General features: G+C 35.1%; 1 long non-coding RNA gene across 1 annotated transcript; it reads right to left on the reverse strand.

The window, feature by feature from the left end:
* Positions 1-25234: 25234 nt before the first annotated feature.
* On the reverse strand, positions 25235-59787 carry LOC132425491 (uncharacterized). Its single transcript, XR_009519447.1, has 4 exons — positions 59715-59787; positions 40908-41116; positions 26751-26814; positions 25235-25569 (listed from the first exon to the last, which is right to left on the reverse strand). It is a non-coding gene; the product is annotated as an uncharacterized lncRNA (long non-coding RNA).
* Between the last annotated feature and the right edge of the window lie 12302 nt (positions 59788-72089).

A 72089-nucleotide genomic window follows, 5' to 3' on the forward strand; every position in this document is an offset into this window, starting at 1 on the left:
CTTTGTAAGAGATGACCTTTCCACAGTTCTATTTCTGGTCTCTTCAGGCTGTGATCTCTAATGTGCTAATACTGACCTACATCCATTAACTCTCAAGTTTTTGAACTTATATAAAAGATCTAACATCATCCAGGTAAATGTTTAAAGGAATCAAGAGAAATTCACTTATAGTATTTGGTAGGTAATAAAGTAATGGGATAGACCTCATTTTGTTCAAGAGTGGGTTATTGAGGGGACAAAAATGAAAAAAATCAATATTAAAAAAAAGCTGAGGTAACATAATGGGAAGAAAAGGACATAGTTACGTGGGAAAGTAAAATTTTCTGTAGTATCTCCTTAGAAATTCCCATGAAGTTAAACAAAACATACACTTTATGAAGCTATAGATAAACGGTTGGCTGACGATATACAGACTGAAATGGAACATTAGCCATCAGATTTAGGGAAGAAAGCTAAGGAAACAAATGATGCTTTAGCAAAAATATAAATGATACAAGAAGTAGGATTTGGAGGAAAATACCCAAATGTAGATATGAATTCCTCTGTCTCTAGCCATGTGATGATTTTTCCCATTTATGGGATAGAGAAAAACAATATAAATATTTTTTTCTGTAGCAAGCTGGGTTTAAAGTTTCTACAGCATATCTCATGAGACAGGAGTTTTCAAACTGTGATAACTACTATCTAGAATGAAGACATCATTTTACATCATGACCTTATGCACATAAAGACACAAACACACAATGACAGTCTTCTGAAGACTATGTGTAATGTTGTCTGGAACTTTCCCTTCTCTTCTCTTTTCTTCTAATTCATTTAAAATAATGCTGATTAAGACGCATCAATCTGATTTCCTGAGAACCTAATGAACCCTGACAACTGCTAAAGGTGTCTGTGAATTCGCACTGAGAAAGAAAGAATACTGATTCCATGCTTGAAGTTTCTTTTTGTTTGTTTCCTGGTGATCCTTCTGTGTGTACCTAATCTACTTAGGAGCAGGTCCATCCCTTTCTTTAAGCTCTAAGAGGATTCCCCTGAGCAATGCTTAATGGGAATTTACTTAGAAAATGTTGTGAGGAGAGGGGGAGGATGTGAATAGATTCTTCATCAGCTCAATCTGTATGCTTCTCAAATCCCAGAGAACTCAATAAAGGGAGAAGACTAATTAAAGTGGGAGACCAAAATCTCCTCTTGAGACTAAGCTGAAGGCTAGAGGCATCCCCTCTCCATTTGTCCCTAACGAGAGTGAGCAATGCCAGCTCAGGTCTCCAGACATTTTAACAATATCGCTTTCTTAGTCAGAGTGCTAAAAACAGTGTACTCTAATCTCACTCAGTACATTTTAAACTGCAGGAAATCTCTAAATACTAAATCTTGAAATAAATGTATTGTGTTATGACAGCATTTTAAAATAAGAAGATTAAAGAGAATGGAACAAAAATATCTGATGGCTTTGCAGATTTTATATATGTTATTTCACATTTTTTAAATTTACTTAGATATACGTCTGTCTAAACATGTATGTAAGTGTGTACTAGTTTATGATATAAACTATTTTGCTTATAGTAAAAAGCATTGTAAACTGCTATAAGTTATTTTGTCACTGCATTTAAGTGGAAGTAAAAAAAATGTGAAAACTGACTGGTTTCTTTGTGTTGGGGTCATAGAATTTTTATTTTATTACTATCAAGATTAAAAAAGAAAAAGAAAATAAGTCGGTCTAACCATTCTGAATCATCTCTTCAAAAAAATGGGCAACAAAACAAGACTATAATCATAACTACACTGTAAAAAAATTGAGATTTATTATAAAAATACAGTGTAACAGTTCTATAATACATAACAACACTACTATGAATTTTAAAATCAGAGAATTAAAAATACAGAAAACTAAAAATAGACATATAACATAAAATACAGTGGTAATTATTATCATTATGTGAACAAGAAGTAGAATAGAAATATATATTTTTTTAATCTCAAGAGGAGGAAGACTAGTATTTAGCTGTTTTGAAGGAGTTTATTACAAGCCAAAAGAAATTTATACTGACCACCAACTACACAGATTCTGGTGATTTAAATCCTTCAAGTATTTTTTTAAAAATATTGTTTAGATGGGAAGAAAAATTAGGTCAAATGATAGCTAAATGGAGTTTTAACTATATTTCTACTAAAAACACAATCTAAAATGTAAAGTATGCTTTACAAATAATTAAGACAAAAAGAAACTCATTGAAAGAAAAATAATGGCCCTATATAATAAATGGGAAACAATGGAAAAACTGAAGAGTCATAAATGTGAAATGCTGACAGAAATGAAGCAAATTATTTATTACACTATATATAAATGAGTTAGCATTTCCTATTGAAAACTCTAAATGCTGCTCATTAGAGAAACTTAAAGCAAATGAATAAAACAAGTCAAAGTGAAGTCATAGGAGGGAAAAATCAGATGGTTACAAATATAAACAGAAAGCAGGACAAACAATAATTATATCAGGTGAAAAATCATGAAGTTGAGTAGGAAACATATCTTTACATGATGAGGGGGCAATTTCCAATTCAGAGTCCTGGGAAGTGGAAGACATGACAGTGTCATACTTTACCTGAAAGCTGTGCTCCTGGAAAACAGCAGTGATTATCACTAATTATTAGAGAAATGCAAATCAAAACTACAGTGAGGCTTTTGTTCTACAGGGCACCTGGGTGTTCAGAGCCTGAGGTCGACATTGCCAGGACTGCAGTGGGAGAGGGGCTCTGCTCTCGTCTTTCAATCAAACTGTTGTTCTAATTCAAAACAAAACAAAACAAAACTGCAATGAAGTTTCACCCCATTCTGGTCAGAATAGCCGTCATCAAAAAGTCTACTCTACAAATAATAAATGCTGGAGATGGTATGGAGAAAAATGAACCCTCCTACACTCAGTGGGAATGTAAATTGGTACAACCACTATGCAGAACAGTATGGAGGCTCCTTAAAAAAACAAAAATTGAGCTACCATATGATCCAGCAATCTCACTCCTGGACATATATCTGGAGAAAACTCTAATTTGAAAATATACATGCACCCCAATATTCATTGCAGCACTATTTACAATAGCTAATATTTTTTTCTAAGACATGGAAGCAACTAAAATATCCATCGACAGATGAATGTATAAAGATGTGGTATATATACACAATGGAATATTACTCAGCCACAAAAAGAATGAAATATTGCCATTTGTAGCAACATGGATGGACCCAGAAATTATCATACTAAATGAAGTAAATCAGACAAAGACAAATGTCACATGATATCACTTATATGTGGAATCTAAAAAAAAAAAATGATACAAAGAAACTTATTTACAAAACAGAAACAGACTCGCAGACATAGAAAACAAACTTATGGTTACCAAAGGGGAAATGGTGGGGATAAATTAGAAGTTTGAGATTAACATATATACACTATCATATAATAAATACATAACCAACAAGGACCTACAGTATAGCAGTAGGGAACTATACTCAATATTTTGTAGTAACCTATAAGGAAAAATAAACTGAAAAAGAATAGATATGTATATATATATATATATGTGTGTGTGTGTGTTACTGAATCACTTTGCTGTATACCTGAAACTAACACAACATTGTAAATAACGATATTTCAATTAACAAACAAGAAAGAAATCCTTCAAATATTTGTATTTCAGGAGACCACTTAATGAATAGAAATATCCTTTTCCATGTGACTTAGGAACTAATAGATAATCCAACTGTTTGCCTATAATAGGGTCAGAGACAGACCTAAATTCCCATTGTTTGACTCATAAATGATTAGCTGAATTGTCTGTCCCTATTGGGACAAACCCAGTCTGGACAAAATACCCACTAACTTGACGTAACCTAACTAGTCTCATTTCTACCCTCATCACAGGCCCTGGGAACTGGAGATGCCTTTGAGCGCTGGAAAATAGAATATTCCCTATTTAACAATCCCTCCAGAAATCAGCTGATGTTAGAAAACACATTCCCCAATCAACTGTCTGATGAACCCCACCTGACTTTCTCATTCCTCTTCATCCCATTCTTTCTAGCCTTATTTACTCCTCGTTGTAAAATAAGAGCCCTTTCTTTATGTTTCTATGAGTTCAACTTTTTTTTATAGATTCCAAATATAAATGATACCACACCATGCAGTATTCATATTTCTCTATCTGGTTTATTTCACTTAATATTAAAACCCTCTAGTTCCATCCATGTTGTTGAAGACAACAGGATTTTCTTTTTTCTCATGGCTGAATAACATTCCACTATATATATATATATATATATATATACCACATTTTCTTTATCCATCCGTTCCATCAATAGACACTTAGGTTGTTTCCATATCTTGGCTATTGTGAATAATGCCACAATGAACACAGGAGTACAAATATCTAATATCCTGTTTTCATTTTCTTTGGATATATACCCAGGAGTGGAATTGCTGGATTATATGGTAGTTTTATTTTTAATTTTTTGAGAAACCTCCATACTGTTTTCCATAGTAGCTGTACCTATTTATACTGCTAGCAAAAGTGTATAAGGGTTCCCTTTTTTCCACATCCTCAACAACACTTGTTATGTCTTGTCTTTTTTTGATATTAACAATTCTAAAAAATGTGAGGTGATATCTGATTGTGTTTTGATTTGTAATTTCCTGATAATGTGTGATGTTGAGCAACTTTTAATGTATCTGTTGGCCATTTGTATGTCTTCTCAGGAAAAATGTATATTCAGTTTCTCTTCCCAGTTTCAGTCAAATTGTTTATTTGCCATTGAGTAGTCTGAGTTTTTACATATTCAGCTTTAAGATGATTAAGGCCTGAAGATCAGATGAATAACATGGTGACTATAACTGATAATAAGGTATTTATTATACAATTAAAATTTGCTGAGAGCAGACCTTCAAGATGGCAGAGGAGTAAGACATGGAGACCACCTTCCTCTCCACAAATACATCAAAAATATATCTGCATGTGGAACAACTCCTACAGAACACCGACTGAATGCTGGCAGAAGAACTCAGACTTCCCAAAAGGCAAGAAACTCCCCACATACCTGGGTAGGGCAAAAGATAAAAGAAAAAACAGAGACAAAAGAATAGGGATGCGACCTGTACCTCTGAGAGGGAGCTGTGAAGGAGGAAAGGTTTCCACACAATGGAAGCCCCTTCACTGGCAGAGATGGGGGAGGGCAAGGGGGAAGCTTCGGAGCCATGGAGGAGAGCACAGCCACAGGGGTGCAGAGGGCAAAGCAGAGAGATTCCTGCACAGAGGATTGGTGCTGACCAGCACTCACCAGCCTGAGAGGCTTGTATGCTCACCCATTGTGGCGGGTGGGGGCTGGGAGCTGAGGCTCTGGCTTCAGAGGTCAGATCCCAGAGAGGACTGGGGTTGGCTTCATGAACACAGCCTGAAGGGGGCTAGTGTGCCACAGCTAGCTGGGAGGGAGTCCAGGTAAAAGTCTGGAACTGACTGAGAGGCAAGAGACCATTATTTCAGAGTGCATGAGGAGAGGGGATTCAGAGCACAGCCTAAACGAGCTCCAGAGACAGGTGAGAGCGCAGCAATCAGCGCAACACCAGAGACAGGCATGAAATGCTAAGGCGGCTGCTGCAGCCACCAAAAGCCTGGGTACAAGCATAGGTCACTATCCACATCTCCCCTCCTGGGAGCCTGTGCAGCCTGCTACTGGCAGGGTCCCGTGATGCAGGGACAACTTCCCTGGGAGAACACACTGCATGCCTCAGCTGTTGCAACGTCATACCGGCCTCTGTCACTGTAAGTTCACCCCACATTCAGTACCCCTCCCTCCCCCTGGTATGAGTGAGCCATAGCCCCCTAATCAGCTGCTATTTTAATGCCATCCTGTCTGAGTGAAGAACAAACTCTCTCAGGAGAAATACAAGCAGAGGCAGAGCTAAATCCAAAGCTGAACTGCAGGAGCTGTGTGAACACAGAAGAGAAAGGGAAATTTCTCCCAGCAGCCTCAAGAGCAGTGGATTAAATCTCCACAATCAATTTGATGTACCCTGCATCTGTGGAATACCTGAATAGACAGTGAACATCCCAAAATTGAGGTGGTGGACTTTGGGAACAACTGCAGAATTGTGGTTGGCAGTATGTGACTGACTAGTTTCTGATTTATACGTTTATCTTAGTTTAGTATTTAGAGCTTATTATCAGTGGTAAATTTCTTTATTGATTTTGTTGCTCTATTCCTACCACAGAGCAGAAAAATGAAAAAAAGAATAAAAAGTATTGAGGAAAGTCTCACAGACCTCTGGGACCACATTAAACACACCAACATTTGAATTATAGGGGACCCAGAAGAAGAGAAAAAGAAAGGGTCTGAGAAAATATTTGAAGAAATTATAGTTGAAATCTTCCCTAATATGGGAAAGGAAATAGTCAGTAAAGTCCAGGAAACACAGAGAATCCCATGCAGGACAAATCCAAGGAGAAACACGCCAAGACACATATTAATCAAACTATCAAAAATTAAATACAAAGAAAAAATACTAGAAGCAGCAAGGGAAAAACAACAAATAACATACAAGGGAATCCCCATAAGGTTAACAGCTGATCTTTCAGCAGAAATTCTGCAAGGCAGAAGGAAGTGGCAGGACATATTTAAAGTGATGAAGGAGAAAAACCTACAGCTAAGATAACTCTGCCCAGGAAGGATCTAACTCAGATTTGACAGAGAAATTAAAACCTTTACAGACAAGCAAAAACTAAGAGAATTCAGTACCACCAAACCAGATCTACAACAAATGCTCAAGGAACTTCTCAAGGCAGGAAACACAAGAGAAGGAAAAGACCTACAATAACAAACCAAAACAATTAAGAAAATGGTAATAGGTACATATATATCGATAACTACCTTAAATGTAAATGGATTAAATGCTCCAACCAAAAAACAGAGACTAGCTGAATGGATAATAAACAAGATTATAGGGCTTCCCTGGTGGTACAGTGGTTGGGAGTCTGCTTGCCGATGTGGGGGACACGGGTTTATGCCCCAGTCCAGGAGGATCCCACATGCTGCAGAGTGGCTGGGCCCATAAACCATGGCCGCTGAGCCTGCACGTCTGGAGCCTGTGCTCCGCAGCGGGAGAGGCCACGGCAGTGAGAGGCCTGCGTAATGCAAAAAACAAACAAACAAAAAAACCAGGACCATATATAGGCTGTCTACAAAAGACCCACTTCAGACCTAGGGACACAGACAGACTGAAAGTGAGGGGATGGAGAAAGATATTCCATGTAAGTGGAAATCAAAAGAAAGCTGGAGTAGCAATTCTCATATCAGGCAAAATAGACTTTAAAATAAAGACTATTACAAAGACAAAGAAGGGCACTACATAATGATCAAGGGATCAATCCAAGAGGAAGATATAACAATTGTAAATATCTATGCACCCAACATAGGAGCACTTCAATACATAAGACAAAAGCTAACAGCCATAAAAGGGGAAATTGACAGTAACACAATCATTGTAGGGGACTTTAACACCCCACATTCACCAATGGACAGATCATCCAAAATGAAAATAAATAAGGAAACAAAAGGTTTAAATGATACATTAAACAAGATGTACTTAATTGATATTTATAGGACATTCTATCCAGAAACAACAGAATACACTTTCTTCTCAAGTGTTCATGGAACATTCTCCATGATAGATCATATCTTGGGTCACAAATCAAGACTTGGTAAATTTAAGAAAATTGAAATCACATCAAGTATCTTTTCCAACCACAGCACTATGAGACTAGATACCACTTACAGGAAAAAAACCTGTAAAAAATACACATGGAGGCTAAACAATACATTACTAAATAACCAGGAGATCACTGAAGAAATCAATGAGGAAATAATAAAACCTAGAAAAAAATGGCAGTGAAAACCTGATGACCCAAAACCTACGGGATACAGCAAAAGAAGTCCTAAGAGGAAAGTTTATAGCAATAAAATCCTACCTTAGGAAATAAGACACATCTCAAATAAACAGCCTAACCTTATACCTGAAGCAATTAGAGAAAGAAGAACAAACAAAACCCAAAGTTAGCAGAAGGAAAGAAATCATAAAGATCATATCAGAAACAAATGAAAAAGAAATGAAGGAAATGATAGCAAAGATCAAAGAAACTAAAAGCTGGTTCTTTGAGAAGATAAACAAAATTGATAAACTTTTAGCCAGTCTCATCAAGAAAAAAAGAGGGAAGACTCAATTCAATAGAATTAGAAATGAAAAAGGAGAAGTTACAATTGACACTGCAGAAATACGAAGGATTATGAGAGATTGCTAAAAGCAACTATATGCCAATAAAATGGACAACCTGGAAAAAATGGACAAATTCTTAGAAAAGCACAACCTTCCAAGACTGAATCAGGAAGAAATAGAAAATATAAACAAACCAATCACAAACACTGAAATTGAAACTGTGATTAAAAATCTTCTAACAGGACCAGATGACCACACAGGCGAATTGTATCAAACATTTAGAGAAGAGCTACCACCCATCATTCTCAAACTCTTCCAAAATATAGCAGAAGGAGGAACACTACCAAAGTCATTCTATGAGGCCACCATCACCCTGATAACAAAACCAGAGAAAGATGTCAAAAAAAAGAAAATTACTGGCCAATATCACTGATGAACATAGATGCAAAAATCCTCAACAAAACACTAACAAACAGTATCCAACAGAACATTAAAATGATCATACACCATGATCAAGTGGGGTTTATCCCAGGAATGCAAGGATTCTTCAATATATGCAAATCAATCAGTGTGGTACACCATATTAACAAATTGAAGTTTAAAAAATCATATGATCATCTCAATAGATGCAGAAAAAGCTTTCGTCAAAATTCAACACCCATTTATGATAAAAACCCTTCAGAAAGTATTCATAGAGGGACCTTACCTCAACATAATAAAAGCCATATGTGACATACCTACAGCCAACATCGTTCTCAATGGTGAAAAACTGAAACCATTTTCACTAAGATCAGGAACAAGACACAGTTGCCCAATCTCGTCACCATTATTCAACATAGTTTTGGCAGTTTTAGCCACAGCAATCAGAGAAGAAAAAGAAATAGAAGGAATCCAGATCAGAAAAGAAGAAGTAAAACTGTCACTGTTTGCAGGTGACATGATACTATACACAGAGAATCCTAAAGATGCTCCAGAAAACTACAAGAGCTAATCAATGAATTTGGTATAGTAGCAGGATACTAAATTAATGCACAGAAATCTCTTGCATTCCTATACACTAATGATGAAAAATCTGAAGGAGAAATTAAGGAAACATTCCCATTTACCAATGCAACAAAAAGAATAAAACACCTAGGAATAAATCTACCTAAGGAGACAAAAGACCTGTATGCAGAAAACTGTAAGACACTGATGAAAGAAATTAAATATGATACAAACAGATGGAGAGTTATACCATGTTCTTGAATTGGAAGAATGAACATTGTGAAAAAGACTATACTACACAAAGCAATCTACAGATTCAATGCAATCCCTATCAAACTACCAATGGCATTTTTCACAGGACTAGAACAAAAAATTGTACAATTTGTATGGAAACACAAAAGACCCTGAATAGCCAAAGCAACCCTGAGAAAGAAAACAGAGCTGGAAGAATCAGGCTCCCTGACTTCAGACTATACTACAAAGCTACAGTCACCATGACAGTATGCTACTGGTGCAAAAACAGAAATATAGATCAATGGAACAGGATAGAAAGCCCAGAGATTAACCCATACACATATGGTCACCTTATCTTTGATAAAGGAGGCAAGAACATACAATGGAGAAAAGACAGCCTCTTCAATAAGTGGTGCTGGGAAAACTGGACAGCTACATGTAAAAGAATGAAATTAAAACACTCCCTAACACCATATAAAAATAAACTCAAAATGAGTTAAAGACCAAAATGTAAGGCCAGGCACTATAAAACTCTTAGAGGAAAACACAGGCAGAACACTCTATGACATAAATCACAGCAAGATCCTTTTTGACCCACCTCCTAGAGAAATGGAAATAAAAATAAAAATAAACAAATGGGACTTAATGAAACTTACAAACTTTTGCATAGCAAAGGAAACCATAAACAAGATGAAAAGACAACCCTCAGAATGGGAGAAAATATTAGCAAAAGAAGCAACTGACAAAAGATTAATCTCCAAAACAAGCAGCTCATGTGGCTCAATATCAAAAAATCAAACAACCCAATCCAAAAATCGGCAGAAGACCTAAATAGACATTTCTCCAAAGAAGATATGAAGATTGCCAACAGACACATGAAAGGATGCTCAACATCACTAATCATCAGACAAATGCAAATCAAATCTACAATGAGGTATCACCTCACACGGTCAGAATGGCTATCATCAAAAAATCTACAAACAATAAATGCTGGAGAGGGTGTGGAGAAAAGGGAACCCTCTTGTGCTGTTGGTGGGAATGTAAATTGATACAGCCACAATGGAGAGCAGTATGGAGGTGCCTTAAAAAACTAAAAATAGAACTACCATATGACCCACTACTGGGCATAAACCCTGAGAAAACCATAACTCAACAAGAGTCATGTACCACAATGTTCATTGCAGCTCTTTTTACAATAGCTAGGACATGAAAACAACCTAAATGTCCATCAACAGATGAATGGATAAAGAAGATGTGGCACATATATACAATGGAATATTACTCAGCCATAAAAAGAAACGAAATTGGGTTATTTGTAGTGAGGTGGATGGATCTAGAGACTGTCATACAGAGTGAAGTAAGTCAGAAAGAGGAAAACAAATACTGTATGCTAATACATATATATGGAATGTAAAAAAAAAAAAGTTATTACTAACCTATGTGCAGGACAGGAATTACGATGCAGACAGGCATAGAGAATGGGCTTGAAGACACAGGGAGGGGGAAGGGTAAGCTGGGACAAAGTGAGAGTGTGTCATGGTCATATATATGCTCCCAAATGTAAAATACCTAGTGAGAAGCAGCTGAATAGCACAGGGAGATCAGCTCGGTGCTTTGTGTCCAACTAGAGGGGTGGGATAAGGAGGGTGGGAGGGAGATGCAAGAGAGAGGAGATATGGGGATATATGTATACATTTAGCTGATTCACTTTGTTATACAGCAACCACTAACACAACATTGTAAAGCAATTATACTCCAATAAAGATGTTAAAAAAAAATTTGCTGAGAGTACAACTTAAATATTTATATTTATATACACACACATATATATACACACAGAGAGAGACAGAGACAGAGTCAGGGAGTCAAAAAGAGAGAAAGAGATATAAATAAATATATTTATAAAGATACACAGAGACGAGAACTTTCATGTTCTAGTGAAAGGATAAATTTTTCTATAATTCTTTTTAAAACTGTATCTGAAAATAAGGGATCAAACATATTTTTAAACTTTATTTTCTTTTAAAATAAATTCAATTTTCACTAAGAAATCATAAAGGACCTAGAAAAATATTGCATACATTTATTCATGGGTTAAGGAAAGCTTTCCTTTGTAGTACACAAAGATAGGAAACTCCAAGAACTGATTAATAAATCTGGTACATGAAAAAATATGTACGTGTATATGCATGTATATATATATATATATATATATATATATATATATATATATATATATATATATATATATATATATATATATATGTCAATTTGGGCTGCTTTAACAAATTACCATTGACTGGGTGGCTTAAACAACAAGTTGTGGAGGCTGGAAATCCATGATCATGGTGTCAGCATGGTTGTGTTCTGGTGAGAGCCCTCTTCAGGTTTGCAGAAAGTTGACTTCTCACTGTATCTTCACATGGGAAAAAGTGAGCTAGCTCTCTGGCCCCTTCTGATAAGGGTATCAACATCATTCATGAGGGATCCACCCTCATACCTAATTGCCTCTCAAAGACCCCACCTCCAAATACCATTACATTGGGGATTAGATTTCAACATAGGTATTTGGCAAGGAGGGGACTCAAACATTCAGTCCATAACTATATATAAAATGTAAGTACACACACATATTTATATATGTGCATGTATATAAATATGTGATGTGTATATATATACAAACACATAATATATATTATATATATTTTATATATTATATATATATATATATATACATACAAGTAAAAACAGATTAAAAGAACAAAGTCTCTGAAAATACTTTGAAACCTATGTTTTGACCAAGTGCTAAAGCCTTAATTGGTCCTTATATGTGTAAATTATGTATGACACCACTCCAAGGGACAAAATTTGCATTCGTAGTGCTTGTAGATTTGTTGATGTGAATACTGTAGATTTGTAAACTTGACAGTTTGCTGGCAGATTGCAGGCAGTGAAGTGTCCTGAAGAGGAGCTGTTTCTAATTTCTGGAATGTGCTATTTGGGGGAATGATTGTTGATCCTCTCAGAGGAGAGAACACACTCCAATTTTTACTATGTACCACACTTTTATATTCAGGTTTACATCATTTGCCAGTTGAAATTATGAAAACAATATAATATGTTTCTGTTCAAGTGAATATTCACAAACATCAGGCTCTGCTGTTTCCTGAGTCAACTTCCCCAGCAACAGCAAGGCCACAGCCCAGCCTTTCAGCATCTCAGAAAGTTTCCTGCCATTTAGCATCCTAAAGTAAAGGAAAATAATTATAAAAGTTGAAATAAAAATAAAGCCCCATCTGATGAAATTGAATTGAATTCAGTGCCACTGTTACTAAAGTAATGAAATCAAAAATATGAGATGCTATTTTAGTGCTACCAAAATAAAAAGTTAAAAATAATAAAAATCCTACTTTCATAAGGGTAGGCAATTGTTAATCTTTAACATCATTAATGCTTATATAAATTGACTATTTTTCCTGAAACAAATTTTATAATATTTCAAACTTTTAAAAAATATTATCATTTAATTCTAGGAACTCACCATAAAGAAATAATATTCAGAGATACAAATGAAGAGGTATATATAACAATACTATTATTTTTAATAGCAAAAACCCCATAAATCTCTTGATTAAAAATGAAAATATTTATTAAATTGGAAGTTTAAAACACATTTCCATGTTCAATAAGGAGGTAAAAATTTGTAAATATGATCATTATTACATTTTAATAATATATAATATATTTAAATTATCTAATAGATTACATAATCTATAGCTATACTATATAATATCTTATCTGTTAGACCTAAAATGTTGTATATTATGTTATGATATATACTATATCATGTATAATATATTATCATGTAAGATATATTGTATATTATCTTAACATATTATATAATAAAATATATGGTATATAATATATTATATACCATATATATAATTTACTGTATTTGATTACATTATAAATTTACTAAGTATAGTATAATTAAATGTGATACACTTTATATAATATATATATTTGTATATTTAGCTTCTGCTATCGATTGAAGATTTGTGTCCTCCTCAAATTCATATGTTGACACCCTAACCCCCAATGTGACTATATTTAGTCCCCTATCTCGGGCCTTTAAGGAGATAATTAAGGTTAAGTGAGGTCATAAGAGTAGGGTCCTCATCCGATAGGTTTAGTGTCTTTAAAAGAAGCAATACCAGAGAGCTTACTCTTGCCCCAGGTGCCTGCACACAGAGGTAAGGCCATGTCAGTGCACAGCAAGAAGGCTGCCATCTGCAAACCAGGAAGTAAGCTCTCACCAGGAACCAAATCTGTCAGCACTTTGATCTTGAATTTCCCAGGCTCCAGAAACTGTGAGAAACAAATTTCTGTTGTTTAAGTCACCCAGTCTGTAATATTTTGTCATGGCAGTGTGAGCTAAAATAGCTTCTTCCAGATTTTCAAATTTTCTACATTTTAAATTTTTATAATGATTTTGGTTGTTTTACGTAGAGCTTCCCAGATTTATTATGCTTTAGCAGCAGTCTCAGAATACCAAATAAAGGTAGGCTGAACAATAAAGGCATTTAGCCTCTCAGTCAATCAGGAGTAAATTTAGTGGAAAGCAGTTCCAGTCTTGGTCCAGTGGCTCAGTGATATCATGAAAGACCTTGTCTCTTCTCATCTTTCTCCCTGCGATCCTCAGAAGATCATTCAACCTCAGAATTGAAAGACAGTTTCTATGATCAGGTCCTTATTAGATATCACTCAAGATAGGAAGAAGGGAGATAGATGGAATAATTGGGTTTTTGTGGCCACAACCTGAGTCTTATCCCCACCTACAATAAGACAATTATTGGCAATGGATTATAAATATTTATACCTTGGGTCTTGGTCCACTTCTAAAAATTATATTTTATGGCTAAAGAACAAATTTGCGTTTAGGGGACATCATTATTTGAAGTGTAGTTCAATATCATATCACATTATCAACTCTAGCTCACTGTCAGGATGGCTGCCAACAAAATAACATCAGCACCTCACAACCATGACTTAGATTTAGATGAGCGTGAAAGCAAAGAGAAGGTTTGGTTTTTTGTTTTTTTTGTATTGTTGCAAAATCAAAGTTCTGCGAGAATGTTCCAAACAGGGCTAGTTTCTGTTCACACCCATGTGTCCAGGGACCTGCCAACCTGTTGTGGATGCTGTGGTCTCCATCCACCCTTCAGGATAGAGCCACACATTCCCCAGCTGCCAGCAGTGTTTGTTCAAAATGATAAACATATGAGACTATATTTTTTCTCATGGTTTCTCTGCAAGTTTCCATTTCCAAATTATTAAATAAGAATATCCTTTTGCTCCCATACGAGTATAAAAAAATGAATATATCTCAGTTGGCATGAGGTTACTTTTCTAAGGTAAAAAACATTTAATGTATTATATAGTTTGGTTTTATTAGTGTAAACTGTCACCTCAAACATTCATAACAGTCTTTAATACCTATAAATGCTTTGTGGAAATCAGGGAGTGAGGTCCAGATAAGGTAAAATCTAGCATAAGAAAAAGAAAACAGCCATGGAAGATGTGACGGGTAAAATAATAGTCCTTCAAAGATGTCCATATCCTAATCCCTGGAACCTCCCATGGCAAAAAGAAATTAAGGTAGCAGATGAAATAAAGGTTGCTAAATCAGCTGACCTTAAAATAGGGAGAATATCTTGATTATCTGTACAGGCCCAAAGTAATCACAATGGTCTTTTAAAATAGAAGAGCTTGGCCAAAGAGGTCATCAGAGTGATGCAGTGTGAAGGTCTCAACCCACTCTTAGAGGGTTGATAGAGGAAGGATGCCAGGACACAAGGAACATGGCAGGCCTCTGGAAACTGGAAAGTGCAAGAGATCTCTCCCCTAGAGCCTCAAGAAAGGAATGCAGCCCTGCTGACACGTTGATTTTAGCCCTGTGACACTTCTGACCTCTAAAACGTTGAGATAATAAATTTACTTTGTCTGAAGTCACTATGTTTGCGACAATTTGGCATAAGAGCAATAGGAAACTAACACAGAAGGCTGGATGCGATTGGGTTAGGGATTGAACCCACGGGAATGTAAGGGCACAAAAATGCACAGAAATTTGGGGTAGGGGGAGCATGGGGATTGCCCAGAGAATAGAAGTGGGAGAATTGAGCCAACTTCATATATGCCTCAAAAGGTAAGTTAACCTTACCTTAACACTAACTCAAGATTTAGCTGTAAAAGAAGGCCCTGCTTCTGTTTCTATTATGACTGTTGCTATTGTTACCACTGGTGCACTGCCTGACTTTGGACATTTATATTTTCATTTTACCCAGTTCTGGGTTTGGATTCATGATCCTATGTTCACCCTACCCTCTAAAATCAATCTCAAGGCTATAATTTCTCTTTGGCCATGTTTTCCACAAAGACCACAGCCCAGCTCATCTTCTAAAGCTGCACTTCTCAAACTGAAGTATGCTAAAAACGGAGATATCCAGAGACTAGCCTGGGGTAAAGCAAGGGCATATAATCTCCAAAAATAATCTTCAGGAAATATCAGCACTTTTAAAAACATCTTTATTGAGGTATAATTGCTTTACAGTGTTGTGTTAGTTGCTGCTGTATAATAAAGTGAATCAGCTATATGTATACATATATCCCCATATCCCCTCCCTCTTTTGTCTCCCTCCCACCTTCCCTATCCCACCCCTTTAGGTGGTCACAAAGCACCAAGAGAGCTGATCTCCCTGTGCTATGCGGCTGCTTCCCACTAGCTATCTATTTTACCTTGGTAGTGTATATATGTCAGTGCCACTCTCTTACCCTTCCCCCTCCCCATGTCCTCAGATCCATTCTCTATGTCTTCATTTTTATTCCTGTTCTGGCCCTAGGTTCTTCAGAACCATTTTTTTTTTTTTTTTTTTTTTTAGATTCCATATATATGTGTTGGCATACAGTATTTGTTTTTCTCTTTCTGACTTACTTCACTCTGTATGATAGACTCTAGGTCCATCCACCTCACTGCAATAACTCAATTAGTTTTACTGTATGACCTTAAAGAATTTGTTTTTTGACATTAAAACTGGGCAAGCAGGCCTTCCCTGGTGGCGCAGTAGTTAAGAATCACCTGCAATTCAGGGGACATGGGTTTGAGCCCTGGTCCTGGAAGATCTCACATGCCGCGGAGCAACAAAGCCCATGTGCCACAACTACTGAGCCTGCGCTCTAGAGCTCACAAGCCACAACTATGGAAGCCCATGTGCCTAGAGCCCACGCTTCACTACAAGAAAAGCCAACAAAATGAGAAGCTCACGCACCGCAACGAAGCGTAACCCCTGCTGGCCACAACTAGAGAAAGCACGCACCCAGCAAGGAAGACCCAACGCAGCCAAAATTAAATAAATAAATTAAAAAAAAAAAAACAACTGGGCAAGCAAAACTACAGACCTAGCTTTCTGGTTTAGCCAATCTAATACTTTTTTTCTTCTTTCATGAATATACAATATTTATATGCAATCAGGCATTGGAATATTGGCTAAATTGCTCTCATGTGGCATCAGTGACATTAATATTGTAGCCTAGAGATAGATGCCACTTGAGCCCATGTTTATTCTGCCATAAATTAACAGTCAAGGCTCATCAGAAGACCAGTCCAGATTTACAGGGTGGTGTAGTGGGTTGAATGACTGCCTCCCCAAAGATATGTCTATGTCCTAGTAACCGGACTCTGTGAATGTAACATTATTTGGAAAAAGGGTCTTTGCAGATGTAATTAAATTAAAGGATCTTGTGATGAGACCATCCTGGATATCCCCAGGCAAACCCTGAAACCAATGATAAGGGTCCTTATAAAGGACCAAATAGGAGAAGGTACAGACAGAGAAGAGGAGAGTCCATGTGAAGATGGAGGCAAAGCTTGGAGTGAAGCAGCCACAAAGGAATGCTGATAGCCACCGGAAGATGGAAGACACAAGGAAAGATTCTTCTCTAGAGTCTTCAGAAGGACTATGACCCTACTGACACCTTAATTTCAGAGTCTGGCAGTCAGAACCATAAGATAATAAATCTTGGTTGTTTTAAGTCTCCAAATTTATGGTAATTTGTTACCGTGGCCACAGGATATAGCCTGCACTTCCTGATGGGAGGTATAAGAAACAAAGTCTCTTTGCAAAGGGGTAGGCATGGGAATGGGTGAAACTATTGCAGACATATTTGAAAACAATCTATCACATGTAGGAAATCAATGCTCTTGCAGCAACATTTGAAACTCATTTTCATTAAAAATGAAAAGTTGAATGAAACTAAGAATTTTATTCAATTAAAATGAGGGATGCCTTGCTTAGAAAAAATACATTTAAAAGTGCAAGTCAACATGCAAATTTTTAAAGGCTCAAATTTTCTTATTTATCAGATTCATTATCTTCTAGGAAGAGCTTATGTAAGAGGAGAATATTTGGTTAATTTTTTAAAATTTTTATAGATGAATTAGTTTTGCATTAAAAAGCAGCATAACTGAAAAAGATGACTTTACTTTGAAAAGCTAATGATGCATTTAAATGGTACACTTGAGCTATAGATTGATGGTTTCTTAACTCATAGTAGCTATTACATTTATATTTTGCTTATATTTATAATAATAGTCTCTACAGAACAATTAATTTACAAATTGCTCTATGGAAAAAGAGATGTAGAAGATATTTTAATAAGTTATGTGAATTTCTTTAGCAAGAAAAACTGACCATTAAAAAAATAATAATAAATGCTGGAACCATGCCCAGATGGAGCTAAATCTATGGGGAGCCAAAGAATGTGAGTGGCATCTCTAAATAAAATTTTTGTAAACCCAGATTATTACCTGCATTAATCACCAATGATGTCTCAAATGTATTGTCCCTTAATTATCACAAGGTAGTCAATATAATGATAAAATTGGAAGTTTTGTGCAAAGAAAACCCAGTGGTTTTAACACTCGTGTTTGAAACAAATGTATAATAAATTAGAAAGAATATTTGCAAAGGCACCTTGCTACACCTGTCAGCACATAGAAGGTGTTGACAGTTTTTGAACCTAGGGTTTAATTCTTGTTGCTGATTTTGCTTCTTCCTTATGAAGGAGAAAAATATAAGAAGACACAAAGGACTTTAAGGTTTAATTAATGAAATGAATTCAGTCTTCTCCTTAATAAGTAACATCCCACCAAGTTGGGTATCTGTGGACATGTTTCCAAGGTTTAATAATCCTAAAGAGCAACTTCAAGACAAAAACTATAAATTTGTTTATAGTTTAAAGCAAAACTGAAAAAACAATAAGTCAACAAAACTACAAAAACAATAAAGTGTGGGAACCGAATGAGGAGAAATTATTATCGGGATTGTAGTCTGATTGGAACTCAATTTATTTATATGCAGTTTAAATTATATCTTCAATGGGAAGGTAAAGAACAACATTGCCAATTATTTTTCTTCACTAAAAAAACAGTTTGGTGATTATTGACCTGAAGCACTAGGAAAGATTGACCAGTGGATCAAAAACTTGTTCAGTTCACCACAGAGCCAAAAACTTCAGTTTTCCTCCCCACTCTCCCACCACCCCTCAAAATAAAATTTCCACTAATGTCTTATTTATTGGTTTCTTAGGTAACATAACTTAGTTATTACCTGATCATAGTGATTGAAAAAAATAACTTATTACTTACAGTTATGTATTAATGTAAGGCTAAGTTATCAAAATACTATGAAAATATAGCAATGAAAAAACTTGCTAGAATGATGTCACCTATTATAATCTCAGCCCATTTCTTTTAGTTGATACATTCAGTGTCAGAGCTGCTCCTCCTTTTACTGTTAAATAGGAAATTCATTCATATGATGTTTGTTGATAACTTAAAATATTGTATATTAAAACAAATATCATAGGTTTTTCATGAATAACTTCAAACAGAACCATCCAGCTTGCAATATTCATACATGTTATGCTTCTAGATTCCCAGTGCTTGAGTTCACTTACCCCTCAGCTATTAGGTTTGAGAAGTTTGAGGCACACTGTTCTAATACATGTTTGTTGCTATATTTTGTTTTTGTCAAACTGTTTTGGGGGCACTTTTCTGACCTCATCTATTTTATAGACAGTTAACAATCTACTCTGAAGTTCTTTGGGATGTTGTATTTATATCAGCCCCACGCACTTGGGGGGAGAAAAGAGTATCATTAATGGACATGATGTCGGTAAGAGCTGCATTATTTCTGAAAATCTCTCTAACTTCTTTGCTTTAAATGTTCATCTTGACAACTTACTCATGTACTTACTCAGTGCAGCCACTATATATATTTGCAGTGAAGTTAAAAACTCCCTATCTGGGAGTACCAAAGGCTTTATATATGTATACATGAAAAATATCTCATCCACTTATTTCTTCATCCATACACACACACACGCTTACCTTTGGATAACATTTGCAGATCAACATTAATTTACAGTTAAAGCTGATGTTGTTATGGGAAGTTCACTGATGACACTATGAAATCCAATCTTTCTCCAGATTTCATGTGAGAACTTCTATTACTAGAAGACCTTTTTACCTTCTTTAAAACTCCTTGAATTTGAGGCTTAACTTTTATCAGTTAATATAGTGACCTTTCTAAGATTTCATTGACTCCCAGAAGGATACTGTCATATTTTTTACACAGTTCATATCTTTACCTAGATTATAAGTATATTTAGTGTCTTTATATGTCCAAAGTATATTTAGTGTCTTTATATGTTCAAAAGACTCATGTTAAAATAAACACTAACTTAGTCCTTCATGTACTAAATTCTAAAGTCCTTCGTGTATTAAATTCCCTATATGTAGATTGGAAGGATTTTATTTGCTGCATTTTGATACATAAAGCAACAGTATTCACCATATATCAGTTTAGTCTTTGGCATTTTCCATTTAGTATTTCTAGAAATGCTGTAATTTTATAATATAAAAAGGCAAGACTCAAGTGGAAATGTCAAAACTATTTTTATTGAAGAGATGATCAATTCCTGGTGGCATTGTTACAAACTGCCAAAAGGTTTGTTTTTTAATTCAACATATAATAGGTTCAACATATAATAGGTGACTTTCCAAATAATACATTACCCTGAAGAATAACACCTAATCACAGATATGCCAATCCCAGCAGCTGTCTTCTAAAAGTATACTAAAAAGAACAGAGAAATTGTTATTTATAGTCAAATTTCAATTTTTTAGAATTGTTATCGTGTCGACATATTACTTCTATGGTTTGCTTCACATTCTTCTAGATAAACTATTTCTAGTCTTTTCAAGTTCTGTACTCTTTTGAAGAAACTGAAAGTAAACAATATAAAATTCAAGTCATCTAACGTGGTTTTGGCATATCCATACATGCTTATCTGTGGTGAACATGGCATTTAAGGTAAGTGGATAAAATAAACTTGGTTACTTGTTTATTATTGTTTTCCATAGTTTCTGTACTGGCTTACAAATAATTAGGATTTATCTGTTTTTAGATAACTGACATTATACAATGAAGGATCCCTTGATTCTTATCCATGTAAGTTCCATATTAATGGTATATTTTTTTCATATTTTGACATTGGACAAGCACAAATGCAACTCCTTGCAAGAGACATTGTTACAATTTTGTAAAAATAAATCATGTTAGTAAAATTGAAAGGAATTTTGGCACTTTGACATGATGTATTCATTGTGTGAGCTTTCAGTATTTCCTTGATAAATGTAAAGGCTTATTAAGTGAGCTGCTGTAGGATAAAAGAGCCACAAAGTTTGTTTCATTTATACTTTTAAATTCAAATCTCCCTCAGACAATTTGTGTTTGCTCAGTCGTTTAATAACATTTATTGTGTTCCTACCACAGGCCAAGCTCTCTTTGAGGGACTAGGGATCCACAGTAAACCAAACCAAAATCACTATTCTAATGGATTTTACACTTATGTGTGTTGGGGAAGGGAGTATTAAATAGAAAAATTAGATATGTGAATAACTTGATAATGCTTCAGTTGTTGATATAAAAAAAGGCATGGTAAGGGAGATAGTGGTACCTGGGTGAGTATTGCTAATTGATAGGAGATGTAAGGAAAGGGAGGCCTCTCTGATAAGTAGAGATTTCAAGTAAGCAAATGAGCCCTGAAGAAAATCCTGTCAAAAAGCATACCAGGCACAGCTGGTACAGTAATGCAAGGGAAAGAAATAGAACCTGTTTACCATTGTCAAGGAATAGTAAGAGGACAGTGTGCCTAGGGTGCTTTACATTTTTATCACCAATGTTAGGATTTAACAATAATCTTTTCACTTACGAACATTTTAAAAATTACCAAGCATTTGCATATAGTATGTTGTTGATTGACACTATATGCCTAAAGTGATTGATAATTATTATCCCAACATTATAAAGGAGGAAAATGAAGTCCAAAGATTTTAAAGGCCCTACCTCCATTCTCACAACTGCTGAGTGATGAAGCTGGAATTATAATTCAAATCTCCTGATTCCTGGCCCATTTTTCTCCCTATTATTTCATATTTTGTATCAAAGTTAGACTAGACTGTGCCTTGATTAGTCTCTGAAATACTCAGTCCAAGACTTGAGAATCTAGAAACAAAACCTCTATTTGAAAGTGCATGCCTTGAGCAACTATAATGCCCATCTGTTGAAAGCTTTACATTTTAGAGAGGAAACTAATGCCAAGAGATATATTACTGAAGCTTATAAGACACTTGAATTTAAAATAGTTTTTCTCTAAAGAGGTAGCATATTCATTGATCTTGTATAAAAAAAGTTATCAACTGTAATTCAATAGTTAATTGACATGAAATTTTAAAATTATTTGAGCCCAAATACCCAGGATATATCAGAGTGTCTATTTAACATCCTCTGAACATAACATATGTCATCCTTCTATCAATATTTTATTCTTTTTATACCATCTACCTGGAATACATTTATATTCTCTCTATTTTGGAAAGTTTTATCTGTTGTTTGAGATATCATTCATGGTACCACTCTGCCAATCATAAGAGTCTCATGTAGCTCAGAATGTACTTAATGCTTGTGTTTACTACTCATTTTGCCACTAAGATATACTCTTTTTTATTGTTACTTAATGTTTAAATGTATCTGTCTTAACACAAATGAAAAATTTATGGATTGTTTGCATTTCCAACCTCTTTATTTTATACACACACACAAGCTTATACATATGTATGCATATATGCAGTTGTATATATGATAATCTCTTAGCAAAAATGGATGGTGTTGATGATTATGATTAAAAAAGAATGATTTCAACTAGAATAATTGATTATACAAAACTGAAGGATCTTGTAGAATCTTATAATTTTAGTGTCCATTTTAAGTTAAACTTACAAGTTTAATGTCCTGTTCAAATAAAGTGCTTACTAATCTCTCTTTGGAAATGCAGGAGGGAGTGGGTGGGAGAAAATTAAAATTATAGTGCCTGCTATATAAATGCTTTCATTTTTCTCAAATTTATTTTCAGGTACTAAAGTAACACATAAATACATTATTCTTTAAAATTTCAAGTATTAGAGGGACCTTCAAGGTGGCAGAGGAGTAAGACATGGAGATCACCGTCCTCCCCACAAATACAACAGAAATACATCTACATGTGGAACAACTCCTACAGAACACTTCCTGAACACTGGCAGAAGACCTCAGACTTCCCAAAAGGCAAGAAAATCCCCACGTACCTGGGTAGGGCAAAAGAAAACACAGAGACAAAAGAATAGGGACAGGACCTGACCAATGGGAGGGAGCTGTGAAGGGGGAAAGGTTTCCACACACTAGGAAGCCCCTTTGAGGGTGGAGACAAGGGGTGGGTGGGTGCTTCATATTCATTAGTTGAGTATTCTTACTGAGATCTTTCTACATTTACACACATACCTGTGCATCCACAGATGAATTCTTACTATTTTGGCTTGTGACAGATTAGATTGATACATAGATTATAGATAGGTTGATAGATGTAAAATGTATATATATATATAATGTTTATATAATATGAATAATATCACTTTTATATATTTTTATGCAACTTATTTTTACACACTATTTCTTGGAAATATTTTATGATTCTACATCCTGATGTACATCATTCGTTTTAAATGCTGCACAGTATTCCACAATAAGGAATACTACAGTGAGTGTATTGAGTCATTCTTTTAAAGAAGAAATTTAGGATTTTTCCAGGACTTCCTTTATGTAAGAATCAGAGAATTATTCTCCTTGAAACTATCTGCAAGGATCACTTATTTTTGAGCTAAACATTAGCAGTTCCTTTACCAGCTGGAACCTTATTCTACCTAATTATGTCTCAAGGGTTTAATAACCTGGCACACAGAGGGAATAAGTTTCATATTTATTCCAAAACAATTTTTAAAAGAAAGGAAATGTACATTATATATTCAATGTGAATCATCTCTTAAACCAAGTTTTGTTTTGTTTTGTTTTTGCTTTTCTTTTGTTTTTGTTTTTGTTCTTTTTGGAATTGGGAATGAATAACGTAATGAATAACATAACATAAACCAAGATGTTTACTAACAAAAGAAAAACTTCTAATAGCATATGTAGGGTCAAGGTGATAATTTAAAACACAATGAACTCAAAAAATGTGAAAAAAATTAGCAATCACACAGTCATGCCCTCTAATAATCAGTGAATCACAGAGAAATAATAACTCACTTTTTATTGAGGAGCTTCCTATTGATTTAAGTAACTCATCACATGGGAATTAACTAGAGACTCAGATATTCAGATAGACAAAAATGTTTTGGTTTTAAGTGTGAATTCAGAAGGCACATAACCAAGGAGGAGAAAAATTATGTTTAATATTGTCCAAGGTACTTTCCAGGAAGTAGCTCTGAATCTGCTTTGCAGGGCCAATTTTTTACAATTTAGAATAGTGAATGACAAATCTAAGACCATGGTTATCTCCTGCTGAAGTCATGGTACTGAACCAGACAGCACCACACATAAAACATGAAATGAAGAAGAAACCAACCAATAAAGCAAAGCATTCACTGAACTTTGTATTTCAAAAGACAGATGAGGGCTTCCCTGGTGGCACAGCGGTTGAGAGTTCCTGCCAGTGCAGGGGACACGGGTTCGTGCCCTGGTCCGGGAAGATCCCACATGCCGCGGAGCGGCTAGGCCCGTGAGCCATGGCCGCTGAGCCTGCGCATCCAGAGCCTGTTGCTCTGCAACGGGAGAGGTCGCAACAGTGAGAGGTCCGCGTACCGCAAAAAAAAAAAAAAATAGACAGATGAAATCAGAACGACACAAGTCCTATCTTGAGAAAATAGCACAGAAGCCTAGAATGGGGAGTGGAATTTGGCTAAGTTAAAATATAGCAGAGTAATCTTAAGAATTTCTAATTCCTAACTGAATTTTTGGCTCCAGATAGTGGTTTACAAACATAGAATTTTTCAACCAATTGAATAAAATGAAATATAAAGAATGAAATCAATTTTAAATGAAAGATAAAAGAGAGAGAAAGTGAGAGCAAGAGCGGCAGAAAGAGATTATTTAGGGGACCCAAAAACAAAGCCCTGGAGAAATTATAGACCAAATAACTTATACTCCTTCAGTATGGTGGGCAACCTATAATTTGAGAAGATTTTAAATCACAAGGGCATCTCAAATAGCCTACTTTGGTGTATAAGTTGTGCAAAATGAACACTATTTGACACACATTGGGAAAAAATAACCATTATTTATCTCAGTTAATCCTGTAACAGTACCACAACACATGTTATGGAGTCCAAGCTTGTACTGCTCGCCACAGATCGGGCCAACAAATCAAGAGATGAGTTGTCGGGGCAAGAAATAGTGGCTATATTCAGAAAGTCAGCAGACCCAGAAGATGGTGGACTAGTGTCCCAGAGAACCATCTTCCCGAAGTCAGAGTTCAGGCTTATTTCATACTAAAAGGGGAGGGGGTAAATTCTTGGTTCCAGCCAGACTCCAGAGGGGATGTGTTAATTTCTTCCTTCCTGCCGCCATTCACAGGTGGGCCTGGTCAGGATGTTTCCTGTAAGCTAAACAATGGTATTTTAGATTAAAGCTCATTATCTGTGAGGCAGGATACCCAGAGATGGGTCATTATGTATATTTTTAAGCTTATAGGCACATCCCTTTATTGATTAACTTGTTCTTCCCTATTACACACACATTTTACCTAGCATTATATAGTTGACTTGACTTTATGGGTAATAAGCCTGGTTTATGCTAGATTAAATGAATAATGGCAATGGACATTGTTCGAACACTTATTTTGTGTTAAGCAACACACTAGGTATTGTGCATAGATATACTCATTTAAGTATCACAACAGCCACACCAGGAGATATTATTAAGCCCATGTTTTAGATGAGAAAATTGTAGCATAGAGGAAAAAACAAGAGAGAAACAAGGAGAAGATAAAGAGAGCCAGAAAAAAATAATGTGGACTTATATTCAAAGATCCATGAAAACTGAAATAAATTATTTAGGCTATTTCTTCAAGGCTGATACACTCCAAGATGGTTGTCCCACTTCTAAACTGCTCATAAAATACATCACTACATAGAAATTAAATGAATTAGCTCTAGAAAGACTTTCATTTAGAGTCATTTACTTAAAAGTGAGCCAACTATTGATTTCTGGAAAGAGCTAGTAGAAATTAAATATCCAGATACAAAAGGAGTAACCAATGATTAATACCAATATTTGTCAGACATATTCATGAGGATCATTGTGCTTGGTCAAAATTTTATGTTGCTTTTTCCTGATAAGCACTTAGTGGAGTGTTTCACATTTTTCTGGAAATATATTTATGCTTAATTTAAAGGAAGATGGATCTAAACCAGAGATCTAAGAGTTTCTTAAAATGGTGGCATGTTGCAATCTGATATTTAGGTTATATGTACAACTGGATTTTGTGAAATTAAGGCTACAAAGTATTGCATTACATTTAGAAGAGGAAAACTGTTTACTTGAAATATTTCCCAAGATTCCTCCCTGACAATCATTTCCCTGGATTTCCTTTTCTTTTTACATTTTTTTTGTGAAGAAAAGATATAGCTGCACTTTCCCGAAGGAGGTCAAATTAGCCAATGACATATGCTTCATTTTTTAGTTTTTTTCCCTTTTGTGAAAAATGCAAGCATTAGTAAATATCATAAATTCTAAAGAGATGTTTAGTAATATTTTTGTCAGCAAATTATTCTATAATACATACTAGGTCTGAGACACGTTCCCCTAAGATTCTGTGCAATTTGAAGAAATCTTGAAGTATAGGAACTCTGTAATCATAAGACATTAAAAAACAAAATCAGAACTGGTGATTAGGAAAATAGGCATTTATGATTGAAACATTAGGAGAACTGGTTATTCCACTGCGGTGTAAAAATAACTCTCCTGTTTAGTGTTCACTTTCACAAGACTCCCTTCCTTCCTGTTATATCCCTTACTCTAACTTCAATAGCTTTTTCATGTGCTTTGCTTTATTTAATTCTTAAAATTCACTGCTAGAGCATTCTTACCATGGAACTGTCCAATCATCAAGGCACCTACCTATATTATTGTCCAATCATTAAGACACTTAAATTATTTTAATTTCCTGAATATTTTTTCTTTATAACCAAAGTAATTACAAACAAAAAAGAAAATAGCTTAGGAATGCATTATCACACTTGATTGAACAAACATTGCCAAATTATTTTCTACCTGCCCTACACAACTTTCCTTGTTCTTCTTTTTTTTTTCTTTTTCCCTCTAAGCAATATAATAAAAAGTATTTTATGAATCAGATAGAGTCAGGAGCTTTTTTCCTCACTATAGATATCATGTTAATTGAAACTGGGCCCACCCCATTCTGGTACATTGTCTAGTTAGTAATCATTAATGTATGTACCTCTTTTCTGGTTACATGTGACCCTTGTCATGAGTTACCCTCTAAATATTTATCCTATTCTACAATGTAGAGTAAGTTGGGATTCAAGATTTTTCCCCATTCTCTTGACTTTCATGAGTTCTATTAATCAAAGAAATACTTCTTTTAGTTTAAGCAACAAATCTCAGAGAATAATTCTTTTTTTCTTCTATGATACCTCATAAAGTGTTCTGACAGGCAGTAAATTCTCAAATAGTTACAAAATAACAGTGAGTTTCCCTGTTTCATATTCAGTCACAAGGGTACAATTTTCCATTTACCCATTTTGTTATATAGTACACATATTGGAAACTCATTTTTGTTTAATGTGATGTAAACTGGTCTCACTAGGAAGTGAGTATCTTCACTCAGACAACTCAGCAATCTCATTTGTCTGCCTAGGCAAGCTAATCTGATTGTAATCCTGTCACTTATCTTTTAATTTCTTTTGAAGCTGAAGTATATCTGAAGTGGCATTCAGCTGGGAATCACATAGGTAAAATTGATTTTTATCACATTTAAATGTTTCAGGACCTGGGCAAGTGTTTTTAGATATACAATCTTAAACCATCTTAGGTGAGAGTACAACAGATAAACTGTGGGCATAAACTCAAGTGGTAAAATATAACAAGATTCTAATAATGCAAACAGAGACAGAAGTAGAGTTCTGGGATTCTGATCCTCATTGATATTTTTTGAGAGTGAATTAGCCATAGATAATTGTCAAAAAAACAGAATATTTTATTATAGAACTAGAGAAGCTATTGCTGTTCAAACAATGCCCAGATGCCTTCTTCCTCTTGAATTGAATCCATCTACAATACCAAAAACAAATATTAGGGAAAACAACAAAAGCATCTTTCATTTCTAAACTAGATTCATGAGAAAAACTGATGAGAGCAGAAATTAATAGCCAAGCCATTTCAAATGAGGCATACAAACTGTAATTTTACTTTGATACACACTGGTTGAGCAGGAAAAACTAGAAACCATAAGAGGTAATAGTGATTTTATTTAATTCATGATCTTACACAAACTACTTGATCTGAGAAGGAGCCAAGGAGGCTTCAGTTTCAGGATAACAAATTAGATAATCTCCCAAAGTCCCTTCGTCAGGAATTGAGTGCTGAAAGCATTTACCATGATGAGGGGGACCCATGAGGAGAGGTCCAGGTAAGGATAATGGGAGAATGGCCAGCCCTGCAATTAGAAGGCAAAATTCAGAACCATGATGAAAATCATCTGGTAGTAGAAATCACAGCAGATGGCTGAACTTAGGGAGGGTGATCAATCACAGCATTGTTTGTAGTAACTAAAAATTGGAAATAACTAAATGCCCATCATTAGAGAAATAGATGAATAGAATGTGGAATACTAATGGAATAATTAACAATAGTGTATATAGTGAGACATAGAGATGCACGCACATGTACACATACACACACACAGAAAATTAGGGAGAGAGACGTCAAGAACAAAATAAAGTGAAAAATCAAGTCGCATTATCATCCCTATTTTTTTAATCTCACTCTCCAAAGTAAAATTGTTACAAATAAATATACATGTATGTAAATAGATTAGAACTGTATACACTAACTTCCTGATGGTATTGGTCTCTGGAAACATGGGCAGATATTCTTTAAAAGGAAATTGGGGCTTCCCTGGTGGCGCAGTGGTTGGGAGTCCGCCTGCCAACGCAGCGGACACGGGTTCATGCCCCGGTCCGGGAGGATCCCACATGCCGCGGAGCAGCTGGGCCCATGAGCCATGGCCGCTGAGCCTGTGCGTCTGGGGCTTGTGCTCCGCAACGGGAGAGGCCACAGCAGTGAGAGGCCTGCGTACCGCCAAAAAAACCCCAAAAAAACAAAAAAAAAAAGGAAATAGGATTATAAATATTATTCTTTGTGCTTTTCTGTATTTGTGCATTATTTAGGCAATGAAAAACAAGGAAAGAAAGAAAACACAATGAAGTAGATGATATCAAGAGAACCAGACACTTTGTATAAGGACTTCCAGAGCATTACTGTAAAGAGCAAACTGATTCATATGTGTTACTGGCGAAATCAGTTATGAGAGGAAATGTCGTCAGCCTCACTTGCTGTAGGTGATTGCATTATTCAGGACTCTTGGTTGCAAATAACAGAAACCCATGTTAAAGTTATTAAACAAGGAGGCCATTAGACTGAGGTGACTCCAATGCCTTGGTAGCCTCCATAAGCCAAACAAAAACTAAGCCAGAGTCCACTGACTAAGCCAGAGTTCACTTGAATTTGAGAAAGTGAAATTTGAGAACAACCAATCACAGCCAAGCTTTCCCAAACAAGGCAACCACTTAAGCTCCAACCAAGCAATTTTTTTTTTTTTTTTTTTTTTTGCTTTGCTTTCCTTCTGCACCTTCTCTGTATAAACCTTTCCCCAATCTCCTCCTGTCAGTGGAGCCACTCCTAACCACTTTCGGCATGGCACTGCCCCTTTGAAGTTGACATATACTCGAATAAACTGAAAATTTGAATGGGCCTCAATTTATCATTAGCACCCATTAATGCTAACTTAAACATGTGGAACATATCTTAAAAATCCAAGCACATTTTACAGGTAGGCTCAGGATAGTGCTGGATCATCGGAAATAACTTAAAACTCAGATGTCATCAGAACTCGCTCAGTTTTGCCCAAACCTACCCAAATTGGGTCTTTTATTCACCTCTGATTCAGTTAAATTGCATCTCAATGATTGTATACAATACCCATCATTCTTTCAATTTTAAATAGGCACATAGGTCCTTGACACCTATTCTGTCATTCCCCCTTCAAGGCTGAGTATAAAATTTTAAAATAGAATTTATAGTACTGTTGTTAGTATCTACCCTTAATAGTCAATTCTTAATTGACTATTATTTTCATATAATATTTGTATAACTATTTTATAAATATGATTGTTGCTAGTCATGAAATTTTAGTTCATTCCAGGATTCTATATCTTAGCCTTATTAAGAAAGAGAGAACTACTTAGTGTAGTGATTTTGAGTATCCCACATGATATATTTGTTTTTATTTAAAATCTGTGTTTGGGTTAATTCAATAATGGAGGTTAAGGAACAGCGAATTCAGTCATTTGAGGACTTTTTGTCATTCTATTTAGAGATATTCTTTTATTGACTAACAAAGTATTTTGTGCTTGGCTGAGATGAAGGATCATTTAACCACCCCAGAGAGGCATTTCAAAATTTGTATATTTCGGGCTTCCCTGGTGGCACAGTGGTTGAGAGTCCGCCTGCCGATGCAGGGGACACGGTTTCTTGCCCCAGTCCGGGAAGATCCCACATGCCGCAGAGCAGCTAGGCCCATGAGCCATGGCCGTTGAGCCTGCGTGTCCGGAGCCTGTGCTCCGCAATGGGAGAGGCCACAACAGTGAGAGGCCCACATACCGCAAAAAAAAAAAAAAAAAAAAAATTGTATATCTCATAGAATCATTAAATTCAATGTACATTATCTTTTACTTTGAGGTATTTTGATTAACATAAACTAAGAAGGTTTCAGCGGAAACAAACAAAAAAGGTAATAGTTCATCAAAAAAGTGAAAGCATAACACACTACAATGAATTTGCACTTAAAGTTTCATTCTTTACATTTTTTGAACATGCATTTATGTTTAGAAATATACCTACTTCATATCTCTTCTGTTTCTCTTAGCAGCCTCAAGGATGCCAGACATGAAGATGAGAAATCATCAAACTCACTTAGCCATTCCAATTTATTATTTGTTATTATTTTTTACTTTTTTTTTTCTTTTGTTGGGTTCACTTTTGGCTATTGAAGTTATGATTTATCCTATTCTTAGAACTGCTTAATTTCACAAAGCATTTCCAAGACCTAAAAATTAAAAATATAAGTATACATTTTCCTAGTGGGAAGGAAGAATAAATGGAAGAAAGTGTGATTGCTAGATTATTGTAGACCTGTGCATATGTAAAGATATATAGAGAAATATAGGTATAGACAGTGAAATGGAGCTCCCAGAAGGAGATGAGAACAAGAATAGGGTAGAGGGAATACTTGAAAAGATAATGGCGAAGAATTTCTAAATTTAATGAAAATATTTTAACCTGTGCATGTTGTAACCAAGATGGTCAGTGAACCTCACACATAATATATACAATAAAAATCTATACCTAGGCACATCATAGTTAAATGGCTATAAAGTGAAAATGAATAGATAATTTCATCATTGGGCAAAGACATAAAAGCACATAACATACAGAACAATAATGAGAGTTAAGACAGACATCTCATTAGAAACAGTTAAGATCAGAGGACAATGATACAGAGTTATTAAAGGCTTATAGAAAAAAAATGCCAAACAAGAATTCTATATCCAGTGAAAATATGCTTCAAAAATGAAAAGAAAATAAGGACTTTTTTTCAAACATATAGAAGCTGAATGTATGTGCTTCTAAGCAGAACTTTATTGCAAAATATGACAAAATTAGTTCTTCATGCTGAAGGAAAATGACAGAAAACAGAACTCTGGATGTTAACAAAGAAATAAAAACACCACCAAGGGTATTCATATGCATAAATAAAGCAGATTTTTAAAATTATGCTTATTTTTATAGATATATGTGTATGTATGCATTTATAAACATATGTGTGTTTATATATACATATTTGTGTGAGTGTATGTGGTTATATATATTGTGAAAATTACTATAAAATAAAATATATAAATTAAAAAAATAACAGAACTAAAGAGAGAAAAAGATAAACCACAATCCCAGCTGGATATATAATGTTCTTCATGGGAACTGATTTTTTTGAAATAGAAGAAAATTAGTATAGCATAGAAGATTTGAGTAGGATTATTAACCAACTTATTTGGTGTGGAAAGATTACTATACACAACAAAAACAAAGTTCACATTTTTTTCAAGTGCATATTGAACATTCACCAAGATTGATCATATGTTGAGCCAAAGAACAAAACTTAGTAAATTTCAAAGGAGCAAAATATACAAGGTGTATATAAAGCAATGATGAAATATTATTTCATTTTCATTAGAATAGCTAGAATTTAAAAGTCTGACAATATCAAATACTGGCAAAAATGTAGAACACCACGAATTTTCATCGTTGCTGGTAGAGGTGTAAAATGGTAGACTTTGGAGCACTGTTCCGATAATGTTATCAATGTCTGACAAAATTGAATAAATATCTCTCTTAAATCAGCACCAGAGAATAGATAAACAATTTGCATTATAGTCATATCATGAGATACCACTAATAATAAACATTTTTTTGAATGAAAGAAGTCAAAAGTAACTGCTCCTCGGAGAATAGGAATTGACTGTTAGCAAAGGAAGGAAACTTTTTGGGATGATGGAAATGTTTTGTATCTTGTTTTACATGGTGATTACATTATTGCATAAATTCAACAAACGTTCAAATGTCAAATGAATGTTTAAAACCTGTGCAGTTTTATGTAAATTACACCTAGATGGACATATACAACAACAAAGAAAAAGTGAAATTACAACAATTCCAATCAAGAAGTATTTATTGAATGAATACCAGCAGGGTCTAATGGTGATGGAGGTGTAGTTAATGCCAGCAACACAATACTCCTAATCTCCTCTCAAGCAACAATTTTAAATACAGTGAAAGAGTACACACACAAGTTAAATAATAATTTTAAACACAAATGTAAGTGATAGTACAAAACAGTCTATGATTAACTGTAAGTTGAAGTCTTGCCTTCATCTTCAGAACAGAGAATAAGAACACTTTGAAACTGAGGAATTAAAAAGACTTCTTGGAAGTGATATATTTGAGCCTGACATTTCAACCTTAGTTAAGATTTGGTTGAAGGAGACAAAATAAAATAAAGACTGTATAGTTATTACCTCTTAAATTTTACTACTTTTTCTGAAACACGGGTAAATTAGTTTCTGATCATTACTGCAAAAAATTACCACAGACATAGTGTCTCAAAGCAACACAAATGTATTATAATTATGGAGGTCAGCAGTACATAAAGGGTTTCACTAGGCTAAAATCAAAATGTTGCAGGTTGACATTCCTTCTGAGGGATCTAGAGGAGAATCCGTTTGCCTTTTCTAGCTTCTAGAGATTGTCTGGCATATGATAAAATTATAAACATTCCCATTCAAAAAGGGAGAAAATAAGAGGAAAAAAAGGAATTCACCAGTACCAAACAATTTCAAAATCCAGCCTGGAAAATCCCATTTTTTTTCAGAGTTCTGGAAATAATCCTCTTGTGATTCTGGGCCCATGGCTCCACCATTAGCTGAGTGGTATTACTACCTGTTTCCTATCTGTAAAATTGGTGGGGAGAGGGTCTTATATCTGCCAAGTAGGCAATGTTCACACATTACAAGGATTAGGATGTAGGCATCATTGGGAGACCATTTTTTCTGCCTACTGTGATGGGCTTTAAAAAATTCCTGTGATTCTAGTTAGCAGAATTTCCTCACTTGATTAAAGTAGTGTAAACATATTAACTTTCCAGATTATAAACCTGAGAGGTGCTTTAAAAAAAGAAGAAGATGAGGAAGGATTTTTCTTTCACTATATCAGGGAAAATCATTTTTTCACTCTGGGAGGAATTATCCCATTGACCCCAGCAGTGACTATTTGTATACCAAGATTTTCTCAAACCTAGAATGTTATTCCACTCCCTACAAAAATCCTTAAAAGATCACTCCTTCAAATCTTTCAGAAAGCAGTTTATTGGGTGGATGTTTTAGTTACCTATTACTGTGTAATGATTTACATCAAAATTTAATTACTTTAAACAAAAATAAACATTTATTATTTCATGGTTTCTGTGGATTAGGAATTTGGGAATAGCTGGCTGGTTCTAGCATGGGGTATCTCATGAAGTTACAGTCAAGATGTGTGCACTGCAGTCATTTACAAGCTTGATTATGCCTGGAGGATCCAACTGCATGATGGCTTATTCATGGCTGACAAGTTGGTTCTGCCTCTTAGTAGGGGGTTTTGGTTTCTTGCCACTTGTATATCTCAATAGTGCTGTTTGCAAGTCTCCTTGGGGGGCCATCTTGGAGATGGCTGCCACCATAAGCAATACAGAATTTATAGGGAAATCTGTCAGACAGAAGCTCAGCTGTGAAACAAATCCCCACAGGCAGTGAGGAGAAAATGTCCATGATCTATAAAGGATTTGAAATCAGTATTAAAAACATATTTTGATTCTGTCTTCTAGAATTATCCTTACATTTGCCTTTGGGAAAGAAGACTAAGAAGTATTCAGAAGTCTTCTTGAAAAGTAGAATACTGTTGATATGTACATCATATAAGTGGAAATTGATCTAAACCACTGAAAATATTTGCTCCATATCTAGTATCTGAAGCCTTGATACAGCATCTATCAACTGCGTGCTTACGGAATTAGCCTTGCAAAAGTAGGCACAGCTTCTAAAGACTCATTTTGACACATTTTCCAAAAATGCATTGTTTGAATGGGAATTTAGCCAGTATTTTAAAAATCCCCTTGGCTCTAAATTTAACATTATGAAATAATCATAATTGAAAGGAAATGTAAGAGGTCATCTAATGTTTTCTCTAAGCAGAACAGTTAAGGTAGTATTCAAAACAAGTGGATAATTATTTGGATTTGTGTTCTAAATCTTGCCTTTTGCTGGTGGTAACAGTGACCTATGGTGATGCCCCCAAGGTTAAAGTTGTTCCTATATTGTAACATAAGGTAAGGTATGTTTATTTAGCTTTTTTGGAAAGATTCAGTAAAAGTAGGTGATGCTTGAGATTGAGGACCAGAATATGGTTAAATAATTAAAAATTATTTGTTCTGCTTCATCTAAAGTCTTATGGTCTGATTTTTGCAATGTTCCTTTTTAGAAAAAGTAAAAATAACAAACGACAACTGTTGGCCTTAGTCAGAAGGTAAAAACCTCATAATCCTTGGGATGCTCATTCAACAAAGATATATGCAGTACTTATTTTTCCTAATATGGGGCTGGACATTATAGAAAAATTGTACAAAACAATACAACATCCTCAACCTCAAGAAACTCTATGTGCCGATGTAGAAAACAAACTTCTCATTACCAAGGAAGGGGAGGGGTGTGGGATGAACTGGGAGATTGGGAATGACATATATACACTACTATATATAAAATAGATAACTAATGAGAACCTACTGTATAGCACAGGGAACTCTACTCAATGCTCTGTGGTGACCTAAATGGGAAGGGAATCTAAAAAAGAGGGGATATATGTATACATATAACGATTCACTTTGCTGTACAGCAGAAACTAACACAACATTGTAAAACAACTATACTCCAATAAAAATTAATTTAAAAACTGTATGTGAAGGGTCCTGACGCTTGTTGGTTCAGATATGTCCATTACCCTCTCTTGCTCGCTAGATTCCCCTTGGTAGATCCTGGGCAAAAAGGAGTCAGAAGAGAATGAAAATATCAGCTTTATTTAAGGCTACCCAAAATGCAGATGCATTAGTAAAGGTGGAAGAGGACAGCACTGGGACATGTTGCCAAAGTGTGGTGGATATCTATTACTCTTTTTTTTTTTTTTTGCGGTATGCGGGCATCTCACTGTTGTGGCCTCTCCCGTTGCGGAGCAACAGGCTCGGGACGCGCAGGCTCAGCAGCCATGGCTCACGGGCGCAGCCGCTCCGCGGCATGTGGGATCTTCCCGGACCGGGGCACGAACACGTGCCCCCTGCATCGGCAGGCGGACTCTCAACCACTGCGCCACCAGGGAAGCCCTATTACTCTTTTAACTTCCTCCTCTCAGGCCCCAGCCCTGATCCAGTAATTCAGCACTGATTTTTCTCCATTTGCCCACATTTAGGCTAAATCTGACAAAACAGATGCTTATCCAGTACAATAGCAAGAACTGTTTATCCTTAGGGATTAATATGCATTTTATCTCCCTGTCTGAATGTCTCAAGATAAACCTAGAGCTACGCAGCAGTTTCTCCCACTGTGACAGGCTCTTAGTCGCCTTAAATAGTCTTGGGATGCATCTGCCATCTGACACTTAAGGTCTCTTTCATTAACATATCTCAGCCCCTGAGTCCTGCTAGTGATGCACGTGGCGTGATTTCGCAGTCACTGAAATTTACAGCCAAACTCAAACAAATGAATAGGAGGATTTTAGGAGGAGCCCAACACCTCATCTGGTATGACTTTATTAATTTATATCTAGTTAGAGAGAAAAAGAAAGCAAATTACAGCACAAGAGCTCCAGAGAATCCTTTAGAGTATGTATTAAAAAGTTGTTTTGAAACATAGGAAATATGAAATGGGAATGAATTAAATTGATACCATTTCATTTCACTAATGAGTAAATCTTTAAACAACTATTTGCCATCTGGATAGCTGCCGATACAAAAACTCCTTCAATAAAGAATTGCTATTCCCTTGTTTATTAGAGTCGTATTTTTTATATACCTGTTCTCTTGCAGGTTTTCAGTGAAAAATGTAAATGCATTAAAATAAAAAGTTTAAAGGTCAAAACCTTAAAATATTTTAGATTACCCATGGTAATATGAATTAATTAGATTAACATATAATTATTGAAACCTACATTAATATGTAGGAGGAAACTGACATAGGTAAAGACCATTTTACCATAGATAAAAATGAAATATTCTAATGACTTTAAGAATACTATTACGCAATAACTCAGTTTCTAATACTGCAGAGAACTAATAGACTCAGGTAATAATACCCTCACAGCAAGATTCTCTTTGCTTTAATTTTATCATTGTCAACTCTTAAACAAAACACAGTACTGATGGTAAGTACATACACCTGCATAAACGCACATACAATAAGCACACTCACAAAGACTAGAATGTGTTTATTTTTGGAAATCAGTCATCTTTCATTCTATATTTTGTGATCAATGCCTAAGGAAAGAATAGGTGGCATGTGTAATTAGCACTTCTAAACAATAATAATAAAATGTATCAAAGGTTAAGAAGTTAAGAATTAAAATGAAGTCCTGCCTTTCAATCCTAGTGGTTAAGCCATTTTTGGTCAAATGTAATAGTCACCATAAAGAGTAGATATATCACGGCTTCCCTGTTAGCACTGGCTAAATATTATTGCTCTGCTATTTCAACAGCAAACTGCAGGCCTTTGGAGCCAGCAGGCTCTCCTCAAGGACTTGCTGATGTGGAACAAAAATATTTTAGTGCGAAAAAACTACTCCCTAGTGCACTTGTTTGCAAACTGCTGAATTTCTAGATAACTTTATGTTCGAGGACTATTTTTGATAGTGCAGATCTGGTGCTGAAATGCCTCTAAAAGAATCAACACTTCTTTTTTTTTTTTTTTTTCTTTTTTACTCACAGCATGACAAACCCAGTAGAAACACAAAGCTGCTTGGGTAACAATCTTTTATTTTGTACAGTAATTTGTTGTGTTGAACCCAGACTTCACTGTTTTGTGCTTGCAAAACAGTAAAAAGCAATCAAGTGAAATGCAAATTAATATGAAACTCAAATACTCAACAGCTTTCAACTTAGTAGACTCAATTGCCAAAAGAATGTAAAGAAAAGCTTTAACACTGCTGTTAATTATGCTTTTCTTGCCAGGAACACTTTTGGCATTACCTAGAAACTGTAAAGAATTGTTTTATTTCATCCAGAAATTTCTGTGTAATTTAATTACTGTTTATTTCTGTTTTATCTTCATCTGCTTTAACATAAAATCTAGCAACTAAGCAAATACTTTTCTTAATGTTTCTGTTGAGATGTACACTAAACTGAAGTCCATTTAATTTCCTTGATAAAGTCTAGTTGAAGTAAGAGTAAATTTATTTTTCAATTGTTGTAATTTATATAGATTAAATTAACTTTTAGCTTTGTGGTGTCTACTGGGAATATGATTTTGCATAGCTAATTATATCTACTTGTTCTAATAAGCTTCTAACACGAGATTTTAAATATGTTTAGGAAAGTGAAATTAATATTATAGATAATTGAGACTGTTACACAGTCTTGTGTTTACACTATAGCCATGCATTAGGAAAATTTTACCATTCATGGATGATGGGGTGGCATATTTTATATTATGCCCTAGGATAGAAAAGATAAGCAAGACATCATGCTTTCTTCATGGAATTCAATATCTAGTGAGGGGATACACATTCAAACAAATAATTACAATAAAAAATACTAAGTATTGTGAGTGTTTTTTATTAAATCAACATATTTTGTTCTATCATCAGGCACTTAAGACCTATCTGCAATGTGATTTTTTTTATTCCTCTGGTTAACAGACACAAATAAGTCAGAATTTGGTGAATAAGTTTTTCTTATTACATTTTTCAATCACATTCGGTACAGCATTAACTGCCCAATTTGCTACCATTTCCACCACTCCCTATGTCATCCAGAAGGCCAGAGTATCTCTTTGGTTACCAAAGTCATTTTAGTTTGAGACCCTGAAGTGGTAGTGCCTTTAGTAAATCACATAAACCTGCATGTTGACCGACTAAACTAAACTTGATTGGATTTCTAGCCCAAATATTCAATTACAATTGGATAACTGACAAATCTGCACTTTACTTTTCAAAATAAGAACACATGCCATCCTTTATATGCTAAAGTGACATTCCTGACCTACCATCTGCCTTAAGAATTTTTCCTAGTTGAGAATAGATTTTTACTGATCCATATACACCTGGTCCCTTTTGTGATAAAAAGCATATATTTTGGAGACCACTGGCCAAAGTTAGGGGCATGCTGTGTGGATGTGGAACAGGGCACAGTTAACTGGACTACATGGGGACTGGGCCGTGGCCTCATTAGTTATATACTGTAATCAGTTGAACTCAATAGTCACTAACAGCTTTATTGAAAACCAACAATATGCTCAGCTCTCTGCTGTGACTATACTCTTTCTTTTAGTGTGTTGAACGAAAGATTCTCTATAACAAATATCAAACTTGCTCTTTTGTTCTCTCTTATTTCTGATGATACAAGGTCTCACTACTTACCTTTTCTTCTATTTTTTTCCATGTTTTTCTCCTTCAGTTTGCTTTTTCTTTTCCTTTTTTTTGGCCATGCCATGCAGCTGTGGGATCTTAGTTCCCTAACCAGGGATTGAACCTGGGCCCTTGGCACTGAAAGTGTGGGAGTTCTAACCACTGCTGGACCGTCAGGGAATTCCCATTCAGTTTGCTTTCTGATGTCCATATTTCTCTGGGTCCTTTCCTATTCCAACCACTCATGTTATTTATGGGCAATTAGTGGTCTCTCCTGAAATACACTTACGTCACACAGCTTCCAAGAATGGGTCTTAGACAATATCAATCACTCAATGGGGGCTAAGAAGAGAGCTAGACTTCGAAATGGAACTTTTCTTACCAAAAAATATTAGTACAGTTATCTCCCTAAACTAATTTGATCCTTCATGTGTTGTGATGGTTACAGTGAGGAATACCAATGATTTTCCACAGTCGCATAACAACTTTTAGTTTTAGGCTCATGGACATTTCAAGCTGGAAAAATTCTTAGAGTGCATCTAACCCACTGAAATCCAAAAAGACTAAATAATTTTTCACCATTAGAAAAGCTGGCTAATGACAGAGTTTTGCATTAGTTAAGGTATAAGCTAAGCTGCTGTTATATAGAGACCAAAATGGAGTTAAGTTTATATTGCCATTATCAAAAGGACTAAGAAAACATCATCTATTACTAGATAAGTAGCAGCCTCTGCTATAGCAGAATTCTAAAGAATTCTTGTCTTTATTACAAGTTTAGGAGTCTTTATAGAAAAACAGCCTTACAACTTGAATAACATTCTATTGTTAAAAAATTTTATATTATTAAAATTTCATATCAGAACATCATCTCTGTGGTCATCATCTAAAGACCTTAGATGGTCTTTCCTCGTATCTTTTGTGATCTCTTCATACTACTCTTTATGTGAGAAAAAGTAAAAAATTTAACATATACATAGTATATATATAGTATACTAAAGATATAGTAAATATTCAAGTGTTCAATGTTTGAACCTAATTAAGAAAATTAGATAGAGGTAAAGGTTCATTGACATGAGTCTTAAATCATTACTGTATTAAATTACAATATTATGACATTTGAACCCATGTAAAGGAATTTCTACATTTATTGTAAAATTAACTTATACTACAAAATAGTATTCAAAAAAACTTTACATATGTCACTGGACAAATTCTACTGTCTGGAATATTTGAAAAAAATTAGTTCCCCAAATTAATTTGTAAATAAATGGTTGAATGTACAAATGAGTGAATTGACCAAGACAAATTTTTATTATGTCTTAACTATAGTAACCTGTACAGATAAAATACTTCAGAACTACTTGTTGAATAAATAAGTTCCTTGTGAGATGGTTACCTACTGACTTTGTTTCTTAGATCATTAAAAACAACTTTCATTCCTTCTGACCTTGCATTAAGAATTTGGGGGCTTCCCTGGTGGCGTAGTGGTTGAGAGTCCACCTGCCGATGCAGGGGACACGGATTCGTGCCCCGGTCCGGGAAGATCCCACATGCTGCGGAGCAGCTGGGCCCGTGAGCCATGGCCGCTGAGCCTGTGCGTCCAGAGCCTGTGCTCCACAACGGGAGAGGCCACAACAGTGAGAGGCCTGCATACCGCTAAAAAAAAAAAAAAAAAGAAGAAGAAAAAGAAAAAGAATTTCGTAATCAGAATATGTGTGAATCTATACTAAATCCAAAGCTTGGCTGATCTTTTTCTCCCAACTATTTAAATGCCCCCATTTTTCATATTAAAACTTAGAGGGTGAGTGATATAAATGTCCTTCTACACATATCAACAAAATATCCTAAGACATTTGCTGTCTCTACACCCAGGAGTATCAACAGACTCCAGTAACTTTTGTCCTCTGGCTACTACTTGTATAACATAAGGTAGTACATTTGCTATATTTTTCCAAGACTCCCAAAGCCATCTCCTTCTCTTTCTTTTTCTTTTTTTTTCCCCCCATGAGCTTCCTGTCATTTGTCTCCCTGGAAAGGTTTCCCAATGATATGCTGTGAGAGTTCTTTAAAGAGGTTCTGCCTTTCTTTCTAGGCTTTAGGGTGGGGATTGAAAGAAAAAAATAAGGTCCCATTGCTGGAGACAGTGGGATGTATAGTACAGTTGGCCTATCAAGTCTAGTCTCTTTGTTTCCTTTTCTTTGAAAAGCTCTGCTAGAGCCACAACCCATTTTTTTGCTTCATGCCTCCAGCAGGGCCTCAGACCAGCTGACTAGCTGGCACCACATCCTTTGGAACAGGAATTCTTCCCTTTATAGGGTTTAGCTGTCATTGCCCAGGCATTTTATGCAGTATGATTGCTTCTCTGCTTCCCACAAACACAACCTACTTTTAGAAGAACTGTATCTATTGTTTTCAAACTGTTGACAACTTTAAGACATTATATGCAAAGATTTCAAAATACAGAAATGATTTTTGAAAACACATGCCATTTAATCTAGTGGGAGCACTAAGGATACTAAGCACTAAGGATATATTAAAATATATAACAGATGATTTTATTGTAAAATTTCTAAAACTAATAACTTACTTCCTGTCTTTTACAAATTCAGTTTCAAGAGCATTTCCAAGGTCTGGTTAATAAAAAGTAACTTCTTCATTAGTGTTTGTTTCTATTAGCTATAAGCTGGTGACATCAGTACTTCTCTGTTTCTTGAGTTTATTTATTTATTTTTTTTGAGTTTATATTTTAAAGCAAATTTAGAACTATAGGGTTATTTTGCTTTTTATTTTGTTAAGTCACTGCAAATTTCAAGCACGTAAATGAAGAATAAACTACAGAGTGATAATATTTCTATAGCTCCGTTCTTTGACATATATTGAAAGCATACAAATGGAAATTGGTTTTATTAGGATGGCATGCGTAATTGCATTAGAATTTTTCACGTAAACCAATTTTCATGACTCAATGGAATTTCTGCATAAAATGTCTCTGAAGTCAAATTAGCCAAAATATAACCAATCAAAATTTCATAAATTAAATCTAAGGATATATATGTTCACAAATTTGCAAAATTAATGAAACTTGTTTTTTCTGAAATTAAAACATATAGAAATAAAAGGAAAAAAAGACACAAGATACCAGTTGGGGAAAAAAAAGACTTTAGTAGAAGATGGTACAACTTCCTTCCAATATTTGAAGAGCTGTTCAGTGAACATGTCTTATATTTTTGAGGGCCAAAGAGTAGACATAATAATATTAGATAAAAATCACAGAAAAATTGATTACATTTTACTATGGGGGTTTTCAATAAGAGTTATTAAGTAGCTAATCAGTTGCCTTATGAGGTTGTGTAGATCCTATCAGGTAAGTCCTATCATGAGACTTACCAACAAAATGTCATTTCATCGAGGGTTACACTGAACCAAGCCAATTGTATGCCAAAAAAAAAAAAGTGCTCACATAAGAAGTTTGATTTGATATATATATGCGTATGTGTATACACATACATATATTATATATATTATATAGGCATCGTGTCCCAGAAGCCCTTATTAAAATGAATACATAAATAACCTAGGTATGCCTTCTAGACCTACCCCATTATCATATTAGAATGTCCCAGATTATCAGAACAACTTGTTGACATAAATAAAAGTGATTATTGAGTTTACTGCTGACTACAGCAGCAGCAAGCCCTGGGAGGTAAGAAAGTACCTGAGGATGAGACTACAGCCCGAGAAGAGGCTTCATTAACAGAAAGGATCAGAGACTGACTTAAAGAAAAATCCCATTTGCCTGTTTTGCCCAAAGCATTAAAAGTCCCTATTCATGTACTCTCACAGGAACTCACTCTTTTATCAAGTGTATGTGGAGCCTGATTATGTGCCAGATACTCTTCCAGACTGTGAGAAAAGTGCAATGAACATAACAGGCAAAGCTGCTGCCCACGTGGTTTTAAAGTCAGCTTGGGGATCCCTAAGAATATAATTTAAAGCAAAACATTGAGGTATTATTCAGAGAATTGAAATAAAAAGTATCTCATCAAACTCTTATAAAAGTTGAGACAAAACAATAAAATTATATGACTATTTGAAGTGTCTCATCTTCCTTTACCAAGAAGCTGTCCTAGGAATACAGATGAAGAATTCTAGGGTCAGGACAGGAATAAAGACGCAGACTTAGAGAATGAACTTGAGGACACAGGGAGAGGGAAGGGTAAGCTGGGACAAAGTGAGAGAGTGGCATGGACATATATACACTACCAAGTGTAAAATAGATAGCTAGTGGCAAGCAACCACATAGCACAGGGAGATCAGCTCAGTGCTTTGTGTCCACCTAGAGGGGTGGGATAGGGAGGGTGGGAGGGAGACACAAGAGGGAGGAGATATGGGGATATATGTATATATATAGCTTTGTTATAAAGCAGAAACTAACACACCATTGTAAAGCAATTATATTCCAATAAAGATGTTAAAAAAAAGAATTCTCGATACTACAGTATATTGATTGATCTTAGAAAAATATTTGGAACAACACTCATTAATTTTGTGACAACTCATTTATATTTCTGTAATTTTTTGAATAGGTAATTTGCTCAAAAAGTTAATAAATTCAAAAACATACATAAAGTAAAAAGTATAGAGTTAAAATTACCCTCCCAGCTTTGTCCCATATTCACCCACTGCCCTTGCTACCTCCCCTGAAAGTACAGTAACCATTATTATTAATCTTCTTTGTGTTAATGTAGGCAAATATTAGCATAAAAATTTTTATGCAAAAGATAAAGTAACATTCATATTATTCTGTACTGTTTTCACTTAATATATCTTAGCAATCTTTCAATATTAGTCCATAAAGAGCTTTCCTTTTCATTTTCATAGCTGTGTAGTATTCCATTCTGTGGATGAATCACAGTTTATATAAATAGTCCTATTTTGATAGACATTTGTTTTATTTTCATCATTTGTTATCAAAAATAATGTTGAGTAAATAACACTTTTTCATGCATTATTTCCAAAATGCAAGGGTATTTGTACAATGTAATCCTAGAAACAGAATTGTTTAAAATGGATATGTGTTTGCAGTCTTGATTAATTTTGCTAAAGTGACCTGCACAGAGATACATTAATTTACCCTCATAAATTGAGTGCATAACAGTTATCTATTAGTTTTTTCATGTTATGTTGATACTTTTTTGGATTTTTGCTGATATAGAATGTAAAAAATCATATCTCAGTGTGATTTAGTTTGGACTCTTGCATGGTCCAAATTGTTTTCAGTAGTCTTTATTCTAGAAAGATCATTTGGCTAAATAGAAAACCTTGGTTCACACTTTTCCTCTTTAAGTATCACAGATGTTGTTTCCCTGTCTTCATTGGTTGAATTTTGCTATAGGGAAATATGCTGGTTTTAACTTTACCCTTTAAGAGATTCTGCCTTAATTTTTTTCATTTTATTATGATGCATCTTGATGTTGACCATTCCAGGTCAATTATTCCTCATTCATAACAATATAGTTTTCATATCCTAACAATGTAAATTTTGTTTTATTTTGTTTTTCTTGAAACATATCATGAGTTTCATCTTCGAATATACTTTTGTACTTCAAATACACTTATGATTAAATAATACATTTTCTGGTTTTCTTCTCTGGGTACAACACATTTACTTATGTTGGACCTCCTTTGCGAATCTTCTGTAATTATTGCTTTTGTCTTCTATCTTTATTTCTGCTTTTCTCATTTTTATTCTTTTTACTTATACTGTAGTTCTCCCTTATGCTCCTAAATCCCTGTTTATTTTATTTTTCTAATGATATTGTTTATTTCTGCTCCTTCATTCTGATTTTACCACTTTTGTTTCATCTCATTTTGTTATCTAGTATCACTTTCCTGAGGTTTTGCATCTCTGCTGTTTGGTTTTCCTTCAAAAAGTTGATGCTTCATTTTTTCTTAAAAATTCTTGGTGAAATGTTAGTTTATAATTTTCACCTGCTTTCTCAAAACAACAAATTTTGGGTGTAATTGTTTTGTCTTTTTAAAAATTCTGCATCCTTTTTCTAACTTCTTATGATATATATTTTTTAATGCTGTCCTTGCTATTTTTCTTATTACCCTTTATTAAATGAGTTGTCTTTTTCTTGACTGACTAGCCCTTTTCAGAAGAATCCCATGGAGCGTATGGAAAGTAGGATACCAGGATCACCTTCCTGGCTTCACAAAATAAAGCTTCTTTCCTTTGGTATGCAAAGGAAACATCTTGCAAATACAACTTTGTTAAACTCTGTGTGGCTCTGCCTCCTCTTTTCCTATGGTTTTGTGCCCAGGAGGGCTTCTCTTGCTGTCCCTCTTCACCCCAATTTCCACAACTATTACTGTCCGCAAGAGATTCAGTATTTATACTTTATAATCATGTCCTCATCTTCAGGAACTGTGTTTTGCTGGTCTTTTCTGAGATCTGCCACCACTTGGCCCCTTTTCCACTTTTTTTTTTTTTTTAGTTTACTTCCTCCAGTTCAGTTTTTTGCCCTATTCCAGATGTTTTTAATAGAACTTATTCTTATTTTGAAATCCCTGAATTAAGTCTTTCTTCAACTTTCTTTCAAAATGGGAATTTCTTCTTTTGAATTACTGGAAGGAAAGGGGATAGATAAAAATTTACACAGTTATGCTCTTTCCAGAAGTCCCTATATTGATGATTTCATTTAAAAAAATAAATAGTTAACTAGGAAATATTGGAACGGGGGAGAAATGGATTTTGTCTATTGGGTCTCAGTTCTTCAAATTGGTAGTAAGCCCTGATCCAGACATCAAGCTTTATTCTTTTATTAACTTTTGTTATGATCAGGTATAGAGAAACATTGTTCTTGAGGAATTAAAACCTTATTTGAAAGACAGAGTAAATGAAAATCCTATGGTTTTTTAAACAACATTATTTTTCTTTACTACTACAAAATAGACAGATGCTATGAAAGTCCAATGTTAGCAAGTTAATTTTTGATACTGATAAAATAAAAAACAAATGGAGAGCAGCCTTGAAAATTCCCTGAGCAGACGAAACCAGTTTAGTCATACAAGCCAAACTTAGTTTAGCTGATTTTGCAAGGCTAAATTGACCTGAGTCATGTCTTGTTTACACCTCTGGAAATTGTAAGCAAAGCTTAAACTGTTTCCGAAGGTTGATATGAGGTAACCACTGACCAATTCTCTATCATTTAAGAAAAATCTAATATTAAAAACAATCACTGTGAAGAATAAACAGTCACTGCCTTCTCACTATATAAGCTGCTTTGTAACAATATATCCCTGAGGCTCATTCCATGTCTTGGTTTGAGTGCTCCCAGGCTACAAACTGTCTTTTTGGTATTTGCACAATAAACTTTTACTAATTACTTCTTCAGCCTGTAAAAAATTAATACACAGAAACCTCAGTTAAATAGTGTCAGGAGACCACAAGGGGGAGCTTTCGCACCCTGCGATAAGAGCAGAGCCCAACAGGAAAGACTCCTCTTCTTTGGCAAGGATGCAGCCAATGAAACTTCAGCCCTCCCAACTTCCTCATTCCTCTCTATAAAAGTGTTCTTCCTTTGCCATGAAGGTACTTGCTCACCCTTGTTGCAGACCCTGGATTGCAATTCTTTGCTGATCCCAAAGAAACCCATCTTTTTTGGAGAGATATCTGGCATTCTATTTCTTTTAGGTTAACAGGTGATACAGTAGCTTTACATCTGTTATTTCTGAACTTTCTACAATACTTTTAACTTGACTGCAATGTAGTTCGAAAACTCATACAATTTGGGATTAAATTTTCAACTCCATCATTCCTTCTTTATTCTGCATTTCACTAATTGCACCTGCAATCAACCAGTTTCCTGCTCAATTATTTGCACCTGCATTTTTGCACCTGCAATTTTGGTGACCTTTTGCAATCAGTATGCATGTCTTTATTTACATTTCCAACTTGTTAATCTTACCAGATACTAGGTTTTTTGCTTAAAGTCTTCAAAAAAATTTTTTGTGTGTTTCCAAGGTGAATTTGGAGGCAAGCAATAGATGGGCTGACAATGATTTAGTCAAAAAGTTGAGTTATTTTTAATTAAAATAATGATGACATTTTCCAAAAGAACAGTCGTTACAAATAGAACAAACTTAGAGATCAATTTTAAAGGGTTATATACACTTATTATATATTAAAAATACTGTTTTAAAAAACAATAGCACATCTCCTAAATCTTATAAATTATGTCTATTTTTGTATTTACATGTGTCATGGAAGGTTAAAAGGTTATATTGAAAATATGCCCTTTATGCAGGCTAAATGGTTACCTCCATAAGAAGGATTAATAATTGGGGCTCCTGGACCCTTGAGATTTTTATCTTTTGCCAAATGATGTCTAAGTTCAAGTCATGATAATTTGAAATGAAGTCAAACAGACAAACCACTTAACCTGAGTTGAAAATTAATGGTTGGAAATGAATTAACTCCCTAAATATTTAATTACTTATAGATATAAAATTCAGTGGTCAGGATCAAAGGTAATCTTTTGACACACTATTGCTCAGGAGGGTCTTTCATGACAAAATCTTTAATTTATTTTTAGGAAGTATATATAAGAAAGTAAATTTTTAAAAGTAATAAGTCAAATGGCAACTCCAGTTTGTTCTGAGAATTACTTGAATCTTATGGTCTCTGTTCTATTGCTATTTTTTTTTAAGTGTTGCTAGTAGATGCTGCAATCCCACTAGCATAAACCTAAGAAAAATATTAGCTTGTTGAGATCTTGAGAACTAAAAGTTAATAAACTAACCAAAACTGACCAAATGTACTGTCATCTCTGAGGCCAGATAGATTTGTTTGTACATTTCCTGTGTCTGTTACTCTCATGTATGAAGATGAATTTTCAAAGGAGGAAAGGGAAGATAAATTTATTACATATTTTTCTATTATCCTTCTTGTTTCGGGATTTGCCAGGTCTATGGCGCTTGACCAAAAATTGTGTTTTCTGAATCATGCTTAGGTGGTTTGCTATTGTTCAAATTGAAGGAGCTCATAGGAAATTGCCCCTGAGAAATGCTGCAATGTGTGTGCTGTAAAGAAGTTAATGGAACCAGATTCACTGGGTTATACATTGTTCTTTTTATCAGAACCCTGGAGAAAACACCTCTGGATTTTTCCAGATTAGTCGGGTTTCCTGTGAGTCAGAAGTTAATTTCTGTCTTATGGATACTATGAATGTCTTGACTTGATTAATTTTCCTCTTCTTGTTGGTTGTCAGGAAGTTTAAAGCCAACATTATGACAAACTTTTTAAAAGAGATTAACATGTTTGATATGCATTTGATGTATCCACCATCTTATTTCCCTGCATGTATTTTCTCTTTGCTCCTCATTTTCCTTATTTATGGAGTATGTAGAGATATAACAGCCACCTCAAAAATAGGTATATTCTCTAATAGGACACCAGTTTCAGAAGAACCTTGGATCAAAGAAGCATTAACTGTGATTATTAGCACTCTAACATTTCTAACATTTTTAGAGCCAGTGGAAAAATAGCAAAAAATAGGAAGTTAATGTGAAGAGAGATGACAGTTGCTTTGTGGACCTCATGCTTCCTCCTGTAGACTAAAATTGTGTGTGGTGTGTGTGTGTGTGTGTGTGTGTGTGTGTGTGTGTGTGTGTACACCTATGTGATAGGCATAATGGTTGCTCACACACCACTGCCTTGCTAACAGAGCTTTGATTTTCTCAAGACATCAAGAAGACATCCCTTGATCTCAGAGAAAGTGGGCATAAAACTTCTTGTTTAGAGAGTGGTCATTTTCCATTTCTTGTGAAAGAGATAAAGGAGAATTCTGCTAAGGGTCTTTGTGTAAAACTTTCACAAGCAAGAAAGTGGCATGAGAATCTGTCTTACAGCTCTGGCTTACATCCCTGTCTTAGATAGAGGTCTTGATATCTGGAGCTATAGTAGCCTTCTTGTAGCCATGAGTCAACAAACTTAAGACTAAAACGCCAAAATTCTGAGGATCATAGAGTAGAAACATGGAAAAATCCTGGGTTCTTTATGATACACTGAATAACTGAACTCACACTACCAACTTTTTATCTCTAAACTAATTGCTGTGTAGAAGAAAAACAATATTTTTAATAGTACTTATATATTTTTTTTAATGTTACTTGCAATTGAATGTGTTCCTGATGATACAGTCTTGGAAGACAAAGGTTAGGAAGTCTAGCAAATTTTTCTTAGTGATTGATAACAGAAAGAAGACTTATCTCTTCTACAGTCTCAATATTGAAGTTTATTATAATTTCTTATATGATAGGTAGTCTGACAACTTTCTCTACATTTATTGGTACCTGTCACAAGAAATATCTGATTATCAGGGAAGACAAACCAACAGATATTTTTTCTTTATTTTCATATTTTTATTTTTAAGTTTTTAAATTTTATATTTATAAATAAATTAATATTTATATATTTATAATTTTTAGCAGTTAATAATGAACTCTACTAGCTATTCTTCCAAAATTGATATTTTTGATGCAGATATCCTTTGTATTTTTGAGGTAGACTTATCCAATTTAAATTTATTTCAAATAAACAATGGGAGGCCATTTTTCATTGAACACACCCTATAACTTAGTGTGTTTTGCAAAGGAAAACCTGGCACTTCTTGCATTAATTTTGGATCAGAAATGGAACAATAGGCCCAGAAACAAGAGAATTTCAGAAAGAAAACCTATAGAGAATTTCAGAACCTCTCTACAGAAATGAAAAGGAAAGTAAATTTATGGAAGTCATTAACATTACAAACAGTGAAAACTATAGTGGAAAGAGTATGAAATAAAGTGCAGAACAGTGAAGAAGAATGTGACATTAGGCAATGAAACAGCAGAAAAAAAATCAAAGATGTGATAGATCATAGATAATATTTAAAAAACATTTATCATTTGCCTAACATTATGCCAAAAAGTTTGTATAAAGAGTTTTATTTAAGACTTACAACCACCTTACTAACTAAGTTATATTAATTATTCCCATTTTACGAGTAAGAAAGCTGAGCTCTGGAGAGATTCACTAAGTGACTCACAGTTACACTGCTAACAATTAAAGCAAGGATCGACTTGTGTCTTAGCATAATTGTAAAGTCTATCCTCCTAACAGCCATATTATGGTGCTCCCAGTAAATACATTAAGACAGCAGTGTGTATTCCTATACAGATCACATCTGCATTTTTGTCTAGCATACGTTTGTATATTCATCTATGCCCACAATTCTATTTTCCCACTAATGCTTCAGAGATTTTAGAACTAAAGTCAAATGTTATAATTTGACTATTCATGTAATACAAAATTTTACCATTGTACATATCAGCCAAAGTGTTTTCAGCAACCATTTTCATTTCTGCTCCTCAATTAATGTTAATCACAGTGATTATGCTAATCTAGGTTGTATACAGTATACAAGAAATAACAAGGAGAACCATTTTAGACTAAACAGCCAAAACAAGCTCCACAGTAGACACAAATACTTGAATTGTAAATAATTTGAATCAGGTCATATGCTGAATAAACAGCAAACATTTAAATATCAAAGAACAAGCAGAATTTTCTCTTTATAATAGTACATTTTAGCATTTAACTCTTGATGTTTATACTTTCACATTATTTCTGCCCTTTATGTACTTCTACACTATTCTGAAACAATATATGAATCTGAAAAAATAATAACAGTTTTGTCTAAACAAACATTCAAGTTGATTTCTACCAATGGTACTGACTGTCCATTATGTAATATAACACAGGATGATGGTGAATTGCACACACACTCTTTGGGGAGCTAAAAAAGTGACTATCAGTGCTTGGTAGCAAAAGGCAAATTCAGCTGTGAAAAAAATTGGAGCCTGAGGAAAATGTGCTCTCCTACATACACTTAGAAAATATTCTTCCATGTTTAGAACCAGTTGGCAAAATGTAATGAAGTTCTACAATCAAAAAATACAATGATACATTACAGTCTATATTATTCAATCTGTTCCCACACAGTTGCCAGCTCTCAAAACCAACATGGCAACATGACATCTATTCAGCCCAGGAACTTCAAGCTGATGCTTTTTTCTTGCAAAATCATGCATGGTGGCAAATAAACCAACCCCTATTTTATTTAAAAAATTAATATTTTGTACATCAAAAACTTTTTTCATTAATTTTGATGTGCTTAATATTTTGCTTTATAATATTATTTATCTTGATGACTAAGTGTTTTGGGCTTCTTAAACTTTGTACCTGCAGTAAGTGCCTCACTCATTTCAATTAATCCCAGTCCTATACTATATGAATCTATTCTAATTTTATATGCTAAGAATCATAGAAAAGTCCAGGCATGCCCAATGAACATTCTCTATAAATCTGATACTCAAGGACACATTGTGGTATGTCTTTTGGGGAGTTGCCAAAAAAGAAATCATGGCAAGTAATAACCTGAACTAAAGTTTTTCTTTAAAAATGGAATAGGACTAAGAGGGGGAAGACAATCGTCCTATTTTCATGACCTTAGAAACAGCATGCAGGTAAAGGTCTAAAGCTATTTTACAGTCTTCTTTTGTAAGAAGCTTTTTTTTTTTTTTTTTAAATAAAGGAGATTTGGCTACTGGAGAGTAAAAATTAAGCAAATTTATTAGAACCATCGCCTCCAAATATGTGTTGTCTTTTGCAAAGTGGTCATCATATTTATTTATTAATTCCAGTGATGTTCCTATCAGCATTTTGAAATTCATTCCCGCAACTTGCTCTCAGAGCTAGATTATGAGCCTTAGGAGTGAAGCAGTCTTGTTAATCTAGAGGCACAACACATTTTGTCTTAAAATAATTTTGCCAATTTCAGTGCCTAACACTTACATGAGAAGAATGTTGACTATTACTAGAAACCAAGTCTACTCGCAAAGAATGGCCACATGCCAAGATTGATTGAATTTAAACGATTTGAGCAAGCTTCAAAGGATATTCCAAAAGAAGAAATTAGAAAATATATGAATATAAATGAATTCTGGAATAAGAGAATGGGTGCCAGCTTTTAAGAAACTAGTTCACACTTGTTTATCAATGCTCGAATAGGTTTGCCAAAAATTAAGTTGAATTATTTTATCGTCATACCTTATATCTTATTTGCAGCTGATGTCCTCCAATAGTCTACGGATTGTTAGTTATGCTGGTTTTCTACAGTAAAATCATAGAGTAAAAAAAAAAAAAAAAAAAAAAAGAAAGAAACAACCAAACAAAAGATGTACATATAGTCACATACAGTCAGTAATACCCTTGAAAATTCCCAGACATTAAGTTCAAGTTAGCAGGCAGTTGAAGGTATAACTTCCATCACTGGAATAAGTTGTGATTTCTTTAAGCTGAGCACTGGATGAAGTAGTTGGATTGTATTTAAGAGCACATTGCCAAAAGTACATATCTCTAAATACTAGAAACCCACTCGGTATGGTGATCATTTCACACTATGTTACATATGTGGGAACCCAGGCCAAGTAATGGAAAAACATCTTTACATTCTAGTTTTTCATGGTAGTTCTGGGACATTTGTTTATTGAGTAGAATGTGTGTAAAATAGCTTACACCATTTAGAAGGATATTTGTTTCCTCTATCTTGTGTGTGCGTGTAAGGTATGAATTAATTTTTGCAAGTGAAATGCAGCTATGAAGTAACCTCGCTGTATTTAATTGAAGACAGATTTATTTTTAAACTTGCTTGATATAGATAAGCTGGACCTCATTAAAATTAAAGACTTCTACTCTGAAAAATACAATGTCAAGAGAATGAGAAGACAAGTCACAGACCGGGAGAAAATATTTGCCAATCTGAAAAAGCTACATACTGTAGGGAGCATTTTTACTGTATGTGTCCATCTATATGAGATTCTGAAAAAGGCAAAGCTATGGAGACAGTAAAAAACCAATGGTTTTTAGGGACTGTGAGGGTTGCAGGGGGAGAAACAAGCAGAGTTCAGAGGATTTTTTAGGACAGTGAAAATACTCTGTATGACACCGTATGTCATTACACATTTATTCAAACCCACAGAATGTGCAATGCCAAGAGTGAACCCCAAGGTAAGCTATGGACTTTGGATGGTTATGATGTGTCAATGTAGGCTCATCAGTTGCCACAAATATACCATAATGGGGGAGGCTATGCATGTGTGGAGGCAAGTGGTAGATGGGAGATTTCTGTACCTTCCCTTCCATGTTCCTGTGAACCTAAAACTGCTCTAAAAAAAGTTAATAAAAAAGAAAAAAAGTATATGAATGTACAATAACTAAAAGAAAAAAAGGAAATAACCCAGTTCTACCACTTTTTATTTGAGTGACTCAGTAATTAGATAACATTCTGAAGTTTTGCTTATCATCTGATAAAGAAAACAGAGTAAGAAGCAAGTGAAATTATATATATATATGTTTATATATAATGTATATTAAAGTGTATTTTTAAAGCATTATAATAGTAATTTTCATCTGAAATAAATATAAATACAATATACTAATTTGAATTATTGTATACATATTAAATAATCTTCAAAAATTCTTACAATTAATTTGTTGTAGTATAATAAAAACACAGATATATATAATTTTCAACCCCCCAAAATTAATGGATATATAGAATCTATCTCCCTTGTAGGTAGCATAACACTAGCTAATATCAAATCACAAGAAGAAATCAGGAGATCTAGCATGTTCTTCACCTTAGCAAATTATTTTTTCCATGGTGTTTTATTCAGTGTTTTTTTCTACTCTTCCTTTCCACACATATTTGTTTTGTGCAACATTTTATGAAGTTGAAATCAGAACTGAAGATCTACAATGTATTACTAATTATTGATTGTTTTAGCAGTAGACAAAGAAGTGTGTCTTCGAAAAGTTCCAGATCTGACTACTTCAGCAACTGTGGCATGATTTACCAGTTATGTTTAACAATAAAGGATATCACACAATACTCAAGGCTGAGGCACACTGCCAGCTTATCAGTCAATCAAGCACTAGTCAGTTTCCTACTCACCACACACTCTCATGGACGCTGTGGGAGAAGAGGAAATTATTGGTGACCGACTCTACTTTCAACTGCTTTTAGTATTTCTGATGTAAAGGAAGTCTTTTCTGACCTTCACTTTCCCACCTTCTAATACCTGTAAATGCTTTTGCTTCTAAATACCTAGAATGGATTCTATGATCTGCCAAACTCTGACTCTCCAGTTTGGGCTCCAGAAGTCAAGCCTGGCCCTGAGGCCTTGACCACTAGGCCAGGCAGATGATGATTCAAGGGGAGCCAATCAGAGTTCCTTTATTTGGGATTTAGAACTGCAAACAGGAGATACCAGTCTCAGCTGGGGTTAGAGAGAGAGATTTCGAATTCTGGAAGGCTCTTAATTTCCTGTTACAGTGCCTGCACTGCTTCCTTATGAGTTCCCTAAAACACACTTTTATGTCCTTAGAACAAATTCTCCCTTGTGACTTAATCTAGCTCAAATTTGTTTTTACTGTTTGGAATAAAATGTTCTAATTTATGTAAAGTTACTTTTATGTATTTATTCTTATTGGAATATAGTTGATTTACAATGTTGTGTTAGTTTTAGGTGCACAGCAAAGTGATTCAGTTATACAAATACATATATTCATGCTTTTTTATATTCTTTTCTCATATAGGTTTTCACAGAATATTGAGTAGAATTCCCTGTGCTATACAGTAAATCCTTGTTGGTTATCTGTCTTATACATAGTAGTGTGTGTGAACAGCTACTTTTAAATTGATAGCTCTTATCAAGTGAGTGGATATGTCCAAAATAGTAAAGACACTTAAGTAAATGGTTAAAAACACGTGACTGCCCATATACAAGCTCTCAGCAATACCCAGATATGTCTGGGATTAAGGGGCACATTCCAGTCTGAAATGCTTGGGGAGCACAGCACATTCTTTGACCCACTCTGAGTTAGAGATATCAGGGCCATGAGGTTTCATGGGGTGGTAGATTTGCCAGGTGATTTTTATAAAACTCAAGATTATTGGTCTGTTTATACGTATTTCCTGAATTTTTTTGTCCCTTCAGGGTATGTCTAATATAATAAATCGAAAATAATCCCTTGCTCCATGAATGGAGTTGGAAGGAAAACTTTTATTACATTCCAATTCTGAATGAACTAAGAAAAAACTTCAGATCAAAATTAAAAGCTGAATAGATTTCATAAGAGAAAATATATACAATAAAAAGCTTTGTTATTAGCTATTTTATCAATTGGAAATCTCAAGAACACTGCATCCTGACATGTCCCATGCATATCTGGTCTCTGAAAATTAGAGAGATCGACAACAGGGTTAAGATATTTTGAAGGATGTCTGACTAAAAGGCAAAGCTAAAATGATGTCTGTTTGCTTCATCTAAGTAGCTAAAACTAGAGGGGAAAATAAATTCCTCTACGAAATGCCACACAGTGGAAGGCAGAGCACTTCAAAAGTCCAGAGGAAAGGGTAGGAATTTTTAATACAGAGGTTGATTAGAAATGTAAGAACTCAGAAGTGTTTCTCAAAAGGAGAAGGGTTAGGAAATTTACAAGGAAATAATTTCTAATCAGGGCAGAGACCTAGTGAATTAAGTGCTAGCTCACCTGGAAGCCTCAGAGATTCTAGCCATTGGTTTGAAACAGGAGATCCATTTCTGGCCTTTATGGTGACTTCATCTCAGAAGAGGTATAATCAAGGGAGGAAAGAACAATGTGATTTCACCAAAGTGATGATGGAGGAGGGAGATTGGATTCCAAAGCCCAATTATGGCTTCAACTTATCCTCTGTGAAGGAATCTGGAGCAGTAGCAAAAGGATCAGTATTTTATGATTTTCTAAACCTCTCTGTTAATTTTGTTATTACCTATATTTTTTTCATGTGAAGAATATCAGAGGCCTCTGTGAAGAAAAAGTTCTGCATGGTTGTGTAGGTTAATAAAGAACTAGAGAGGCTGTATCCCACAACAAGGGAAGTCAGTTGAAAAGTCAAAGGAACATAATCTAGATGGAAGCAGCTATCAAAGGTAGGAGAGGACAAGAGCAGAGTGAATCCCTACAAGTGAAAGATAAGGATTTGGAGCTTGCTGAAATAAAGAAGCAACCATGATGACCAGAAGACCCACATGTAGTAAAGGAGACCAGACACTGAGGTTAAAAAGCCAGGGCTGTTTGTCAAGACTGAGTTGGCTTTGGTCTTTGGGGCAAGACCATCACTCAAGTCTGCTGGTCACACTTCAGTTGTGTGACTGGCTAAGTTAGGCAACCTCTTTGTGCCTCAGTTTCCTCACCTGTAAAGAGTAAATAAAATAATACCAGATTAATAAGAGTTGGGAAATTCTAATGTTAGCTAGTGTTTGAGGACAACCTTTTAGCATAGAGGCTATTACATAACAGGAATCAATAAGAGGTATTATTAGAGAACAGAAGAAAACAAATATGGAGTGACCTCTGCATCAGAACGTATGCATGATTGATTCATTTCTTGAGCCAACATCTAATTTGTCTTAACATGGGATTAAACATGATTTTAGTCTAAAGAATATAGATATTAAAACAAACAAGCAAAAACCTCAATTAAAGGAGTTCAACATATTGAAGAACATGCATGTGAAAATAAAGCAAAAAAATTATCCGTGGAGAAATGACTGATTTTACTACTGAGATAGGAGATACACAACATAAACCTGAAACATCATGTGTAGTGTCAAAAAGAAAGTGCTAGGGGCAGAGAGAATGAAAATGATGAGAGTTTGGGGGTAAGTCAAATGGAAGCAGGGACCAAGTAAAAGGACCCCCAATGGACTAAGCTGTAACGATTTGTGCAACAAAATAAGTAAAATAGTACTGAATTATAATCCAAAGTATAAAATAAATATCCATGAATCCATACTGATATAAATAATTACATAAATAAATAAATAGGGAAGAAAAGACAAATCTCCCATGCAGATGAATCTCAATTTATGTAGATACTCCTCCCCCAAGGAGATGGAACATGAGTAGTCATTACTGAGCATGGGCTTCCAAAAAAGGTGGTATAGGAAAAAGAGTAACTTTACAGTAGAGAAACGTAACAAGCACTACTTCAGCCTGGAGCTCAAAGTCAATAGCAGCAATGATGTCATACTGATAGGGTGTACCTTAGATATGATGTGATGAAAAGCATACTTCCCCTCTGTGCTCTTCCTGCCAAAACCCATAACTACTGTCTAACTGTCAAATTCCAACTGAAATATTCTCCAAAATACCTGACCAGACCTCCTCAAAATATTAAGATCATCAAAAACAATGAATGTCTGAGAAATTTTCACTGTCAAAGGAGCCTAAGGAGACATTAAGACTAAATGTAGTAGTATAAAATAAATAAGCTACTAGGCTATATTGTACAACACAGGAAATATAGCCAATATTTTATAATAACTATAAATGGAGTATAACTTTTAAAAATTGTGAATCACTGTGTGTATACCTGAAATTTATATAATACTGTACATCAACTATACCTCAGTAAAAAACAAAAGCAAAAAAGACTAAATGTGTGGTATGATATCCTGGATGGGATCCTGAAACAGAAAAGGACATAAAGTAAGAATTAAGGAAATCTGAATAAAGTATGGTCTTTAGTTAATAAGAATGTATATATCAATATTGGTTCATTAATTATGACAAATGTATTATACTAATTTAAGATGTTAATGGGGGGAGTAGGTGTGAGACTATAGGAACTCTCTGTATTATCTTTACAATTTTTCTGTAAATCTAGAAATATTATAAAATAGAAAGCTTATTGAGACATACTATAAAACAGTGAGATAAGCATTTTCCCTCTCTAATATAAACTTCCTGGGGGCAAGAACACTGTTAGGTGTAACTTTCTATCCCCTATATCAACATCTAGCATAGTCTCTAGAACATATTGGTATCTGGACAAGTTGGTTGAACAAATCAATGAATGCAGGAAAATAGGTACTAATTATCAACAATACTGGGTTTAAAGTCATAAATTATGCCTGGGAGTTTCAGGAAAGTTTTTATAAAATGATAACCAGTGGGCTTCCCTGGTGGCGCAGTGGTTGAGAGTCCGCCTGCCGATGCAGGGGATACGGGTTCGTGCCCCGGTCCGGGAGGATCCCACATGCCGCGGAGCGGCTGGGCCCGTGAGCCATGGCCGCTGAGCCTGCGCGTCCGGAGCGTGTGCTCCGCAACGGGAGAGGCCGCGACAGTGAGAGGGCTGCGTACCGCAAAAAAAAAAACAAACAAACAAAAATGATAACCAGTAATTTATAGAGTAATATTTATGTATGATGAATACTCCAGAAAGAGCTAAAACCATGTATGTACTTTATCTCTTCCCATGTTAAAATGACATTGTGTCATATTAATAGTTAACTCTTCCCCCTGTTGTTACTATAGTTCAGACATAATGGTCCTCAACTTAATTTGCTCTTTAAATGGGCCAATTTCCTTCTTGCTCCAAATCTCAACCCATCACATCCACCCCACCTTCCCTCCTCCTTGCTTTCTCCCTCCCACCCTTTACCTAATCAATTCTTACTCAGTCTTTTAATTTCAGGTTAACTGTCATTTCCTCCAGGAGTGACTCCCTGTCTCCTGAGACTAAGCTAGGTTTCTGTTTTTGTTTTACTATTTTATATCACCCTCTATCTTTGTGTTTCTCCCATGTCTCTTATATCATTGCAAATACACACGCATGCACCCACACATACACATTTAATGACTGCAAACTCTACAAGAGCAAGGATTACATTAGTTTTGTTCACGCTTGTATCTCCTGCAATCTAGCATGATATCTAAGACATGATAGGACACAATACTTACTTGTTATATGACAATGAATGAAAATGTATTAAATAGAAATAGAAATTTTAAAAAAGTTATGAAAAATAACAGACAAATGAGTTATCAACTTAACTGCTCTACACCTCCAAAGCCATCTTTCCTATCTCTCCCTCTAGCTATTTACTGTAGTTTCATATCTTCTTATCACTCATTTTATTCCAAAATAACATACTTTGCAACTGCTCCCTAGTATTCTCTCTCTATATATAATATGCTATCAGTCCTTAAATTACTTAATATAAGAAAGCTATTACGGGCACACATGATAATCCTTTATGTGAGCTAGAAATCCACATACACACAGAAAGAAATTAAAAGGACATATTGTTTACTGACCTTGCAGCCTAATTTAAATTTGCTTCAATTTAAGGGACTCCTTGGAACACAAAAGCTATGTTTTTCAGCTCCATGTGCACGTACTGCACTACATGAAATACTTGGCTGGGTTCAGTGTCTGAATCCAAAAATATCTCCTTATGTTATTATGACTGCTGCTATCTCTTACAAAATTAGCTGAGCCGTGGAGATAAGAATGTTCTTCTGTTTCACACATGACATGCACACCCATAAACGTGTAGGCATGAGAGAATAAAGGGAGAGGGGCAGACACACACAGAGCTTTCCTAACCTGGAGCACAAAAGCAATTTTGATCATAAATATTCTGTTCTCTATCTACAGAGTAGTGAGATCCAGTCACAGGATCCTATAGAAATTTACCCAGTGCTAGTTGAATTGATTTATCCTTCCAGAATTTAAAAAATAAAAATTAAAAAATTTTAAAAAGGCTTCAAATATCTAAGTTAGGGTAAATGTGTTAATATATTTTAGCTTTTTTTTTTTTTTCTTTTGCGTACGCGAGCCTCTCACTGTTGTGGCTTCTCCCGTTGCGGAGCACAGGCTCCGGACGCGCAGGCTCAGCGGCCATGGCTCACGGGCCCAGCCGCTCCGCAGCATGTGGGATCTTCCCGGACCGGGGCACGAACCCGTGTCCCCTGAATCGGCAGGCGGACTCTCAACAACTGCGCCACCAGGGAACGCATATTTTAGCTTTTTTAGACCATTAAAAATCAGACATTTTGCTTTGCAGAATATCATTAGTTCTATGAGAAAAGTAGGGTTTGGGAAACTCAATTTTGAGGGCATTAAGATAGGAGATAGAAAAGACCTTATACAAGGCAAAATGGCTTAATTTGATCTTATTCTGATTTCATGTAGTCAGAGACCCCTCTAATTAAATCTAATTGCCTCAGTTATTAATGAGAGCTTGTGCACTCTTAAGAACGTAAAATGTCCCTAAAAGCAGATATATTTAGTCTATTTACAACTCAAGGGTCTACTAGAAAAATGCAGCAAACTGTGGTTTTACCTGGGTAAGGAGCTCAGGAAAGTGACCAGAGGACATTAGGGGAACTCTTCCCCTTTTTATCAGTAAATACCCATTTTGCAACTAGGAGAGAGATTAAAACAACACATTTAATTTAGGAATTTGAACTAAATACCTCTATTTGCATGCAAAATATATTGGACCATTTAAAGTGGCAAAATATTAGGGAACATGAAGATACGTAAATACAATGAATTTATAATTTCATCCTAGTAAAGTAATTCTTAAATCCCTAATTCATGCCAATCTCTGAAATCCTGCATACATTTTTACTTATTGCAAAAATTTCCACAAAGGCTACTTAGTAGAATTGCTTTCTGGGGACAGGTTGCATATCAACACTTAAGAATAACAAAACATCAAATTCTATAATATCCACAAGTCCAGTAAATATCCAGAGGGGTTATTCTATCTGCGTGCCCTCTGGGGCCAGGAAAAGTGCAATCACTTACCTATAGGAGACTAAATCTAGTAAGGCAGATGCTTGCATAAAATCACTAAAATGGAATGTGATACATAATTTAACAAAAATATGTAGACTGTACTATAGGAACTTGGATGAAAGAGCAATTAATTCTGCACCATCAAGGGTAGTTTCAGAGAGCTGTTCCTTGAACTGGGCTATAAATAGAAGAAAATGCCTTCTAAAAATAGTGTAAAATACACAATGATTATCCCCAGAGGTTATCTAGGGATTATTTGGCCTCTCCAAACCATACCCCTCCAAAAATATTAATTTATTCATTTTAAAATTGAGGTACAATTAACATATAACATTGTGTAACTTCACAGTGTATAATGTGTTAATGTGGCACATTTATGTATTGCAATATGACTGCCACCATGGAAGGGAACTTTAGCCATGCATCAAAGAGGGGATATCTCAAAATCTGAAATCTGGGGACTTCTCTGGTGGCTCAGTGGATAAGACTCCAAGTTCCCAATGCAGGGGACCCAGGTTCGATTCCCTACTCAGGGAACTAGATCCCACACGCATGCCACAACTAAGAGTTAGCATGCCACAACTAAGGAGCCCACGAGCTGCAATTAAGACCCAGTGCAACCAAATAAGTAAATAAATATTTTTTAAAAATTCTGAAATCTATCCTAATTTACTTAGGTTTCACTTGGTTTGTAGGACCAAATTTGCTTTTATCTGAGTGCACACAGTCATTCAGAAACACACTTTTCCCAAGAATAGAATCGTCCAAAGACACACAGTCACACAAAGATAATGTGAAAAATACTCTCACTTATAAAAACTCTTGATTTTCAAGATGCATTCAATAAAATTTCTGAAAAAACAGATAGAAATATAGATGATTTAAGTAATTCCCTCCAAAAACATAAATAATCTTAAGTTTAAACATGTTTTTAAATTCATGGTAAAAATTATTAAAGACTGTGCTGTAACCTAAAGTCCATGTTAAGCATCTCAGGTTAGCCACACATTAAGGAATGAAGTAGACAATCTCAGATGACTCAAAATGATTCCCATTGACTGCTGTTGAAAAGAGTATAAAGATGCTTTTGTACATTAAGTGTGAGCAATATTCAATCATGGAGATAGTCTAGGCTGAGCCAATGGAAATTAAAGAAAACAGAGATAAAGAAATGGTTGTGGAGCAAAGATGATAAAATGAGGGCTCATTTGACAGCAAATGCCTCTTTACATTCTTTGCAACTTTTCCAACAACCATAAAGTAGGTAGAGTCTCCATAATGTGGATGAGAAAGTGAGTTTCCAATAGGTTAAATAATGGGTCTCTGGACCCCATCAGTGAGTAGAGCGCTGGGCTTCAAAATCATCACGACCGGGCTTCCCTGGTGGCGCAGTGGTTGACAGTCCGCCTGCCGATGCAGGGGACATGGGTTCGTGCCCCGGTCCGGGAAGATCCCACATGCCGCGGAGCGGCTGGGCCCGTGAGCCATGGCCACTGAGCCTGCTCGTCAAAAAAAACAAAAACAAAACAAACAAACAAACAAAAAAAATCATCACGACCTCATTTAGAAGCCAGTGTCTCTTGTAGCTACAATATTATTCTGGATTTAACTTCTATGCAAGAAAACTGAGAATGATGAGCAGTGTCATAGCAAATTTTAGTTGGTTGATTGCAGTGAAAACCATGTGGAAAACCCTGTGATTTATATATGTTAAAGACATTCTGAAAAATGCAGGGTCTACACTGTCCAGTCTTTATGGTTAAAGATCTTTTCTTCTACACTCATGCCCTAATTTTATAGTTAAATAATAGATAGTGACAGAAAAAAAAAGAGTGACAGATATATTCCAGTGGAATAGCAGGATGCTGTCCTTCATTTCATCTCATAGAAAGCACACACACACACACACACTCACACTTTTTTATACTGAATTTAAAAAGCAAAAGAACAAAGTAGGCTCTAATTCAGGGCACTGGCATTAACATAGAAACTTTTTCTTTGTCATGTTGGAAAATTGCACCACACTTAACAAGTTGTGGTTTAACTTCATTACTTTCATACACTTCATTAGCTTAGAGAAAGTTAAGTGGAAATAATCTGTGCATATATTATAGTCCTATCGAAAAGATATCAATCTCTTGAGCTGAAAATATATTCATAAGATTTTACTTTCCTTATATTTAATGAAGAAGAAATCAAATTACTTTTACTTTATAAGGGAAAAAATCTCAGATGATGTATTTGGATATCTAATTAAAATGCTTATGTACCTTGCCTAATTAAAACTAGACACTTATTCAAAATAACAGGATGTCTAATGTATCTATTTATAAATAACTCAGAAGAAATGCCTAGAAACTAGGAGAAGCAGAGTAACTGAACTCTGTTCATGCATTAACCTTCATTTCCCTTCACCCTTTTCACAGGAACACCTTGTGTAAAACAAGCCCTGTCCTAATCAAGCTTTTTTAACAAACTTCCAGTGGTGACAAGCATAAAGGCAAAACATCTAAAGCTAAGAGTTTAATTTTTTTTTTAGCCTCAAGTGTAATGACCACAACCCAGAAATGCATTAGTCACACGGGGATTAGAAGATGGCTTTTTTTAAAGGACTTGAACGATTTCATGAATGCAAAATGAATCCCAAGAGCCTGCCTATTCTTGATTTGCTTAAATGTCTTTAATCATAGAAAGAGCCTCTATCTGAGAAGACAGAAACTACTTGTAAAAATCCTAGACGAATCTTGGGTGAGGATCTGAGGCATGCCATAATGTTTCTAAATATTTGAATGAATAGAATAGGTTAATGGAATTTTGCCTGGAATAGGGAAGAACTCAAACTTGGTTTTAAGACTCTTCACAAGAACTTTCCTAGAACCTAGGTCAAAATCCATTGTGTTGCAGTCTGCTGTCTTCATGGCCTTTATAAACTCTCAGATATGATTCATGTTTGTCCTCTCAGGTTTTGAATATTAGGAGCAACAATTTCAGAGCCAATCAAAAAAGAAAGTGTTGTGTTTAACTGCAATAATTTTGTATGCCCCCCATGGAAATTATAGATGCCTATAGATATTTTTGAGAGAATTGCTTTTTCTACAAGATAATAGGAATAGAATAGAATAGAGAGGTAATTTTGTGAATTCATCCTTTCTAAAACAGGCTAAGACATCTGAATGTGTTCACAGTGAAATTAGAAGGCCATTCATTTGAGGATTACATTAGAGAACAGACGGTTAAGAACCTTTCCAATAAGGCTTCCTATAAAGTAGCTAAAAGGCTGTTTTTTTTCCTCCCACCTTTCCCCCCTTCCCTCCTTCCCTCCCTCTTTGTTTCCCTCTTTCTTTTCATCTTCTGTCCTTCCTTCCTTTGTCACATGTTGTTGGGCATCAACTATGTGCCATGAACTAGGTTAATTAAATGCTGAATATTGTAGACACTTTGTCTGTCCTCTGGGAACTGAGAATCTAGTTGAGGAGTCTGTTCATGTCATTGATCTCAATGACCAACTGAATCCATCTTGGAGATTACAAAAATAAAAATCAAATCTTCATTCTTCCTGTTAGTGAGCCTTTCAGTTGGTAAGTTAACATTATCTATGATCAACTTCAACTCCATTTATAAATCTTGAAATCAGTTCTACCTCACCTCAAAGATTGGCTACCCACCAATATTTCAATCCCAGACTTTCCTCCAGCTTTTCTTTAAGATTCAGAAAAAATAAGTAAAAGTACAATGACCCCTGAAAGAGCATGACAACATTTTAATTAGCCTTGCTTCAGATTTGCTTATGTTGACATTAGGCCCTTATAATTCTAAAACTGACCATCCAACACATAATTCTAAGATTTGAATACGCATATTGATTGACTTGGGTTTATTTTTTGCAAACCCTGTATCTTGAATTTTTATTAATCTCACTTTTGAAGTTTGAGTTCTATCAATTATAAACAAACATACATAGAAGTTATAACTCACAGAAATTCAGTAGTCTTATGTAGGCCAAAAAGTATGCTCATAGAATCCCCAGAATCATTTAAGTCTCCTTGCAAAGATGCAGTGACATAAACCTGTGTACTCTGTCCAACTGGGACCACCTCTGAAGTCAGCTTCTCCCTGGCCTCTGAAGTACCACTAGATTATTCAAGAGAGTGAGATACCTCTGATTTATAGGAAATATTTTTTGAAGGAGATGTTCATCCAAAGCATTCGAAAGTCTCTTTCCCTCCTGAAAGGGTGTGTGCAAATAGTCAACTATCCTGTGTCTGAAGGGCTGAAGTGAATGTGACTTCACTTGTCAACGAGCTGGTAGCACACAGTGGTGAAGGGCAGAGTCTAGAGGTCGATGGCCTGGGTTTGAATTGGTAATTCACTGTTGGGTGACCTTGGGCAACTTGCTGAAACTATTTGTGTCTCAGATTCCTCACTGGAAAAGTGAGATAATGATAATTAATTTTCTCATAGGGTTGTTTTGAAGGTTCTAAGTTAATATTAGTAAAGCTCTTGAAACAGTTCCAGATATATAGTAACACATATATCTATATGTATGTATGTATGTATGTATATACTAGGTTACTTTATGCTGTCTTGAAAATGAGCTGTCATTGACTTGAGCAAAGAGACCCAGAAATAAATAATCACATGTCTAAACCTCACCTTTCTCTTGTTGCAGGCAGATATACCTCCTGAATGAGTGGAAACATGGAGAAATAAAAGCTGAAGAAGAAAGTTTAGTGTTAAGGTCAGATAATCAAGAACAAGAGAGATGCCATATGGGAATTACAGTAGGAAAGTCCTGTAAAACTCTCCCTTGCAGATTATTTCTTGTACTAGCTATGGGAGACAGTGCTCACCATGCATCTCTCCCTGAAAAAAAACATCTTGAGGGTAATGATTGCTTTTTCTTTTTTCTTTTTTTTTTCCAAATACAGATCAGAGGCATTATTCTGTCTCTTAGTTACCCTAGTTAGCTCTAGGTAGAGGAAATCGTTCCAGATATGATATTCTTACCTACCACTCTTAAGACACAGGAACAGTTAAGCAAAATTCACACAAAATTTCAAGGAGGAATCCGCTGGTTATTTTAGTATAGAAGAAGGATCCATCTCTCTTTCTACCCCAGCTCAAAAATGTGAGTGACATTACCTCTAAACCTAAATTCACTAAAGTTGTTAGAGAAGGGAAGATTCAAAAAGAATAGAGAGATATGTGGTCTTTTTAATAGCATGGTTTCCTAGAATCTATTTGTGGATTTCACTACTAGATAGTCATATCTATATTGTCTAAAAAAAAAAAGAAACACAGTGGTAAGTAGCTAAAATAATCCAAAATGAACAAAATATTCTTCTGACTTTAAATCTCATGTTTATTGCCTAAACAATTTGAGGACTGCTGCCCTTTGATTTATTTCTATTTACTGCATATGGATTCTTCGTTTCACTTAAAAACTCTTAGTGTTTTTGTCAAATAAGAAAAGACAACAGTGTAAAAGAATCATTTCCTCTCATTATAACTATCTTGGAGCTCCAATTGACTCAAAGGAGTCGTGTACAGAAAGAATAAAATGGCTTTTTAAATAGGTAGTAAATGGCTCTGAATACTTTTGCCTTATTGTGTTTAATAAGTGCCATTTAAATTGCTGGACCCAACACTCTCTATTACATTTAATCTTGGTGAAAAAAAGTAAAAATATCAGGAAAATGTTATCTATACAAAATTAAGACCAGTACAGATAGATGTTTTAATTCAAACATCATTTGTAGCAATTGATTTATTTTAATCTCAATGGCAGTATGTAATTTCCTGTTAAAATAAAAGCCTTTTCAAAACTATTTGTAGAAAATGCAATGTGAGTCATTCTGGAGTCTAAATTTTCATGCAAATTCACAATCTCTCAAATATTTAGCTTTTTTTCAATTACTAAAGTGACTAGAACATTCAAGACTAAGTTAAAAGTATACTACTGGGACTTTCCTGGCAGTTCACTGGTTAAGACTTCACCTACCAATGCAGCAGGTGCGGTTCGATCTCTGATCGAGGGAGCTAAGATCCCACATGCTTACGGCCAAAAAACCAAAACATAAAATCGCCAAAAAACCAAAACGTAAAACAGAAGCAATATTGTGACACATTCAATAAAGACTTTAAAACTGTCCACATCAAAAAAATCTCTAAAAATAAAAAGTGTACTATTGAAAAATGATTGTGTTTCTTTTTGACCTGTCTCAGCAAGGAAAGGAGAAAGGAAGGATAAAAGGAAGAAATAGAGGGGTGGTGGAAGGAAGGAGGGAGGGGGAGAGGGAGGAAGAAAGGAAGGAAAAAAGGAAGGAAGAGAGAGAGGAATCAAGGGAAGGAGGAAAGAAAGAAGGGAAGAAAAAGGAATGGTATACAGGCTCAGGGTGAGTGGGGAGATAGAAGAAAACAGAGAAAGAGAAAGAGATAGAGAGAGAGAGATTCATTTCTAACAATTTCTTTAATGTATGTGTATAAAATTGATTCTGGTTCAGAACATGAATCACCCTCTGTATTTGTTTTGCTCTTAAATGGTATATTGGATTAGGAAAAAGATGTGTTTTAAAATTCTACATTGATGTTTTGCTCTTAAATGGTATATTGGATTAGGAAAAAGATGTGTTTTAAAATTCTACATTGATGTGTACCATGTAAGATACCACAAAGCATGTATTTCTCAACACTCAATAGTGACCTGGAATTTGTTAAGTTTAAAGAACAAATGACCTTTAGAATAGTGGTTTTCGACTAAGGGCACTTTTGCTCCCCAGTCCCCACTCTGTGAGGGAAGCACATTTGGCAACGGCTGGAGAAATTCTTTTTTAATTTATTTTATTGAAGTATAGTTGATTTACAATGTTGTGTTAATTTCTGGTGTACAACAAAGTGACTTAGTTATACATATAATTGTAATGACTGAGGAGGAGGTACTACTGGCATCTAGTGGGTAGAAGCCAGAGATGTTCCTAAATACCCTCTGGTGTGATCTATCTGGGCTACAATGTTAATAGTGTCACTGGTGAGAAATCCTGCTCTAGAATGAAATTCTTGTCCTTTCCTCACAGTGTGTGCTGAGCTAATTAGGGAAATTCTCTGCACGAAGAACAATAATTGAAGCAGATTTGAAAGTCTACATTGGAAGATGATGGGGGATGGTGTTAAACACATAGAAGTATGGACCTTGAAGTCATTCAGATAGGGTTTGGGATTCCTTTCAGTTAATAGCCAAACAGTGTATTTTAATTTGAGTGAGACTCAATTTCTCCATCGAAAATGGAGATAATAAAATCTAATTCTTTTATTTATTTAGACATGATAATGGGATGATATTAAATTCAAAGCTTGGAACATGGGTAGTTAACAAATAATTGTGGCTTTTATCATTGTTATCTTTATTGTTATCATTCTGAAAGCATAAAATTAAACTCATATTAAGAAATTTCTAGGCTTTCCACCAATTTTCCTCCTATCCCCACAAGTTAACTAAAATTAACATCGCTTATATTACAGCCTATGAAATGGCTGTAAATGTAAATTTATTTTTCATCATAAGCACAGGATCTGCAATCACTCACCCCTTTCTAGTTCTTCCCATATTTACATATTTCTACTATTTCACAAAGATATGCCCTTCTTTATTATAACCTCCTTAGTCATTGCCTAGGTTTAAAAATTTATATTACAGCTAAGCATGCAAGTGGCTATCGGTCTTCAGCTGACAATTAACAATATTAATGTCATCTTATATATGTAGAAATTGAAATGCTGCATAAAAACATTAACAAGAGCAGGCAGAGGATGTGTGTGTTTGTATTGTACAAATTTATTTTTATGTATAAAACTCAGACTATATTAATCAGTAATAGGTCTAAGGAAGTTTAAAACAAAGAACATTTTGATATATATTAATTTACATTATTCTCAAAGCGACACTAAGGATAAGTGTTATTTCTTGTATGTTCCAGATTCCAAAACAGATATTCAAAGTTATACCAATGTGTATAATAAATAGTAAAGCTAATCTCAAAGAAAGTCATTACAGCCCACTTTTTTGGCTCTTTGTGTTATTATAAATCATAGTCACTTTTCATGAACAATGAATAAAGATACCTATTAACCAGCAATCAGTCACTCAAAATTAGTACATTAGTGAATGTTGAGACTGTTGAAATATGCTGAGTAATTTAGCAGAAAATATGCTCAATTACTTCCAAGAATATTGTTCCATTACTACAAGTAATGTCACTCTTGAAATTCTTCAGAATTGGCACATAATATTCCTTATTAAAAAGAGACCACAAAAGCAAAGATAAGATATTATGGTAAGTATCTTACCAATCTGGGGAGTCTTGAGATTTTTATCAATCTTGGGAATATTGGGGAGGCTCTATTCTTTCACTAGCATTTATGTCACAAACAATGTGGGGAAGATGCTGAGAAACCTGTAGATTCTCTATCTCTGTCTCCATCTCCATCTCTATTTTTATCTATATCTATAACTTTACAAGAAGATCTATGGGATGAGGATGTACATAAATGCAAGAAGCAAATATTCTACCAAGGAAGTGAAAGAAAAAGAAATAATCCCGTTTTTTTTTAAATTAAAAAAAAACACTCCTTTGGATTCAAGAAAGAAAATGAGCAATTGTCTGTTTCTCATCCATAAATCAATTCATTCTTCTGCTGTGAGAGAGTGAGATGTGAGGCAAGAAGCCAGGAGAATTTTGTGAAACTCTCTCCTCTAGGAAATGAGAAATGAAGAAATAATATTTATCTCCCAAATTAGTTTCAAGGAATTAGAGAGATGATTCGTGAGCTGAAATAATCAGAGAAAGTGGTAGGGAATCTAAGGCTGATCTAGGCCTTGCACTGTGGGCAGGATTTGGAAGCACACATTTTGGGATGAGCGGAAATGCCCTAGAGACTGAAATCTACCAGGAAAGTTCAGAAAGAGTGAAGATGACTAACTAGGGCACAGAGTGGTCATGAAGAGATTAGGGAAGATTCAGCTGAAAAGGGAAGAAGATAAAACTATGTGAACAGAACACTGAGAATATGCATCTGTTCTCCGGTATTGTTTTTTTTCTTCAATGAATATCATTAAGCACATATTGCAGGTATTAAGGTTAAAATATTCGATAAAAGTCAGGTAGTAGGTAAACTCTTACAGAGCTCTTTGGAAACAGCCCTGGGGCTCTAGGCTGCAGACATTATGGAATAATCTTCAAGATGACACAATCAGAATCAACAAGCTAAATCATTTTCTGTTTTGGGTTCCCCTCTGAATTGGAGAGAGGGTCAAATTGGTCCAACATGAGTTACCCAACACCAGGCCAGGGGAAAATGGAAACCCTTAGCTGCAAACAACTGGCAAAGAAAAACTGAGGTGATTTTACCAAAAGAAGGTGGAAGGAGTGCTTCGTTGGTGAAAAGGGCAGATACCCACCAATAGTGATGTATCAAAATAATGTGGAAGAAAGATTAAATAATACACAGTGTGGGTATAAAGAATGGAACTAAGCGGTAGAGCTGTATGATAGGATGTAGGGATGCCTGCTCCTCCTCTTTATTGTGCTCTGGAAATATGGGACACTTGAAGGTACAACCTCTGATTTCTTTATTTTCTTACCTTTAACGTTTAACATTGCTGTTCACTGTGCTTGGAATATTTATTTTCCTCTTATTGTCTAATTCCTCTTTATCTTTCCAGGTTAAACTTTAATGAGCCTCCATTTTCAGCCTCACCAGCTGCCCCAGCCAGATCAGCCTTTTTATGTTCTAAGAACTATAGATATGTATTTCCTTACTGTGATACTTATTTTTGCATTTAGTATTACCAATGTTCCAACTAACATGTTCCTTAAATTCATGGAGCATGTCTTCTTCAACTTTGGCATTAAGCAGAGTTACAAATATTTGTTGAAATATATATGGTATGATACCTGTAGCTTCCTTCTGCCACTAAAAGCAGCAGATTCAGGAATTTCCTTCTGGTTTGGTTATCATCTTTGCCTTCATCTCACCCCGCACTCAACCGATTGCAGCAGAATGACCAGAAAACAACCAATAGGATGACCATCAACCTATGAACTCAATCATTCTGCCTAACTCAGTCAGATTGTAACAGAACTGAGATTGAAGTATGCTAATTGAATTAAATTTATATTTAAATAGCCACATGTGGATAGTGGCTACCATATTGGACAGGGTATGTCTAAAAAGTACAATTATTGGCCACAGCAGCAAAAATGGCAGGAGAGGCAGAGATGAGCTAAGTCACAGCTTTGGTTAAGAATGGATAAGGGGATCCATGGCAGTCAGGAGATGAATGTAAGTGTTGAAACTGGGTGGTATAATGAATAACAAGTCAGTTCCCTGAGAGACAGGGCTTCAGCTGCTAAGATGGACCCTAAACTTTCTTATTTCTCACAACTACTGGAAGAACCTGAAAATGTCTCAGTTCTTGGAAACAGAATGACACTAAATAATTCAATCCCAATATTAGGATTTTTTTTTTTTTCTCAGGAAGGGAGATGAGAACAACTTTTGGGTGGTTCATCCCTTTCTTACCTTTACCCCCATTACACTTACTCCCTATCCTTCCACTTTCCACCCCCAAAACACCTGCATACCCTTCCTTCTCTATCATTTCCCCATCCTGAATCTTTTCCAGTTCTTCAAACTTTCATGCTCTCTCAGACCCCCTGTCCTTTATACACAGTTATTTTTCCCTAAAAAACCTCTTCACCCTTCATCCCCATCCATCCTCATTCCTGATCTTGGATACCTCTTTGAGTAGCTATTCCTACTGCAAAAGTCTAAGACAGATGCCTCACAAGCTATCCTAAACAACTTAGTTTCTCATCTTTGACCAT

This window comes from Delphinus delphis, chromosome 5 (assembly GCF_949987515.2).
Source record: "Delphinus delphis chromosome 5, mDelDel1.2, whole genome shotgun sequence".
Lineage (NCBI taxonomy): Eukaryota > Metazoa > Chordata > Mammalia > Artiodactyla > Delphinidae > Delphinus > Delphinus delphis.